The 72,089-nt window shown below is 43.7% G+C and overlaps 1 long non-coding RNA gene across 2 annotated transcripts; it reads left to right on the top strand.

Moving 5' to 3' along the window:
* The first annotated feature begins 41,355 nt into the window (after positions 1-41,355).
* On the top strand, positions 41,356-71,336 carry LOC128069048 (uncharacterized). 2 transcript variants are annotated; one of them, XR_008201530.1, is made up of 3 exons: positions 41,356-41,494; positions 44,219-44,374; positions 71,200-71,336. It is a non-coding gene; the product is annotated as an uncharacterized LOC128069048 (long non-coding RNA). The 2 variants fall into 2 exon arrangements; XR_008201531.1 differs by lacking the exon at positions 71,200-71,336 and adding an exon at positions 57,882-58,047.
* Positions 71,337-72,089: the final 753 nt, after the last annotated feature.

Below are 72,089 nucleotides of genomic sequence, written 5' to 3'. Positions count from 1 at the left end.
AAATATTTTAATTATGTTTTGTACGTTTTTGATGTTCAGAAGGTATGTAATTTTTATATATGACTTTCCTTTATATTGATATTTTTATATTATTCTTAGTCCCTTTTCTTCTTAGGATTCTAATAATTGTTTTGCCCCCTTAAATAATTTCCTTGTACTTTTTCACTCATTTTCCAATGAATTAGCTCATTCTTTTCTCTTAGATTTTATAGTTCTCCTTTGTGTGAACCTGTATCTTATATATGGTATACTGCTACCTATGTCCATACCTTGGTTATGGTTTTATTGTTACAATTTAATGTATGTTCCCCATCAATTGTCTTGCAGAGATATCCCCATTAAAATTGTCAATGGGTAAAGCTTGTTTCAAGATGTTTCTTCAGAAAGGGGTTGTGAATATAATTTTCTCTGAGTTATTATACATTTAATGAGCTTGTTATTTCAGCAGTTGAACAATAACTTGGCTTGATATAAAATCCTTGGCTCACAAAAAAGAGATATAATAGGCATATAACATTATATTAGTACTAGGTGTACAACATAATAATTCTATATTTGTATATATTTGAAATAATCATCATAATAAGTTTAAGTAACATTTGCCACCACAAATAATTACAAAAACTTTTTTCTTGTGATAAGAATTTTTAAGATTTACTTTCTTAGCAACTTTCTACTATGCAATACAGTATTATTAACTATAGTCCCCATGCTGACATTATATCCTGATGATCAAATTATTTTATAACTGGAAAATTATACCTTTTAACTCCCTGGATGCATTTCTCCAACCCCACCCTCCATCTCTGACAACCACCAGTCTGTTCTCTGCGACTATGGGCCTTAGGGTTTGTTTTTGTTGGTTTTTGCTTAGATTCCACGTATAAGAAAGATCATACACTATTTGTTAGTCTGGCATTTCACTTAGCATAATGCCCTCAAATTCTAACCATGTTGTTGTTTTATGGTTGAGTAATACTTCATTTTGTGTGTGTACACACACGTATCTTCTTTATCCATTCATCCATCATTGGACGTTGGCTATTTACAATGGCCATCATAACTTGGCTGTTGTAAATAATGCTATGATGAGCATCAGGGTGCATGTATCTTTTCCAGTTAGTGTTTTCATTTTCTTCAGATAAATACTCAGAAGTGTAATTGCTGGATGATATGGTAGTTCTGGTATGATATGACCTGCCTCTTGAGAAACTTATATGCAGGTCCAGAAGCAACAGTTAGAACTGGACATGGAACAACAGACTGTTTCCAAATAGGAAAGGAGTACGTCAAGGCTGTATATTGTCACTCTGCTTATTTAACTTATATGCAGAGTATATCATGTGAAATGCCAGGCTAGATGAAGCACAAACTAGAATCAAGATTGCTGGGAGAAATATCAATAACCTCAGATAGGCAGATGACACCACTCTTATGGTGGAAAGTGAAGAGGAACTGAAGAGCCTTTTGATGAAAGTGAAAGAGGAGAGTGAAAAAGTTGGCTTAAAACTCAACACTCAAAAAACTAAGAGCATGGCATCCAGTCCCATCACTTCATGGCAAACAGATGGGGAAACAGTAACAGACTTTATTTTCTTGGGCTCCAGAATCACTGCAGATGGTGACTGCGGCCATGAAATTATAAGATGCTTGTTCCTTGGAAGAAAAACTATAACTAACCTAGACAGCATATTAAAAAGCAGATATTACTTTGCCAACAAAGGTCTGTCTAGTCAAAGCTATGGTTTTACTAATAGTCATGTATGGATGTGAGAGTTGGACCATAAAGAAAGCTGAGCACTGAAAATTTGATGCTTTTGAACTGTGTTGTTGGAGAAGACTCTTGAGAGTCCCTTGGACTGCAAGCAGATCCAACCAGTCAATTTAAAGGAAATCAGTTCTGAATATTCATTGGAAAGTCTGATGCTGAAGCTGAAATTGCAAGAATCTGGCCATCTGATGTGAAGAACTGACTTATTTGAAAAGACCCTGATTCTGGGAAAGACTGAAGGTGGGAGGAGAACGGGACAACAGAGGATGAGATGGTTGAGTGGCATCACCAGCTCGATGGACATGAGTTTGAGCAAGCTCCAGGGTTTGGTGATGGACAAGGAGGCCTGGTTTGTTGCAGTGCATGGGGTCACAAAGAGTCAGACACAACTGAGTGACTCAAGTGAACTGATGATAGTTCAATTTTTAATTTTTTAAAGAACTTCCATACTTTTTTCTGTAGTGGCTGCATCAATTTACATTTTCACCAATAGTGCACAAGAGTTCGTTTTTGTGCACATCCCTATCAGCACTTGTTATTTCTTGCCTTTTTGATGATGGCCATTCTGACAGGTATGAGGTGATATGTCATGAGCTTTTGACTTGCGTTTCCCTGGTGACTAGTGATATCTCTCCCTGGACCCCTCTGCCTCTGAGTGTGGCTGCTACTTATTGTTACAATGAGATATGATTTTCTTTGTTTAGGAAAAGTAAGAACACTGTGCTTGGGGGATCATAAGACTTGAACAGACCACCAGATCTGCCACTAATTGGGCCCAGTTGTCTTGAGCAAATTATTTGGTCTGTCAGAGCCTCACCTTTCTAATCTGTGAAATGAGAACAACAGTACCACCCCACAGGATTGTTCTGAGGCTGTAATGAGAAAATGCACAGAAAACATTTGAGAGGCATGAAAGGTGGTGTGGGTGTATAAGATGAGATGCTGCAATGCTTAGGGAAGAGGCAAGCAGAATAACCAAGCAGACAGGTGGGCTGCAACCACGCCTCCACTTTTTCCTTCTGCACCTGCTCCTGGTCAGCATCTTCTCCCAGGGCCCTCGGTGTGTTGCAAAAAGGAGATTGTTCTTGTCGCTCTGGCCTTTTCTTCATTCCTCCTCTCTCTTCAAAACTTCCTATTCTTTGCTTCAGTCCTTTTGATTCTCGTGCCTTCAATTATTTATTATTGGAATAAATATTTATTGAGTTCCCTGCAGAAGGAAGCTTAGCATATTAGAAAGAACATGACTTTGCCTCTTTTGCTTTTCCCCTATTAATGACGGTGTTAGGCAAGGCTTTTGCCCTCTCTGAGCTTTAGTTTTCTAAAATAGAAGACGGAGATGACACCTACATTTCAGGGTTGTTAGGAGGATGATGGGTGATACTATGTGTGAAAACCAAAGCCAGGTGCTCAATAAACGTAACCCCGTCTGCAGCCCGCTTACTATCAATCAGATAAACTCACCAAGCAGCAGGCGGCAGTGGGATGATGAGGACCCCCTGGGCTGATCCTTCAGAAATCAAAGCAAAACAAAATCTTGTGCATTTTATTTCATTAAAAAATTTTTTATTTTTATTTATCTCTTTGCTGGCCGCAGTGGGTCTTCACTAGTTCGTGGGCTTTTCTCTAGTTGCAGCGAGTAGGGGCTACTCTCTAGATCCAGGGCACGAGCTTCTCATTGCAGTGGCTCCTCCTGTTGCAGAGCACAGGCTCTAGAGTAGGTGGGCTCTGTGGTTGTGGTTCCCAGGCTCTAGAGCACAGGCTCAGTAGTTCTGGTGCACAGCCTTTGTTGTTGCGTGGCATGTGGGATCTTTCCAAACCAGGGATGGAATCTGTGTGCCCTGCATTGGCAGGCAGATACTTAACCACTGAAGGACCAGGAAAGTCTAATCTCATGTATTTTAATGGGATCCTGGGACCTCCCCACGTAAACCCTGGCCTGACAATAGCTGGCTGAATATATATGTGGGCCACCAATGCCTCCTCCAAAACAAGTAAATGTGGGATGCATTTCCAGTTCCATGGCCACTGAGGCTCAATGCGTAGGTACCTTGTTGCCCAATGAGGTATTTTGTCCTGTGCGTGCCAATGCCGCAGCTGCCAACAACCAGCCCTTTCTAACTCAAAAATACAGCACCTCTTCATCCAACGGAGGTCTCAGGCAGGGATAATCAGAGTTTCAGTTTTAGACATTCCTCTTTTGGGGGTAAATTTAAAAAGCAAGAGAATCATTTGGCAAGTTTGTTATTAAGCCTCTAGGGGAAGTTAGAAAGAGAAGTAAATATATAGCACACGGACACTTGGAAAAGTTCATCTAATCATTAATTCAACAAACACTGGTTGAGTTAGGTACCTCTGTACATGCTGGGGTTGAGACAGGCTGGGACCTGGAACCCTTTGTTGGGGTGCTTGCACCTGGACACACCTCTCCTCCAGCAACAAAATATAAAGAAACTACATGGGACTAAAAATAACTGCATGCATGCACAGTTGCAGGAAATTCTGGACAAAAGATACAAAAAGACCAAAAAATCAACTACCACTTTTGAAGAGCCTGGAGTAAAAACATGATGTTGGGAGAAAAATGAGGGTACTATGTGTGCCCTCAGCACACGATACCACGTAACAGTTGGGCAGAAGACCTAAGTCACCCCTACAGCCCCATTCATGGACACACCCCACCCTCACCCCTTGTAAGGAACCAGCTCACCTCCCCGATGGAGCGAGTGAGCAAGGGAAACTGTTATTTGTTCTCGCTCCCCTCTTTGCAGCAGTGTGTGTGTGTGTGCGTGTGCTCAGTCACTTCGGGTGTGTCTGACTCTTTGCTACCCCATGGACTGTAGCCCACCGCATCCTCTGTCCATGGGGATTCTCCAGACAAAAGTAGTGGAGTGGGTTGCCATTTCCTCCTCCAGGGGATCATCCCAACCCAGGATCGGACCATTATCTCTTAAGTCTCTTTAACACCAATACCACCTGGGAAGGCCCAGGGTCCCCAGTAAGGTCTTGCTTGAATTTCTTGTCTGGCCTCTGATCAGTTTCAATTGATTAGGGCAGGGAACCCTGATAGAGATCAAGGTCACAGTAGTGAACGAAAGAGACGTACCCTGGCTTGTGGAGCTGGCACTCAGTGGCAGAGGCAGACAAGAACAGGAAACATCATAAATGAAGACAGTGAAGGGTGTGTTTGGAGTGCAAAGTATTGAGAAAGAAGAAAAAGTAGAGTTGAATGAGGATATCAGAACCCAGAGAAGTAAGGGGGATGGGCAGAACTGTTAAACAGGGTGTTGGGAGAAGCCTCATTGAAAAGGTGAGATTCAGCCAAGACTTGAAGGACATGGGGGCAAGTGATGGTGATGTTGCTGGCGTGATGTGGATTGGAGCTCAGCTGCTATGCTCAGGGCCAGTTTGGGTGGGGAGGGTTGGGTCAAGGGAACAAGACAAGGGAGGCAGACCATGGGGTGTCTATTAGAGACCACCATCAGGACCTCAGCTTTTACTTTGGGAGAAGAAGGAGGCCGCCAGAAGTTTTGAGGAAAGACAGGCTCTGCCAGGAGAAGTCATTTCAGTGCTGGTGGTGCCAGGCAACAGCTTTAGGAAGATCAGCTCACCCTTCAGGGTGCACTTGCCTCAGCAGTAAGATGCCATGGATGAGATAGGGGTGTGTGTGGTGTGTGTGTGTGTGTGTGTGTGTGTGTGTGTGTATGTGTGTTAGTCACTCAGTCATATCCAACTCTGTGACCTCATGGACTGTAGCCCTCCAGGCTCCTTTGTCCATGGAATTCTCCAGGGAAGAATACTGGAGCGAGTAGTCATTCCCTTCTCTATGGGATCTTCTGGATCCAGAGATGGAACCCATGGCTCCTGCACTGCAGACAAATAAATTCTTTACTGTTTGAGCCACCAGCGAAGCCCAGAGGGTCATTTCCAAGGTCTCTTCTATACCCAGTGGTGTTAGATGCAGACCAAGTCAAGGAAACTCCTCATGTCTCTCTGCTCACCACAGTAAGTGCCAGGTTCCCTGGCTCCAGCTCACTGCCCCACCTCACTTCCTCCAGTTGGCCCTCAGGCACCCCAGGTCTCCAGGTGCATCTGGAAGCAGAGCCAGTGGGGCTGGGAGAGGCGGCTGGGTTTCCTGCCACACCCGAGGGAGCTGAGTACCACTCCTTCAAGGCCCCTGCCTTTCCTGGCTGGGACCAGCGGGAGAGCAGCTTCCCATGGCGAGGCAAGCGTCTGGCCTGGCCCCAACAACCTCTACTGGGCTGGTAGGATTAGGAGAGGAGAGGAAGTAAGTGACGGGCCTGTACGCGCCCCTCTGGCAGGAGAGCAGGCAGTGACCGTTCCTGGCCAGGGTGGCAAGATGGGGTGCAGGATCAGAGCCGGCCACCAGAAGCACATCTATTAAACTGCAGAGGTGTCACAGACAAGCATCTCAGCGAGGAGAGGCCGATTTCAGGGAGCAACTGCCAATTTTGAGACAGGATTATCAGAAAGCAGGAATTTCTCCTTTTTTAGCAGGACAAGAAAGAATCAGGAACTCGGGGCCCCTTCTCCTCGTCTGTCTCCTGCCCCACTCTGCCTTTGGTTCCATGGCCTCCACCCTCCAACCAACCATCACCTCCTTGTCTCTTCCAGTCCTAGCTAGTTTTCCCCATTCACTGAGTTTCCGGAACTGGAAACATCCCCAACCTAGAGACTTCCTGGGAATTAAAAAATGTCATCTTGTCAAAAGCTTTCAAATGCACAGCCATCAGTGGGCATGGCTAAGGGGCTGTATGAGAAGAGATTCAAGTAACAAGAAGAGGTTAACTGCTGAGATTGGACCAGTGCACTTGTGATTTTCCATCAGCATAGGCCAGCATCTCTGTGAGGACTGTTTTAAAAATCGGGTTATTGAAGTGTAATTGACATAGAGCAAAATGAATTTTTTTAGATGTGTGGTTCAATGGAGTTTTGACCAATGTAAAAAGTCATGCGACCCCTACCCTAAACAAAATATAGAACATTTTCCTCACCCTCAAAGCTCCGTTACGCCCCTTTGTCTTCAGTCCCTGCCTGCCCACAACCTCTGCCAGGAGTATTTTTCCTGAATCACACTGAATCGTATTCTCTCTTTTTTCCAGATGTCCTTCTATCTGTCTCCTTTCAGTTCATATTGTTTTTGAAATTCATTCAGATTGTTTTGTATGTCAGTAATTCCTTCTTATCATTGCTGTGCAGGACAATCACACTGTAAAATATTTTTACTGTGGTAATATAACAGACAATTTACCTTTCAAACCATTGTTAAGGGCAATTCAGTGGCATTGATTATAATCACATGATGTGCAACCATCACCACTATTTCTAAATGTTTGTTTAAAAAAACAAATAGCTCTCTTTATTTCAGCCTTTTGGTTTGTTTGTTTTTGGCTGCACTGGGTCTTCACTGCTGCCCAGGGGCTTTCTCTAGCTCTTCACTGTGTTTGGGAGGGCTTCTCTTTGCAGTGGCTTCTCTTGTTGTGGAGAATGGGCTCTAAAGTGAGGGCTCAGTAGGATCTTCCCAGACCAGGGATCAAGCCCATGTCCCCTGTATTGACAAACAGATTCTTATCCACTGCACCGCCAAGGAAGACCGTAAATGTTTCTAAAACTCTTTATCAACCCAAATGGAGACTCTTTATGCATTAAGTAATAACTCCCCATTCCCCCTTCTCATAGCTCCTGGCCACCTCTATCTGCTTTCTATCTCTATCAATTTCCCTATTTTACATATTTATGTAAGTGAAACCATGTAAAATTTAGCCCTTTGTGTCTTGCTTATTTTGCTTAGCATGTCTTCAGGGTTCATCCAAGTGGCAGCATGTATCAGAATTTCATGCCTTTTTATGGTTGAGTAGTACTCTATAGCATGAATATACCACATTTTGCTCATCAGTTTATAAGTTGATGGACATTTGGATCATTTCTATCTTTTAGCTATTGTGAAAAATCCTGCTATGAGCATTAGCAAACAAGTATTTGGATTTCTCTTTTCCTGCTTTATTTTTTCAGTATATACCTAGGAATGAAATTGCCAGGTCAAATGGTAATTCTGTGTTTAGCTTTATGAGTAATTGCCAAATTTTTTCCACAGTGACTGCACCATTTAACATTTCCACCAGTAACGCATAATAGTTTTAATTTTTCTGCGTCCTTGTCAGCACTTGTTATTTTCTGTCTTTTTTTTTTTCATTTTATGGCCATTCTAGTGGATGCAAAGTGGTAACCGATGATTTTGATTACATTCTAATAACTTTAATGTTGAGCATCTTTTCATGTGTTTATTTGAAATTTGTATATCTTCTTTGGAGAAATGTTTAATTTTGTTGTTCATGTTTGAATTGTGTTTTCATTTTGTTGTTCAGCTGGAGGAATTCTTTATATATTCTGGATAGGAAACTTATCAGACACGTGATATGCAAAATTCTCTTCCTTTCTGTGGGTTGTCTTTTCATGCTCTTGATAGTATCTTTTGATACACAAATTTAAAAAAAACTCAGTAAAGTCCAAATTATCTATGTTGTTTATGGTGAATCATCTTTTTTAATATGCTGCTGAATTTGGTTTGATATTATTTCATAAAAGTTTTTTGCATCTATATGTTAATGAATATTGGTCTGTAGCTTTCTTTTCTTGTGTCACCTTTTTCTACCTTGGTAATGCTAACTTCATAGAATAAGTTAGCAAGTGTCTCTTCATTTCAATTTTTTTGGACAAGTTGGAGAAGGACTGGTGTTGGTTCTTAAAATGCTTGGTAGATTTCACCAATTAAGTCCTTGAGTCTAGGGCTTTTCTTTGTTGGGAGGTTTTTGATTATTGACTCAATCTCCTTACTAGTTATAGTTCTATTTAGATTTTTTTTCTCTTCGTGATTCAGTCCTGGTAGTGTTTCTAGAACTTTGTCCATTTAATCTAGGTTTTCCAATTTGTTGGTAAACAACTGTTCATAGTACTCTTTTACAATCATTTTTGGATAAAAAATATACATATCTACATACAGAAGAGTTTAGAAATGTGTGTGTGAAGGACTATGTGTGATGGATGTGTGTTTGTAACAGCCTAACCAAAAATTTAAGGAAAGAGAGGGAAGGGTTTCACATTATAGAAATTTAGTGCTCTAGTGTTTGGTTGCTCAGTTGCGTCCAATCCTTTGTGGCTCCATGGACTATCAACCACCAGGCTCCTCTGCACATGGAATTTTCCAGGCAAGAATACTGGCTTGGGGTGCCATTTCTTACTCCAGGGGATCTTCCTGACCAAGGGATCAAACCCACATTTCTTGCACCACCTGCACTGGCAGGCAGATTCTTTACTACTAGCACCACCTGGGAAGCCCCTTATACCAATTTAAATAATTTCTAATGGAACATTTGATATCCCCATGTTCAAATTACTGTTTTGCTGACTAACCAGCAAGGATTTCATCCAAATAAATTTAAACTTAAAAGCAAGGCACTGAAGCTTTGTCTTCCTCTAGTGGGATGAATGATGACGCCCAAAAGGTTTGTTCCAACCTCTCTGGAACCTGTGAAATTGATCTTACTTGAAAAAAAAAGCATGTTTAAGATGTGATTATGTTGCAGATGTAATTAAGTTAAGGATCTTGAGATGAGGTCCTCCTGGACGTAAGGTGGCTGTGATCTAATGACAGGGGTCCCAATAAGAGACATACAGGAGAGACACATAGGAAGAGGGAAAAGATGGTTACATGAAAACAGAGCTGTTTGGTCAAAAGCTAAGGAAAGCTTGGAGCCACCAGGAGTCGAAAGAAGCCAGGAAAGAATCTTCCTTAGAGACTTTGGAGGGGACAAGTCTCTGCCAACCATTTGATTTTGAACTTCTAGCCTTCTGAACTGTGAAAAAACAACTTCCGGTTGTTTTAACCTAGGAGTTTGTCATGATTTGTTATGACTACCCTAGGAGACCAATACAACCTTTATTATTTCCCTTTATGTCTTTTCATCTGTTTCTTAAGAAGAATGAGAGCAGTTTCCTCTCATTGTCCCCGTCAGGATGGTTTCCCGTTTGCTGTGATCACAGGATCTCATCCTCCTCTACCTGTGTTTCCCAAAGTGAGAGACTAAACAGAAGGACGTGGCATTAAATTAAACGGACTCACACGATGAGACACTACACTGTTTATTAGCAAGGCTCAGTAGTCAGAGAGAAAGTATGAGCATGGTGGGAATAGGTATGTAACATTTAATACCAATCTCCCTTTTTATCAAAGCAAAAGCAGGCTTCAGGCTCAGCTCTTTGAAACCTGGCAAGAGTATCTGGCTCGATATTAATAACATTGTTTTGGTTTCATTGAATTTATTTTTATGCCTGGCTATCTTCTATTTCTTATCAGCAATGCCAATTTCTCTTTTAGGCTTATAATAGCAGGTTTCTTTTTTAAACAAATAAATCTACATTAAAAACTGACTTATTTTAAAGAAACTTATTAAGTAAAAAACCATGGAGATGTTACACAGATAAGGAAAAGTCTGTGAAGGTGGGAAATACTATACTACCCCCCATAACCTTACCAAAGTAGCTTTTCCTAAGGAAAATTCCCTCTATTAGAAGAATTCTGATGCCAGAACTAGTCCATTTCTGAACTCTTTCAATTCATCTTTTGGTTGAGTGTGTTTCATATTTGTTTATAAGAAGGGTTTATGGATATTATGTTCCCTGAGTTTTTATATGTTCAACATTGTCAATTGTTTCTGTATTAGCAATAACTTATTTGGTGGAAAATTCTTGGGTCCTACTTTCTTTTCTTTAGAGCTTTATGGACACTGTTTTACCATCTTCTTGCATTAAATGCTGCCTGATTCACCTGCATTATAGGAATCATTTTTGTAAGACCCTTTTTTTCTTAGTCTGAAGTGTGGCAAATTCATCAAAATTTGTCTCAGGGTTAAACACTTGGTATCACTTTTTTCGAACTGAAGGTGCCCTTTCAGTTTCTTAATATAGTCTTTTCTTCCTTTCCTTTTGTATTAGTAAATGTTTTTTTCCGTTTCGTGTGCTATAGTATTTCCTTTGGGGACAAAAAGACCCGTATGTTGGGTCATTTTCCATCCTCCATACATTTATCTTCCTCCTAATCACTTCCACTTTGTCTTTTCCCTGTACATGTACTATGAATTACCTCAAGTTTTCCTGAATGTGATAAATTTAGTATTTAGTTATATTCACTTCATTTTTTGCTGTTTCAAAATTAACTCTGTAATTATTATTTTGTTCCTCAGTTTTTTCTTAGCTCTATAATGATATTTTTAAATCTCATTTTACTGTCTGTCTGATTACTTACGTTTGTTTCACTGAATCTGTGTTTTTCGAATTTTTTCTCCTAAAACACTTGTATTTTTCTCCTGTTTCTTGGGGTTGCATTATCTTCCAGAATGGATCTTTCACTGGTCCACTTACACTATGTTTCTTCCTTTCTATTTTTGCTTTGATGCTTTGGCATCTTTGCTAGTCTCCATGAATTTCATTCTTGAGAAAATTTAACATAAGCGGCTCTTTAAACACATCCCATTTGCCTGTATATAGTATGAGTCCTTTTTACTCGTTTTCATCTCAGTACCTCTGAGTCCTGCTGTTTTCTCTTCAGTATTGTTTGTTTCTATTCTTAGAATATTTCTTGCCCTCAGCAAGTTACTTAAACTTTCTGTCTCACAGTTTCATCAATCTACAGGCACAAATAATACTGGTACTTAATTGACAGATTGAGCATTAAAGGAGCTGTCAAGTGCTGATTGCTGGTAACAGTGCCCAGCATACACCAACGGCTAATATCCCAAGGGAGGGGGTTCTCTCATCTCTCCAACTTTTAAGCATTGGGCCCCCAGGTACTCAGTCTTCTCTATCACCACTCACCTCCTTGGTGATCTCACCCTCTACTGGGTGTTAATATCACTCATTAGCTGATGACTTTCAAATTTCCATGTTCACCTTGGACTTCTTTCTCTGGGCTTCTCTGCATAATATCTCCACTTAAGCTTCTAATAGCCATCTCATACTTGATACACGCAGAATCAAACTCCTCATCCCCAGTGCCCCTCCTCTCTTGAACCCACTCCTCTGGTGGTCTTCCTTATCACAGTGCCTTCAAACTGTGGTGCTGGAGAAGACTCTTGAGAGTCCCTTGGACAGCAAGGAGATCAAACCAGTCCATCCTAAAGGAAAACAGTCCTGAATGCTCATTGGAAAGACTGATGCTGAGGCTAAAGCTCTAATACTTTGGCTAAATGATGTGAAGAGCTGACTCACTGGAAAAGACCCTGACGTTAGGAAAGATTGAAGGGAGGAGGAGAAGGGGACAACAGAGGATGAGATGGTTGGGTGGCATCACCGATACAATAGACATGAGTTTGAGCAAGCTCCAGGGGATGGTGAAGGACAGGGAATCCTGGCGTACTGCAGTCCATAGGGTGACAAAGAACAACAATTGAACAACAACAACAAGCAATCATAGTGAATGCAAACACAACACCTTCATTTGCTCAGGGCAAAAACGTGGGGATCATCTTTGACTCATGCCTTTCATACCTTATGTTCATCTCAGTCCTTCAGAATAGAAAGCCCAGAAGCCTAACATCTCTATCACCATCTCTACCACTCTCCTTGTCCAGACCACTGCTGTCTATTACATACCTCACTGCAAATGCCTCCCCAGTGGAGCCTCTATTTCTGTCCTCAACCCCTCTAAATCTTAATACAGCTGTATAAGTATGATCTGATTAACACTTAAATCAAAACAATGTTATGCTCCTCCTTAAACCATCCCTGTGACATTGCATGTCACCAAGAGAAAGAAAATGCCCGAGTCTTCACAACATTCTATATGACCTTCCCCTGCCCCCTTTCTGATCTTATCTCTGCCTGCTCTCTCCCCCAGTCCTTCCATACCAGCCACACTGACCTCGCTGTTCCTGCAGCACATCAGATAGATTGTCACCCATCAGGAATTCTTTTTCTGCCTATATTGAGATGATCATATGGTGAGGTGTTTGTTTTTTCTTTTGCCGGATTGTGAAGTAGTTCTTTTTTTAAAAAAAAAATTGTATTGGAGTATAGTTGCTTTACCAGAGAAGACAATGGCACCCCACTCCAGTATTCTTGCCTGGAAAATCCCATGGATGGAGGAGCCTGGAAGGCTACAGTCCATGGGGTTGCTAAGGGTCGGACACGACTGAGCGACTTCACTTTTACTTTTCACTTTCTTGCATTGGAGAAGGAAATGGCAACCCACTCCAGTGTTCTTGCCTGGAGAGTCCCAGGGACGGGGGAGCCTGGTGGGCTGCTGTCTATGGGGTTGCACACAGTTGGACACAACTGAAGTGACTTAGCAGCATAGTTGCTTTACAGTGTGTGTTAGTTTCTGCTGCACAGCAAAGAGAATCAGATCATATGGTTTTAAAAAATATCCATAATATAGTAAATTACATTGATTGATTTTTTTTATTTTTATTTTATATTGGAGCATAGTTGATTAACCATCCTGTGTTAGTTTCAGGTATACAGCAAAGTGATTCAGTTATACATACAGATGAATCTATTCCTTTTCAATTTTTTTTCCCCATTTAGGTTATTACAGAATATTGAGCAGCATTTCCTGTGCTATACATTAGGTCCTTGTTGGTTATCTATTTTAAATATAATAGTTTGTACATTTGTGTGATATCTTTTTTAAATGTTAGATAAAAATCAATCAGTGAAACAAGCTGAGCTCATAGTTTTCTTTGAGGTAAAGTTTTAAATTAAAAACTAAGTTTTTTCCAATAAATATATATATGGTTACTTAGGTTATCTATTTCTTCTTGAGTGAGTTTTTGCTAATTTGTTTCTTTCAAGGAATTTGCCCACCCCATTTAAATTGCAAATGTGTTGGCAATAACTATCATAATATTCCTTTTTTATCTATTTGAAATCTAAACAGTCTGTGGTGAAATTATCACTTTAATTCTGGATATTGGTAATTTGCTATGTATTTTTTTTTTCCCTGACCAGTCTAGCTAGTGGTTTACTAACTTTATTGATCTCAAAGAACCAACTTTTGGTTTCACTGGCTTTTTTCTATTGTCTTCAATCTTTATTTCATTAATTTCTGCTCTGATATGCTTACTTAGGGTTTCATTTGCTTTACTTTTCTATTTTTCTAAGCTAAAGCTGAAGTCATTGATTAGAAATCTTTCTCTTCCCTAATATAGCCATTTAGTACTATATATTTCCTTATAAGTATGCTTTAGCTGTGTCCACTCTTTAGACATATATTTTTAACTTTCATTCCTTTTTGTTTTATTTTACTTTACAGATTATATGTTGTTGTTTAGTCGCTAAGTCATGTCCAACACTTTGTGACCCCTTGGACTGTAGCCCACCAGGTTCCTCTCTTTATGGGATTTCAGTATTTGGATTTCCAAATACTGGAGTATTCTTGCTGTTTCCATCTCCAGCGGATCTTCCCGACCCAGAGGTAGAACCTGCCATCTTCTGCTTGGCAGGTGGATTCTTCACCACTGAGCCACCAGGGAAGCCCACCAGGTTATATAGGAGTCCATTAGATAGTTTACAAATACTGGGGGACTTTCCAGAGGACTTTGTGTTATGAATTTCCAGTTTAATTTCATTGTGGTCAAACAACATACTTTTCACGATGTGAATAACTTTGAATTTTTTGATGGTTCAGAATTTGATACCACATGGTCTATGCTGTTGAGATGAATGTGTGTCGGATGGTGTACTTTACAAATGTCACTCAGATCCCGATAGCTGAGAGTGTCATTCAAATCTACCTTCTTCCTGATTTTCTACTTGTTCTATCAGTTATTGAGAGGGGGACATTGAAATCTCCAAGTGTAATTGTAGATGTGTTTGTTTCTCTTGCAACTCAATCAGTTTTTTCTCTGTGTTTGAAGTTTTATTATTAGGGGAATAAACATTTAGGATTTAATGAATTAATTCCTTTACCATTGTGAAATGGCCTTTATTATCTCTGGTGATATTCTTTCCCCTGAGACCTATTTTGTCTGATATAAATATAACTACTTCACCTTTATTTTTATTAGTATTTGTATCTTTTGTTACTTATTTCCTTTTGACTTAGTTGTACTTTTATGTTTAAAGTAGGTTTATTGCGGGCAGCACATAGTTCCTTTTTTTTCGTTCAATGTGACAATCTCTAATTGTTATAATTAACAGTCATTCAGCTGGGTTGTTTAGACTACTTACTCTTAATAGATTTATTGATCTGGTTGGTTTAAATCTGTCACATTGTTTTCTGTCTTTTACCTATCCATCTGTTTCGTATTTCCTTTTCCCTTCGTTTTCCATCTTCTTGGGGATCATTTTTTATGATTCCACAGTATACTCTTTGTTGGTTTACCAGCTAAAACTATTGTATAATTTAATTTCCAAATTCTAGGCAAGTGTATATTAAAAATTCCAGCTCTTTTTCATTGTTTACTGTCTCCTTTGGAGGTTCAACCATCAAGTGTCAGATGGCAAGAGCCCATGCCTGCTTTGTCCTGGAAGTTTGTGATGGAGCAGTGAACAGTGTCCCATGAGCAGCAGCAGTGAACAGTGTCCCAAGGGGGCATAGAGGAGGAGGTGGAGCCTGCTAACTGGATGCTATTGCCTTTTCCTGCTCCTTGGATTCAGACATCTCCCCAGAGGGTTTATGTTCACCAAGGCAGTGCTCCCGGACAAAATGGAAGACAGCTAACACTTCTCATTCTAAGAATTCTTTCTGGAAAGGGAAGCCCTCTTAGCCCCAAACACTTCTTTATCAGAGAATTAGAAACTGTTCTTCCTACTGGCATCCCCTAGAGCCCTTCCTTTCACCTTTTAACTTCCCACACATTCAATATTCAAAACACTTCAACATGAAAATCTAGATTATAAACTCTTTTTCTGCTTTTTCTGAAGGAGCTGCTTTGAGAGAAACAAGTGTCTTACAGATTTGCAAGACACAGAAAGTGAAAGAGAAACAATACCAGTGATGATGATAAGAAAGGAAAAACAGCCAGGAGGAAAATTGCCTAACACTGATATATAACCAAGTCAATTAAACGCATGTGTGGGTGTGTTTAATTTCAGCAAAGTGCAGGTGGGGAACCTATTGGTATGGACAAGTGCTTTGGCAATTCATTTTCTAAATGAACAACTGTCCCAGTCCTGGATAACAAACAGATCCAGACCCACCCAGAGTCACCTGCTCTGCTCACACACCCAGCGTAGTGCTATCACTAGCCTCCCCAAAGATCTCCAGGGATTTGCTAGAAAAAAGAGAAAAGTATCAAAAGATTCATTCATTTGGTCTTGATACACTGATTTTTGAAAAATTCCATGAGAGAGAAGGGTGAAAAAAAAACTCACTATAGTCACTGAAGTTACATAATAAGTAATGCGTGTCCAATTACAGAGGTTCCCCTTTATAAATAGATTTATTATTATCACTAAAAGGTATTAAATTTGATACTCTAGAGAGCAATACTATCTAACAGAAATATAAAGTGAGCCATATTAATAATTTAAAATTTTCTAGTAGGCTCATTAAAAAAGCAAAGTGAAATAGAAAAATTAGTTAAGAAAAAAATTTTTTAATCAAAGTACAGCTGATTTATAATGGTGTGTTAGTTTCATGTGTACAGTAATGTGACTCAGTTTTATATATGTTCTTTTTCTGATTCTTTTCCATTATAAGTTATTATAAGATATTGTATATAGTTTCTTGTGCTAAACAAGAGGTCCTTGTTGTTTCTCTATTTTATATATAGTTAAACAAAACAATAGTAGTATGTATTTGTTAATCCCAAATTCCTAATTTATCCATTCCCATCCCCCTTGGTAAGCATAAGGTTGTTTATTATGCCTGTCAGTCTGTTTCTGTTTTGTAAATATGTTCATTTGTATCATTTTTTTAGATTTTGTAAATAAGTGATGTGCTTAGTCACTCAGTCATGTCCAACTCTTTGTGACCCCAGCCTGTAATCCACCAGGCTCCTCTGTCCATGGGGATTCTTCAGGCAAGAATACTGGAGTGGGTTGCCATGCCCTCCTCCAGGGAATCTTCCCAACCTAGGGATTGAACCCAGGTCTCCCGCATTGCAGGTAGATTCTTTACCATCTGAACCACCAGGGAAGCCCAAATAAGTGACATCATGTGGTATTTGTGAAGAGGACTCAATTGCAGTTTCCACACGTATGCATGTCTAAGACCAGTTATACCATGCCAGTAAAATATGAAAATCAGTCCACAGCCATATGCAACCTTAATAAACCTGTTGGGCCATTATGGTATTGGCTCCCTTCCATTCTCGCGGGATTTGAGTTCTCTTTGTTCCACTTGTTTAGCTAGCATCTCTACAGTTAGGCATAGATGATAAAAGGAAGTAAGCCCAAGTGAGCACAGGCAGGTTTACTGTTAAAAACAGTGCTGATATATATATATATATATAGTGTATAATATATATATATGTATACATATATCACTGTGTGTATATATACATATAGTGCTAGCAGAGTAAATCAGATTATGAAACGGGAAACCTGGGACAGGAGGTACTCAGACAGCCCAGCAGCTTTACCGGGCCAGGGTCTGCGTCTTCCAGGTTAGCCTACATCCCTGAGCGCCAGTGTCCCCCTTACTCCTGATTCAACAGAAAAGGCAGAGGCCAGACCCACTGCCTCCCTACTGCTTATCTTAACTCTCGATCAGTTGGTAGGGATCTTAAGTAGGCTAACTCCTACCTGTTTATTTGAGAGCTAGAACCAGTTTGAGGCTTCTTCATGAGTTGTGTGGCAATGGTGTCCCCAACTAGCTTGGGGTACTGACAGAAATTGCCTTGGGAGAGACGCCTCTCTCCCAGTTTGGGAGTAGAGTGGGCCCTGGTACTGCTCTGAGTGGGCCCCGGTACATCTCTGCCCCCACCCCACAGGCCCCATCCATGCCCAGGGCTATGAGGTGCTCAGAGCTTTTGCTTCAGAGGAGTGTGTGAAAAAGACCAAAGGGGATGAGTCAGAGAAGTAACCTCACCCTAGAATTGTTTCATTAAAATGGAGAGCTGGAGAAAGGGGACCTTCTTTTGCCAAAGTCTCCACACTGTTCCAACTTGTCTTTGATGTGAAGACTTTGCAGACCCAGGGCTGATGAATCGAGAAGGGCTTGGTTTACAGAGTCCTCCTCTGTCCCGAGAGGATATCAGACATTGTAAGCTCGAGCTCCAAAGTGCTTGTAAACCATGTGAGCTGGTCCTGTGCCCCACCTCTGCCTAGCACCCTAGAGTAAATTTCCAGAAGGAGGCAGCACAGAAAAAAAATTCTTCTCTTGGGATGCCATTAGGTGGGTTGGATGAATAGCCCAGCCAGTTGCTGAGTTCTTCAAGGCAGGAATCTCAAGTTCACCGGGAGAATTTCCTGCAAGCTCCCAGCTCTCTGCCACTCAGCTTCAGGGGTCTTCCACTGGGACTAGGGCGTGTTGTTTAATGGTAGGAGTGTGGAGAGACAGCTCCAGTTGTCACAGCCTGGCCCTAGTGATACAGACAACTGAGTTCCTACAGACTGTTTTCAGACCTTATTCCCAGGGAGCACAGTCCTACCTCGCTTCCCTGGAGCACTGCAGTGTATGACTGGCTTCCCTTACAGTCTTCCCTCCAGAATTTCTATAGAAGAGGGCCTTAGAGGCCTCGATATTGCAAATGGAAGCTGAGGAATTTGTCTTAAACCTGTGTTTTCATGGACCATCAGAAAAGAAACAAACATAAAAGCATGACTCATGAAAAAAATATATATTTGTTTATATCAATGAGATACTCCCTTGGATTTTGTGGACTTGAAATCTGGGATTTATTTTTTCTTTCTTACAGTCAATCAGTTTTCCTAGTTGTATTTTGTATCATTTGCTTTTGCTTAGTTTTTTCCTTCTAGATTATCTTGTGACCTCTTTGGCTGAGAGTTTAAATAAAACATACCTTGTGATTAGCTGAAATTTCTGTATGTATTTGCTGACTTAATTTGTTGAGTCTTTGGGCAAAGGTGTGGGGTAGGTAGGTTTGGCCCTGCCACTGTTCCTTGGCTCCTTGGGGTCCTGAAATGAATGCTGTTGTTTAGAATTAGCCTGACTATATCTCTAGTAGAAGCACAAAGAATCAAATTGAATCCAAAAAAAGGGAGATGTTTCAATCTCATAAGAGAGCAAGTCACTATTCCTCTCTGGATTTCCACTTCCTATAAAATGAAGATGTTGGCTTAGCTGCCGCTGCTGCTGCTGCTAAGTCACTTCAGTCGTGTCCGACTCTGTGCAACCCCATAGACAGCAGCCAACCAGGCTCCCTTGTCCCTGGGATTCTCCAGGCTAAGGTCCTTTTCAGCTATCTCTATCTAACCACCCTTTTGTCCTCAGCAGATCAAGTGATGGGATGTATTACTCAAGTTATTTTCATCTCTCCCATCTATTGATTATAATCCCAGATTGAGTTCTTATGAGTCTCTCCAACCTCATGTCCTCTAACTACAAAGTAGAGACACTTGGATTGGCCACAAGTATTGGCAAGAAGTCTCAGTATCTCAGGCAGAAAGGTGATTGACCCATCTTTCCTGAAGAATCTCCAGAGCACAGCCAGATAGGGAGGAAGTCACACACAAGCACAGATGGACATTTCCTTTCTTGGGAGAAGGAAAATGAAAGAGAAGCTCAAACATGGGACCACTGCAGATCAGCTGGCCCACAGCAGTGGCAGCAGGCCCCACCTACCCTCCCCGTGGGATCTTGGTGACTCTCCCATTTACACTATCGGAGCAGGAAGGTCTGCCAAGATTGTCTCAAAAACTATAATTTTGGAGGATGATATAAGCTGTGATCCATCTTCATTAAGCTGGAAGCCACCTTTTCCTTCAATAGTTAATCCAAAGAGAATCTGGTAAACGCACAAATTCAGAGCCAAACTAGATAAAATAAACAAGAGGCGGCACCTTCCTACTAAGAGTTTATGATCTAAATTAAAGAGCATAAACTCCCAACAGGGAGTTTAAATGTCCAGGTTAAATCCTGGACAGCCTTAAAGAGCATTGAGTCCACAGTCGATATTGATTATCTGGCTTTTGATGTGTCTGGAGTGGGGTGAGTACTGTGGGTTTGACATGGGGCTTTGTTCTCTCCAGGAAAATCATAATGTCCTGTAAGTCAGTCAGGGACATTTCCTGGCTAGTGGAAAATAGCTTACAGTGAACAATGTCGGATTTGTGATCTCTGAAGAAGATTTAGCTTCGGGACCAGGGACCAGGCTTGATCACTCAAGAGCTTTTGTATAGCAGAGTTCTATTAAAGTATCAAAAGGGACAGAGAAAGCTTCTGACATAGACATCAGAAGGGGGATGCAGAGTGCCCCCCTTGTTAGTCTTTAGCAAGGGAATTATATACTTTTTAAAATTAGTTATTACAATAAATCAAAAGAATGTCTCAAGGTTGTAAAGATCTTCCTAGACCCACTCCCATAATTTACATTTTAGGATAATAGGATTAGAATTTAACAATAGAAAGATCCTACCAGACCCACTCCCATAATATACATTCTAAGATATCAGAATTAGTCATAAGGTTTTCTGGAAGGAGAAACTGTCCTCAAGCAGGATACATTGTTATAGAATCCCTAGTACAGAGTTTAAACTGAGTTGTTTGTTGTGTAATCATCAGTTCCAGGCTTAAAGAAAAAAAAAAGTTTTATGTGCCAGACTAAGGAATGTAGAGGAAAAAAAAAAAAAAGACTTTTGTCCTTTCTTCCTCCTTGAGAATTCGAGACCCCTAACTCTGCTTCACGGAGAAGGCAATGGCACCCCACTCCAGTACTCTTGCCTGGAAAATTCCATGGACGGAGGAGTCTGGTAGCCTGCAGTCCATGGGGTCGCGAAGAGTCGGACACGACTGAGCGAGAGGCCCAGACCCTTAGGGACCCAGGACTTCTTATCAACCTGCCTAGGAACTGACTCTCCCAGTAGGAATGCTAGAAATTCAACAGGTTGACCTGGAAACTTGGGAGCCAAGGTGGTGCCCGGAGGAAGTTGAAAGGAGAGTGAATGAGCTCATTTAACGAGGATCAGCATTTTCTAGAGCCTTAAAGCATGTGGCTGCTTGAATTGAGAAGTTGCTAAGTTGACTCACTGTCTCTCATTATGCAAAAGTTTCTGGAAATCCCATTTCCTCCACAGTGCCTTTCTGGGATGCATCCCACTGGATTCCGGATCTCCACCATCAACTTACGGTGTTAGAATTCAGATGGATGTGTGAGTGCTCCTTACCTAAATTCGCACTGGCCTCTGGCACGTATTTACACTTCAGTGGCTTAGTGGATTGTACCCCTTGTGTACTTTCAAGAGGCAGACAACATGCGTCGTTAGAATGTTAGAGCAGGAAGAAGGGTTAGCTGCTGCAACCCACTCATTTCACAGATGCGAACACTCAAGTTACCAGAGACTTTGGAAAACTTGCCTTGTCAGTGACCTTGGGAACACAAATGTCATAGGTGTCCGTGCAGTGCTGGTGGTGCATGGCCTTGGACCTGTCTTCCCAATGATCCCCATCCCAGCTTCCCTTCCCTGTCTCGGGAAGCCTCCTCCACCATCCCCATCCTCTGGCACTCACCCCCTCACTCAAAGACTCCTCCTGTTAAGCTCTAGCATGAAGGTCACAGAGTGGAAGGAAAAACTGGACTTCAGTATAAAGCGGAGGGGAGGAGAGAGACAGGCGGAGAAAAGAAAAGGCTGCAGACAAAGGATAATTGTCTTGTGCACGTAAAGCAGATAAGACTGACCACAATGGTTATACTACTTCACAAAGAACTCCAGAGATGTTTAGCCCAAGGCAGCCACTTCTGAAGAATACTGTATGTTCCAAGGTGGTAATGGAGAAAATAAGTGACTATTTTAGTACTTAAAAGTATTCTAACTATTCACTCCCTTTTAAAAATGATTATTATTATTATTTGGCCATGCTGGGTGGATCTTAGTTGCCTTGCACTTGCACGGTTGCAATGGGCAGGGACTACTCTCTAGCTGTGCTGTGCAGGCTTCTCAATATGGTGGCTTCTCCTGTTGTAAGGCGTGTACTCTAGGGTGCATAGGCTTTACTAGTTGCAGCTCCCGGGCTCTAGAGCACAGACTCAATGCCTGTGGCTTAGTTGCTCTGCGGCACATGGGATCTTCCCAGACCAGTGATCGAACCTATATCTTCTGCATTGGCACTTACCACTGAGCCACCAGAGGAGCCCTCACTCTTTTTTTTTTTTTTTTTTTTTGAGTCTTTTTTCTGTTTTAGTGGAAAATACATTTCTCCACTAGAGGATTCAATTCAACTATAGCTGCACAACAATCATTTCTGGACTCAAGACCAAACTAATGATGTATATTGGTCAGCCTGGTTATAATTCCAGGCCAGGAAGGGAGCATTCTTGATACTCAAAAACAACATAATAAGGGATGAAGTGATGGAAATTTCAGTGCAATCAAAGGTTAGGTTGTGCATCCTAAAAGCAAAACGTCTTTAAGAAGTATGCCTACCATAAGATAGGATAAAGGTAGAAGTTAGTGCTTATGAAGTAGCAGTTCAGAAAGCAAAGCAGAATTCAAATGCTAATGACCAATTACATGTTGCTTTGTATATTTGCCAGCTTCAAGAAAATTTGCAACTTGGCAGCAGGTGCATGCCTCCTGGGATTTATTTCCTCCAAGTCATCACAAACCCCTCTTTCCTATTTAAAGTTGTATTGAAAGAATCTTATCAGAACATATCCAAAATTGCTTAGAAAAATGCAGTTTCACTTTCTACTCACTGTGGTCAATATAACAACAATCATGCCAAGATATTAAAGGTTTAATTGATTATTGTATAACAGTGGTTGGCTATTCTATCTCCCTGTTTGGTATTTATACATTTCACAAACCTTTATACTGACTTGTGTACAGATACATAATTTGCATTCAGTTGATTGTGGCATTTGTGTAATTTTCTAGAAAAATATTGGTCACTCTGCTGTTGGTAATGCAAGTGGCTCAGTTTTTGCTAGGAAATCTGATTCACCATCCAACACTTTGACTTATGGCAACCTTGCCAGGAATGGCATCAGCGAGTGCAAGACTGCTCTGTTTCTTCCCAGGTCAGTAGAGACTTGTTGTTTTTAATGGGTTGTGTGTAGGACGCAAGGATCTGACTCATCTATCCACTTAGGAGTCATAAAAGTACACAAGCAACTCAGCTTCAGTCATAACATTCATTGTCTGGAACAGATTGAAGGTGCATTGCCAGGCAGTTATTGTGATTTAAGAGGAACCTGGGCCTTGGTGCCCAGTGAATAAGCAGAATGTCCATAAAGTTCAATATACCATTAATGTCATTAACATAAATGTTTCCAGTTGTCATCGGATAGATGTGCTGAATAGTGGGTTATAAACTGGACATCATTGAAATCCCCTTCTGAGGCCTTCCTGCCATGAAGAAGAGAAGCCCGTAGCTACATTTCCAGGCACCTCTTCTCTGCCTGGTTCCAGGAAGCATCATCCTATGAAAGGCACTTAGGAAGAAAGGGGAGCAGAAGAAGGAAACCTTATTCTCCAGAGCAGATGGAGGCAGATACAGAGAAATGCAGGTTCAGACTGCTTTCAGTTCAGTTCAGTTCAGTCACTCAGTCATGTCCGACTCTTTGTGACCCCATGAATCACAGCACGCCAGGCCTCCCTGTCCATCACCAACTCCTGGAGTTCACTCAAACTCACCTCCATCGAGTCAGTGATGCCATCCAGCCATCTCATCCTCTGTCGTCCCCTTCTCCTTCTGCCCCCAATCCCTCCCAGCATGAGAGTCTTTTCCAATGAGTCAACTCTTTGCATGAGGTGGCCAAAGTATTGGAGTTTCAGCTTTAGCATCATTCCTTCCAAAGAACAGCCAGGACTGATCTCCTTTAGAATGGACTGGTTGGATCTCCTTGCAGTCCAAGGGACTCTCAAGAGTCTTCTCCAACACCACAGTTCAAAAGCATCAATTCTTTGGCGCTCAGCTTTCTTCACAGTCCAATTCTCACATCCATACATGACCACTGGAAAAACCATAGCCTTGACTAGATGGACCTTTGTTGGCAAAGTAATGTCTCTGCTTTTGAATATGCTATCTAGGTTGGTCATAGCTTTTCTTCCAAGGAGTAAGCGTCTTTTAATTTCATGGCTGCACTCACCATCTGCAGTGATTTTGGAGCCCCCAAAATTAAAGTCTGACACTGTTTCCACTGTTTCCCCAACTATTTCCCAAGAAGTGATGGGACCAAATGCCATGATCTTTGTTTTCTGAATGTTGAGCTTTAAGCCAACTTTTTCACTCTCCTCTTTCAGTTTCATCAAGAGGCTTTTTAGTTCCTCTTCACTTTCTGCCATAAGGGTGGTGTCATCTGCATATGTGAGGTGATTGAAATTTCTCCCGGCAATCTTGATTCCAGCTTGTGCTTCCTCCAGCCCAGCGTTTCTCATGATGTACTCTGCCTATAAGTTAAATAAGCAGGGTGACAATATACAGCTTTGATGTACTCCTTTTCCTATTTGGAACCAATCTGTTGTTCCATGTCCAGTTCTAACTGTTGCTTCCTGACCTGCATATAGGTTTCTCAAGAGGCAGGTCAGGTGGTCTGGTATTCCCATCTCTTTCAGAATTTTCCACAGTTTATTGTGATTCACACAGTCAAAGGCTGCTTTAGATAGGTTTTTTGAAAATCACCTATGTTGTGCTACAGGCTGAGATGGCTGGTGGAAACATCTCAGAGATTCATAAGCTTTGTAGTTTCCCAGGTCAGCTCTTGGGGATCACATGCTTCAATGTCATAGGTTGAGAGTATTCATGATGACTTTCTTGATCTTTGCTATCCCAATGGTTGTGTAAGCCTTACTTTCTTAAAACTCTTAATACTTGTGGGGCATAGAGAGTGGTTTCTCTTTTCCTAAGAAAACCATCACTAATACAGTAAGTTGGAGAAGAAAATGGCAACCCACTCCAGTATTATTGCCTGGAAAACCCCATGGACAGAGGAGCCTGGCAGGCTATAGTCCGTAGAGTTGCAAAGAGTCAAACACGACTGAGTAACTTCACTTCACTAATACAATATGTAGTTATTAAAAACATTTACTACAAAGTTAGGGAAAACAGAATGCAGAATGGATGAGAGAAGTATGTTGTGTTATAGGAATACCTCTAAAGGAAATCTAATCCAGAACTGGGGACGGGGGAGAGAGACTTCCTGAGAAAATGGCCTCCAAGCTGAGACTTGGAGGATAAAACTGGGTTAGGTAGTCAAAGTTCTCAGGGTAGGGAGACAGAGGTTGTCTTATCTTTGTGCAAAGACCCTAAGGCCAGAAGGGGCTCAGAGAGTGTTGGGGGTGGCGATAGGTGGTGAAAACTAAGAGCAGTAGAGAGACACTACAGAATTTTTAATTGTAGAGTTTATGATTTCAGATGATTACTCTGGCTGTGGGGTCAAGAATGGAAATTCAAGAGAGCAAGATTAAATGTGGGGAAAGTGATAGGTGGCTATAGTAAGGGTTCGTACACTAGGTGTCCATAGCCTAGAGTTGGGAACTGGCAATGGGGACAGAGAGGTGGTGGCAGAGACAAAAAATGTTTAGTAGATGCCTGGACGGGTTAGAGAATGGGAGAAGTCAAGGATGACTCATTTTGCATCTACGGAAACTGAAGCTTAGAAGGATTATACAGCTTACCTCAGGTCACATAGCTGGAAGCAGTGGAGTCAGGATTCAAACCTTAATTTGTCTGACTCCAGAGCTCTTGCTTAACTAAGAGCTCTATAGCATACAAACAAGAACACAGTCACAGATCAATTTTTAAAAAATAATTAGAATGAGGACCTTGTGGCCCACAAGGTTAAAGGTAGCAGCACATGGGCTAATGCCGGGTTACACATGAGATAATGCCGGGTTCTCTTCATCTCCTCTTCTCTATGACTTCCTAGTTGATTTACCTTATTTTCATAAGTTTTTCCTCTATGTTTACAATGTTGTAATTAAAAGAAAAAGAATGGGGAAATATTTCTTCTTCTCACTTAAATTGTGGTTTCAACTAAAGGAAAACCAAAAGGCATTTCTATTTCATTGTTTTGAAGTACATAAATCTGTAACTTCGGAAGTTCGAGAGGCTAAAAACCATAACCGTTGTCGTTATGGTTTGTTTGCTTGCCAAAATGACTAAGATAATGTGTAAGGTTGGGAAAGCACTAAAATAATTACCCATCCTGCTCCCAGACACCCACCTCTGCTGTTATATTGTCAATGTCTTAAACAAGTCCCAAATAGTTGGAAGCAAATACCAACTTGCCCAGAATTCTGACTCCTATTTGTTACTGAGTCTTTAGCCTCTGTTTCTAGAACAGACCTCTTTGCTGAACCCCAAACAGAGGGAACACTCTCAGTTGAATGACTCAAGCTCCTCAAACTTTCTGTGTTCCAACGATCTAGCTGTCCCACACAGCTTCTCTTCCCAAAATTTTCACCACTCATGTCCACAAGACCAGATACTTCAGGAGTTATTCTGGACTCATTTCTGCCCTATTTCTCACATTAAATCAGCCACTAAATCTGATGATTTACCTCTTAAATATCCTTTTATTTTTTCTTTTCCTCTCTACTTTCACTGTGGCTGCCTTAATACAGGACTGCATTTCCAAATTCCTGACAGATAATAATTCTTGTGAGGCAGAAACAAGAAATTGGAATTTGTAGGCATTCCCCAAATCATAATTTATTCTGTATTTTTCCATAACACTTAACTTATATGTTTTTAAATAATAAAAATTGGTCACAATGATGAACAATGAACAGCTTTTCTGTGATAGGGTTATAATAGATATTTGAAAAGTTTTCTGCAAAGAAGAAAATATATAATAATAAGTTGTTGACTATTACTATTTCTTGTTGTTCATTCACCCAGTCATGTCCGACTCTTTCCGACCCCATGGACTAAAGTAAGCCAGGCCTCCCTGTCCCTCACCATCTCCTGAAGCTTGCCCAAGTTCATGTCCATTGCACTGGTGATGCCATCCAGCCGTCTCATCCTCTGATGCCCTCTTCTACTGCCCTCAGTCTTTTGCAGCATCAGGCTATTACTCAGACAAGGCAATGGCACCCCACTCCAGTACTCTTGCCTGGAAAATCCCATGGATGGAGGAGCCTGGTAGGCTGCAGTCCATGGGTCGCAAAGAGTCGGACACAACTGAGTGACTTCACTTTCACTTTTCACTTTCATGCATTGGAGAAGGAAATGGCAACCCACTCCAGTGTTCTTGCCTTGAGAATCCCAGGGACGGGGGAGCCTGGTGGGCTGCTGTCTATGGGGTTACACAGAGTCGGACACGACTGCAGGCTATTACTACATGAACCAAAATACTGGAACAAAATTATTTGTTTCAATAACATGTAAAAATGACATCTACCTATTATAGACATCTGATAAGAAGATAAAATTAAGGGCTTTCCCAATGGCTCAATGGGTAAAGAATCCACCTGCAATACAGGAGACATCCCTGGATTGGGAAGATCCCCTGGAGGAAAGAAAGGCAAGTATTCTTGCCTGGAAAATCCCATGGACAGAGGAGCCTGGCAGGCTAAAGGCCAAAGGGTTCCAAAGAGCTGAACACGAATGAGTGACTAAGTATGGACACACAGAAGATAAATTAAAAGGAAACATTAACACAAAATAAATGTCAAGTAAAAAACCATTTAAAAAATCTAAAGATAATATCACAAATATTTAAGATTTAAAAAATACTCTTAAAATTACAAATCACATAAGCATGAATCTTGCTGCCCAACAGTGAAATCTTAGTTTCAAGATAAGCGTTCCAGATACAGAAAAATGTCTTTCATCTTTTGTGAGGTTCATGGAATTGGTTGGTTGAGGGTGTGTTCAAAAGCATCTTCATATTGAGTGATTAGTGAGCATGTTGTTTCAAATTAGATAACTGCCTTTTTCAGTAACAAGAATATTTTATCTGTTTGCCCTGGTTTCTGTTTTGCCATTGAAATAGGCATTGCTTTTTTAAGAGGAAGGAACACTTCCAAACTCATTCTATGAAGCCACCATCACCCTGATGCCAAAACCAGACAAAGACAACACAAAAAAAGAAAACTACAGGCCAATATCATTGATGAACATAGATGCAAAAATCCTCAACAAAATTTTAGCAAACAGAATTCAGCAACACATCAAAAAGCTCATACACCATGATCAAGTTGGATTTATTCCAGGGATGCAAGGATTCATCAGTATATGCAAATTAATCAATGTGATATACCATATTAACAAATTGAAAGATAAAACCATATGATAATCTCAATAGATGCAGAAAAAACCTTTGACAAAATTCAGCATCCATTTATGATTAAAACTCTTCAAAAAATAGGCATAGGAGGAACCTACCTCAACATAGTAAAGGCCATATATGATAAGACTACAGCAAACATTATTCTCAATGGTGAAAAACTGAAAGCATTGCCCCTAAGATTAGGAACAAGGCAAGGGTGTTTCACTTTCACCACTATTATTCAACATAGTTCTGGAAGTCCTAGCTACAGCAATCAGAGAAGAAAAAGAAATAAAAGGAATCCAGATCGGAAAAGAAGAAGTAAAGTTCTCACTGTTTGCAGATGACATGATACTGTACACAGAAAACCCTAAAGATAGTATCAGAAAATTACTAGAGCTAATCAATGAATTTAGCAAAGTTGCAGGATACAAAATCAACACACAGAAATCACTTGCATTTCTATATACTAACAATGAAAAATCAGAAAGAGAAATTAAGGAATCAATCCCATCCACCATTGCAACAAAAAGAATTAAGTATCTAGAAATAAATTTACCTAAGGAGACAAAATAACTGTACATAGAAAATTACAAGACATTGATTAAAGAAATCAAAGATGACATAAACAGATGGAGAGATATTCCATGTTCCTGGGTAGGAAGAATCAATTATTGTGAAAATGATTATTCTACCAAGTGCAATCTACAAATTCAATGAGACCCCTATCAAATTACCAATGACATTTTTCATAGAACTAGAACAAAAAAATTCACAATTCATATGGAAACACAAAAGACCCAAATAGCCAAAGCAGTCTTGGGAAAGAAGAATGGAGCTGGAGGAATCAACCTTCGTGACTTCAGATTATATTACGAAGCTAGTCATCAAGACAGTATGGTATTGGCACAAAAACACAGAAATATAGTCCAATGGAATAAGATAGAAAGCCCAGAAATAAACCCATGCACCTATGGGTACCTTATTTTTGACAAAGGAGGCAAGAATATATATACAATGGGACAGACAGCCCCTTCAATAAATGGTGCTGGGAAAACTGGACAGCTACATGTAAAAGAATGAAATTAGAACACTTCCTAACACCCTACACAAAGATAAAGTCAAAATGGATTAGAGACCTAAATGTAAGACCAGAAAATATAAAACTCTTAGAGGAAAACATAGGCAGAACACTCAATGACATAAAGCAAGATCCTCCATGACCCACCTCCTAGAGTAACGGAAATAAAACAAATGTAAATGTGTGGGGTCTTATTAAACTTAAAAGCTTTTGCACAGCAAAGGAAACTATAAGCAAGGTGAATAGACAACTCTTAGAATGGGAGAAAATAATAGCAAATGAAACAACTGACAAAGGATTAATTTCCAAAATATACAAGCAGTTCACACAATTTAATACCAGGAAAACAAACAACCCAATCAATAAGTGGAAAAATACCCAAACAGACAGTTCTCCAAAGAAGACATACAGATGGCTAACAAACACCCCAAAATATGCTCAACATCGCTCATTATTAGAGAAATGCAAATCAAAACTACAATGAGATATCATATCACCTCACACCAGTCAGAATGGCCATCATCAAAAAGTCTACAAAAAATAAATGCTGGAGAGGGTGTGGAGAAAAGGGAATGCTCTTGCACTGTTGGTGGGAATGTAAATTGATACAGCCACTATGGAAGATAGTATGGAGATTCATTAAAAAACTAGGAATAAAACCACCATATGACTCAGCAATCCCACTCATAGGCATGTACCCTGACGAAATCAAAACTGAAAAAGACACATGTACCCCATTGTTCATTGCAGCACTATTTACAATAGCTAGAACATGGAAGCAACCTAGATGTCCTTCAACAGATGAATGGATAAAGTTGTGGTACAGCTACACAATGGAATATTACTCAGCCATAAAAAAGAATACCTTTGAGTCAGTTCTAATGAGGTGGATGAAACTAGAACTTATTATACAGAGTGAAGTCAAGTCAGAAAGAGAAAGATAAATACCGTATTCTAATGCATATATGCAGATGACACCACCCTTATGGCAGAAAGTGAGCAGGAGCTAAAAAGCCTCTTGATGAAACTGAAAGAGGAGAGTGAAAAGTTTGGCTTAAAGCTCAACATTCAGAAAATGGAGATCATGGCATCCGGTCCCATCACTTCATGGGAAATAGATGGGGAAACAGTGGAAACAGTGTCAGACTTTATTTTGGGGGGCTCCAAAATCACTGCAGATGGTGACTGCAGCCATGAAATTAAAAGACGCTTACTCCTTAGAAGAAAAGTTATGACCAACCTAGATAGCATATTCAAAAGCAGAGACATTACTTTGCCGACTAAGGTCCGCCTAGTCAAGGCTATGGTTTTTCCAGTGGTCATGTATGGATGTGAGAGTTGGACTGTGAAGAAGGCTGAGCACCGAAGAATTGATGCTTTTGAACAGTGGTGCTGGAGAAGACTCTTGAAGAGTCCCTTGGACTGCAAGGAGATCCAACCAGTCCTTTCTGAAGGAGACCAACCCTGGGATTTCTTTGGAAGGAATGATGCTAAAGCTGAAACTCCAATACTTTGGCCACCTCATGTGAAGAGTTGACTTATTGGAAAAGACTCTGATGCTGGGAGGGATGGGGGCAGAAGGAGAAGGGGACGACAGAGGATGAGATGGCTGGATGGCATCACGGACTCGATGGACGTGAGTCTGAGTGAACTCCGGGAGATGGTGATGGACAGGGAGGCCTGGCGTGCTGCGATTCATGGGGTTGCAGAGTCGCACACGACTGAGCTACTGAACTGAACTGAACTGAACTGAATGCATATATAGGAAATCTAGAAAAAATGGTACTGAAGAACTTATTTACAGGGCAGCAATGGAGAAACAGACATAAAGAATAGACTTGTGGACACGGGCAGAGGGAAGCAGAGGGTGAGATGTATGGAGAGAGAAACATGGAAATTTACATTTGCTGTATGACTCAGGAAACCCAAACAGGGGCTCTGTACCAAACTAGAGGGATGGGATGGGGCAGGAAATGGGAGGGAAATTCAAAAGGGAGGGGATATATGTATACCTACGGCTGATTCATGTTGAGGTTTGACAGAAAACAACAAGATTCTGTAAAGCAATTATCTTTTAATAAAAATATAATTTTTTAAATTATATAAATGTACCACATATTCTTTAATTATCCTCTGTTGATGGACATTTAGGCTGCCACCATGTCCTTCCTATTGTAAATAGTGCTGCAATGAACACTGGGGTGCATGTACCTTTTTGAACTAGGCTTTTCCCTGAATATATGCCCAGGATTGGGATTGCTGAATCATATGGTAACTCTATTTTTAGGTTTTTAAGGAACCTCCATACTATTCTCCGTACCAGTTTGCATTTCCACAAACAGTGTAGGAGGGTTCTTTTCTCTCCACTCTCTCTCTCTCCAGCATTTATTGTTTACAGAAATTTTGATGATGGCCATTCTGATTGGTGTGAGGTGATACCTCATTGTTGTTTGATTTGCATTTCTCTAATAACTAGTGATGCCAAGCATCTTATTGTGTGCCTGTTCGCCATCTATATGTATTTTCTTCTGAGAAATGCCTGTTTAGATTCTCTGCTCATTTTTGGATTGAGTTGTTTGTCTTTTTGATATTGAGCTGTTGCAATACACATATTTTGAGTAGTTCCTAAATCAAAGGGGAAAACAACTAGAAAGCATATACTTGGCACAACTGGGAAAATTTGAATATCACAAGATATTACTGAATTAATGTTGATTTTCATAAGAGTGGTAATGGGTGATGTAGCTGCGTAAAAACTGTTATTGTTCTTTGGGAATGTGTTGAAATATTTGGGAGTGAAGTGTCCTATATAGCCAATTTTCAGATTTTTTTAAAATATTAAAAAAATATATATATATATATAACTATATGTGGGAGGGGGAGAAAGGTGGGAGGAACAAACTTGGCAAGAATGTAACAGTTGGTGAATCTTAGTATAGGTTTGGTGAGTGCTCATTCAGTCGTTTCTGACTCTGTGACTCCATGGACTGTAGCCCCCCAGGCTCCTCTATCCATGAGATTTCCCAGGCAAGAGTACTGGAATGGGTTGCCATTTCCTTCTCCAGGGGATCTTCCCCACCCAGCGATCGAACTTGTGTCTCCTGCATCTCCTGTACTGGCAGGTGGATTCTTTACCACTGCCCCACCTGAGAGAAACAGGGCTCCCCTGGTGGCCCAGTGGTTAAGATGTTGCACATCCAATGGCAGGAGTGAGGGTTTGATCTCTGTTTGGTGAACTAATACCCTACATGCTGTGTGGTGCAGCCAAAAAAAAAAAAAAAAAAAACTACTGCTACTTATCAGCCATCAGTATTTCAGCTTTGAACACTGAGTCAAATTATTCTGTAAAAATAAACTACCTAGAAAAAATTTGGGACCTTAATCCTCTAGGTCAGCCATTCTGAAATATTTTGGCTTTAACACTCCTTTACACTTTTAAAAATTGTTTAGGATTCAAAGTATTTTATGTTTATGTGAATTACACATATTGATACTATCATGTATTATTATTTAAAATTGAAATTAAGAATGTTTAATACGGCTTCCCAGGTGGTATAGTGGTAAAGAATCTGCCTGCCAACGTAAGAGACAGAGTCATGGGTTTGATCCCTGGATCAGGAAGATCCCCTGGAGGAAATGGCAACCCACTTCAGTATTCTTGTCTGGAAAATCTCATGGACAGAGGAGCCTGGAGGGCTACAGTCCACGGGGTTGTGAAGAGTCGGACATAACTGAACACACACACACACATACACACACTATTTTGTAAATAATTTTTAAAATAACAAATAATATATTTGTATTGTCTGAGACAAAAAATTGCAAGAAGTGTCTGCTTTATTGCAAGATAGCTGGATTGTCATATCTACACCCAATTTTTTACAATATGATGTTTTGCTCAAAGTATATGAAGAAAATCTTGCTTTCCCCATATGTAGTTGGAAAAGAAAGGAGTATTTTAATAGGCTTTTTAGATAGTTTTGAATATTCTTTGATACTACACTAAAATTTAATAACAGGCAGTTTCTTAAAGGTGAGTTCCAATATGGAAATTGAAGCTGTATTAATGAACATTTCAAAATGTTACATTAACACCCATTGGTCTGTCTCACACTTGAACAGATCTTTTTTTACTTATGCATAATTTTGTAACATCAACCATTGGCCATTTGGAAAATATTGGCTCACAGAGTCATGTAACTCATCTGAATGTTAACACATCTCATGATACAAGATCCAAGAGAAACCTCACATATTTGTTAGCATCACTATCAATCTCATCAGAAAAGTCGTTAAGTATTGGGAAGCTGCCATGGCTTGTAGATGCCTTTTCCAAAATTCTAATATTTGCTTGTAAGATCCAATTTTTTTCCACTGGCAGCAAACATTGTCAGGTGTTTTCCTTAAAGTGAAAAGTCACTGCATTAATCTTTAAGAATGTGCCTGCCAAATACCCAAGTCTGAATAAGCACAGTTTGTCAGTCATACTTTCAAATAAAAATGGTGTTAGGTGAGGGGAAACAAGACTAGTTTAGCTTGCAACTCAAACGATCACACTAGTGCTTTTCTCTGAGACGACCATCACACTTTGGTACATAATTGCCTTATGGGTACTTTGCATGTTGTCACAGAATATTAAAAAGATGCTCATTCTAGGGCTGAGGTGAATAAAATTAATATTTTTTCTACTTCATCAGGGACACTCATTTCATTAAATGAAACCAGCTCTTCTTTCTGAGAGTTCACAGTGTTAAGACTACAACTACTAGTTCATAGCACCATTTGATTCTGTGGCCATAATCTGTGCTAAGTCACCCTCTGTTGTACCCACCAAGGCTTTTGCCCCATCAGTGCAAATGTCAGCACGCTGAAAAGGGTAAGTAATGCTTTACTATTATTATGTAATAAATCTAACTTGTGGACTTCCTGAAAGTGTTTCGGAGTTTCATATTGAGAACTGCTGCTGGAGGAGATGAGAATATTGGGGAGGAACATGGTCAGTTTTGCAATTTGGGGAAATCACTCTGCTAGAGGAATGAAGAGTTGGATGGAATCAGTCTAGAGCCAAGGAGACTGGCAGTGTTCCAGAAGTGATGATGAGGGTCCTGCCTAGGACAGGGACTGTAGGCATTGGGAGCACAGGGATAAGAAAAGTCCAGGTCCAAGTGTGAGAGTGATGAGCAGGGTAGTTGGGGTGCTTTGCCGTCTCTATACAGTTGGTCAAATCACAAGGCCACTGCTGGAGCTGTGCTTTTTTTCTTGTCCAGGCACCTTATTCAGTACATTGCACAACATAGACTTTTATCTGAGAGCACATTAAAAAATATCTTACAAGGATTTCCTTGCTGGTCCTGTGGTTAAGATGCCACACTTTCACTGCAGGGGACATGGTCTAATCCCTGGTTGAAAAAATAAGATCGTGCACGCTGCATGGTGTGCCCCCCCAAATTTATATATATATATATATATATATATATATCTTACAAATAATCATGTTCTAAAGATATATAAATTTTCCAAAAGGTTAAAAAAGAAAAATCACATGTCCAGGGTGACTCTCAGTGTCCCCAGTTGCATAGCAGGATTCACCAAACTGGGAAACACAGGAAGAGGAGCAGGGTGGGCACAGAGTTCTTAGAGTTCAGCTGTGGTTAGGTGGACACCGAGGCGATGTCTACGTGGAGATATATGAAGCGAGCTGATTATACAGGTATTGAGATATATATCTATCAAATAAAATCAAAGAGCAGGATAAAACCTTGGAGGATAAGTGTAGAGCCTAGAACATAACCTACTTAAAGTAAGGCTTTAATGAATAGATGGTGGTGGCGGTGGTTTAGTCGTTAATTGTGTCTGAGTCCTTGTGACCCCATGGACTGTAACCCGCCAGGCTCCTCTGTCCTTGAGATTTCCCAGGCAAGAATAGTGGAGTGGGTTGCCACTTCTTTCTCCATGGGATCTTCCCAACCCAAGGATCGAACCTGAGTATCCAGCATTGAACGTGGATTTTTCATTAGGGAAGCCCTAATGAATCAATAGAGAAGGAATGATAAAGAAGATAGAAGAATCATAGGAGATTGGTGAATGGAAAGCAAGAGAATATTCCCAGAAGGCAGAATTCAATGACGACAAATGCTGCAGAGACCTAAGAACTGAAAGGAGCCCACCGAAATGTAAACTCTGAGAAAGCCTTTACATTGCTGTATCTGCAGGCCAGGAACAGCACCTGATGCAGAGAAGACACAAAGCTTTGTTGACTGGATCAATGAATGAGTTCATCGCACACGGCCATTGAAGGCCATTGACCACCTTTATCCTAGTGTTTCTGTGGGTGTAGAGACACAAGCCTGGCAGCTGTGGATGGAAAGTGAATGAAAGAAGGTGAGTGCATTTTGTGGAGGAACTTGGTTAACAAAGGAAGGAAAGAGTTAAAAGGAGAGCTTGCCAGTATCACAGGGTGAAGGAAGGCTTGTATTTAGTTAGATCATTTTGTTAAGGATAAAAGAGACTTCTTAAAAAAAATACTTATTTGGCTGCACTGGGTCTTAGTTGTAGCACACAGGACCTTCTGTCTTCATTGTGGCATGTGAAATCTTTAGTTATGGCATGTGAACTCTGAGTTGCAGCATGTGGGATCTAGTTCTCTGACCAAGAATTGAACGCACACCCCCTGCACTGGGAGAAGTGAGTCGTAGCCACTGGACCACCAGGGAAGCCCCTGAAAGAGACTTTTAAGCATGTTTTATAAGTCTTAGGCAAAGAGCCTTTAAGAAGGGAAAGTTGACAATCATGATGAATTCTGATCCTTTACTCACAACTCCCTGTCTTCTGCAATGTCCTTACTCCCCATAGTCACAAGTGACTTGAAGAAAGAGAAGTTCCCTTTGATTCAAACAAACTGGGGTCAAACTTTTGGCTGTGCCTGACACCCACAAGGAAGCACTGCTGAGAAATTATGCCCATTCTTCCTGCCTCTTCCTGTCCTCTTACCAGACTCTCACTGACCTCCATCCTTCACAGCCTGGGCCTCTCGTGAGTTCCCACCTGGATTTCAAGCATCCCACTGAAGAAGCAGACCAATGTCTAGCCTGAATCCAGCCCTGGGAACTACTTTCAGTCCTTCTGGAATGCCTTCCTCTTTCTTACCCCCAGGTTTCCCCTCCCTGTCACCTGGCTAGGTGCTGTGCATGCTCAAGCTCTCCACATAGGCAACCGTCCCTCCTTGTGCCTCTACGTAACATCCATCATAGTGGATGGTGAATTCCCACTCACAAGCTTTCCTTCTCCCACCAGGCTAGGAGCTCTGTGAAGGTAGGTACCACATCTTGCTCCCTGGGGATCCCCAGCACCCTAACACGAAGTCGACCTCACTAAATGTGTGTTTTTATGAATGAATGAACACTTGGGCATGTTCCTTACCCCTTTTCATCCCGACTCTCCTCACAGAGGAAGAAGACCCAGGCAAAGCAGCAGACTCAGGAGCAGAAATCGAAGAGTCGCTTTAGGTTATGTGCATGCTCCCTCTCAAGTCTAACCTCCTCTCGCTGCAGATTTAGGCTTTGAGCAGCCTGCAAACTTGGAGGCAGTAAAAACTACATCATAATAACTATCTATTAAACGTCAAAAGGAGGCAAAACTTAAAATATGAATGGAGCTATAATCTGGCTGCCACAAATTGGTTCCTGAGCATTCTAAATGGTTTAATAGTTGGTCTAGATACCATTGCAATAGGTGCCATATATAAATACAAACAGAGAGATGCAGAGATAACTGACAGGCTGTGACCTCGTCAAGTCACAGCTATAGCCTAAAGGGGAGAATTTTACCTGTTCAGTGTGCTTGTCATAATTATCTGTCACAAAGTAGCCAAAAATGACTCTCTTGTTTAACAATTACATTACCTAAAGACTGGAGTCAAGGTGAAAGAAATTAGACAATTACTATTTTGGGCTGGGTGTCAGGATGCCTGGGGGTCACACCAGGCTCTGGAGCAGCCAGCTGTGTGCCCAGGCCAGTCGCCTGTCTCCATTACTCAACACACTTATAATGATGCTTCAGCTCATACATTCACTTATTCATTAATTCAATACATATTTATTAAGCACCTACTGTATTCCTGGCACAGGGCTAACTACTGAGAGTACCAAGAGGCAATAAGATTTAAGCCATCCACTAGGAAGGTGATGCTGAGAAACTGAAGCCCAGGGCATGATGATGCTATGGAGGTATGTCCTGGGGCTGTTGGGAGGGATTACCAGTGGAGGAGGTAGGTGGACTGTTGGAGAAGATGGGTGAAATCTTAAGACAGGGGAGGTCTTTGAACTGGGTTTTAAATGATTAGCAGGAGTTTGCCAGGTAGAGAAGAACAGAATTATCATTCAAAGTAACAGGAGCATGGTATCAAAAACATGAAAAAGAAATGTTTAGGGAACAGGTGGATGCAGTTAGACTATAAGGAACTGATGAGGGGGGTCAGTTAATCTTGAAGGGCTGTCTGGGTATTCTCTTGTAGGCTCTGATGCAGTGGTTCTCAAACTTGAGTGCACACCAGCATTGCCTGGAAGGCTAGTTAGCACAGATTGCTAGGCCCTTCCCTTGTTCTGGGGTGGGGCCTGAGAACTGGCATCTCTAATAAGCTCTCAGGTATAGCAGATGACCTGGGAGGGAAAATGGGTTCGGCTGCATCTTATCCCGATAGCATGACGCCACCCAAGTCACATCACCTCCCTGTGTCCTAGTCTCAGTTTCCTCCTTGGTGGGACTGGGGATGTGGACGCTGCCTGGCAGCCTTTTGTCTGCCAGCTGCGTTAATTAGAAAATGTGTATGAGCTCTTGGAATATATCAAGTGCTAGGCAGTTCCAACCAGTCCATTCTAAAGGAGATCAGCCCTAGGATTTCTTTGGAAGGAATGATGCTAAGGCTGAAACTCCAGTACTTTGGCCACCTCATGTGAAGAGCTGACTCACTGGAAAAGACCTTGATGCTGGGAGGGATTGAGGGCAGGAGGAGAAGGGGAAGACAGAGGATGAGATGGCTGGATGGCATCACCGACTCGATGGACGTGAGTTTGAGTGATCTCCGGGAGTCAGTGACAGGGAGGCCTGGCGTGCTGCAATTCATGGGATTGCAAAGAGTTGGACACGACTGAGCAACTGAACTGAACTGAAGGCAGTTGCTGATACTTAGGCCACCTGACGTGAAGAGCCGACTCATTGGAAAAGACCCTAATGCTGGGAAAGACAGAAGGCAGGAAAAGGGGATGACAGAGAACAAGATGGTCGAATGGCATCACTGACTCAATGGACATGAGTTTGAGTAAGCTCCGGGAGATGGTGAAAGACAGGGAAGCTTGGAGTGCTTCAGTCCATGGGACCACAGAGTCAGACATGACTGAGCAACTGAACAAGACGACAGTTGGTGAAAAATATGGTTATGTACATACACACAGACACATGTGTATCTTTTAGTACTTCTCTTAGCTATCGAAAACTCCCTAAGTTCCTTAATGAATCCAAGAGATCTGTCAAACCTGTTGTATGGTTGCTCTGCGTGTGTGGGTGTGTGCATGTATGTGTGTACATGTGTGTGCATGTGAAGGAGAGAGAGATCTTGAGACAAAGGAGTGAGATAATTAGAGTAGAATAGAGTGGGAAAAGGAGGCCAATGTTAATTCCACTTTTATCTTTGAGTTCTGGTCTTGTTTCTGATAACATCGTAGAAGATCTATAAATTAAAACAGATCTGGATTTAGGAATCTTCAGCTAGAAATTTCTCCCTCCTATCAAATAAAAATCTTTCCTGGGACCCTTAGGGACTTCCTGGGTTCTCTGAAATATTAGCACTGTTCTCCACAAGCCTAGAAATAGACAGTATTGATAAGGCTCACACTGGATGCATCCACACTCTTAACAAATGAGTGTCTAGCTAGTTGGAGGGAACCTTTGCTTACCCTTGGTGTAATTCTCCACCTCTAAGGTATTGGGGCTTCCTAGGTGACACTAGTGGTAAAGAACCCACCTCCCAATGCAGGAGACGCAGGAGATGTCAGTTCAATCCCTGGGTCAGGAAGATCTCCTAGGGGAGGTCATGGAAACCCACTCCAGTATTCTTGCCTGGAGAATCTCATGGAGAGAAGAACCTGGTTAGCTACAGTCCATAGGGTCTCAAATAGTCAGACACGACTGAAGCAACTTGGCATAGCATACTAGGGTATTGACCGGCCAGGTTGAAAAAGCTCCTTTAACTAAACATGACTGAAGTTTTCCTTTCATCAGGAAGGGCATGGAGGCTGTAATATGTTATTCTGGAGTGCGTTGGCAGGTACACCCCGGAACGGCAGGCTATCAGCTTACACACAAGGGAACAATTACCCGGGTGGCATGGTTAATCGCAGGCACATCACCATGGAAAAAGAAAAATAATACCCTTCCCATCTCATCCCCCAGAAAAGAAAGGAGACATCTACCAATTTGTAAGAGGATAATTTCCTAATTACCCCATGAAGGTTGTTATATCTGTTAGGTCCTTAAATCAGGTTGAGGAGGGTGAAACCTGATTCTTCCTTTAGTGATGAAAAATGTTATTGTAGGATTTGGTTTTCACACAGTGTCTCCCACAGCTGAAGGAAGAATTTACTAATCTCAACCAGGGTAGCTGTGGAGGCAGCTGGTGTGGGCAGAGGAAGGTCCACAGTGGAGAAGTGGGAGCTGGGGCACTTCAGTTTGGTCCGACATGATTGTTTAATTACTTGGAAACCCTTTCTCCCGAGTGTGAGGAGGCCTCTGCAGAATACATGACTCATAGCATATTAACTTCTGAATGTTTTAGAAATGAAGCTTGCCTCAGTTTTCAGCTACCATTAAATCCCCCTCAAGGCATTTGATGAAAAAAAGGAGGGGTGTTCTGGCGGTGATTATCAAACCAGAACCAATCCCCAGCCAAACACAGGGCACGCCCAGAACATTGCCTACTCTTCAGGGAAAGGAACTAACATTTCTGGAGCACCCATTGCAGGTTCCAGCATTTTGTTCTCCCACCCTTTGCTTCCAGAATGGGGAGGGCACCAGGCCACTGCTCCACTGGCAGAGCTCGGCTCCTCCGCATTCCCCTCTGTCCCTCTCTGACAGCGGAGGGCCAACAGGCAGGAGACACGTAAAACAGACAGGTCAAGGGGAGAACATGGAAGAATGGGAGTGGGAAAGAAAACTTGGCATCACCTGGATGTGGAGAAGGGCTGGCCTTGAGGGAGTGCCCGGGGTGGTGCCAGGAAGAATCGCCAAGCGGGTGAAATGTGGCTTTGTTCTCACTCTCTCTGGTTCTAGAATGCCCTCCCTCCACCCCTGACATCCAGGCATTAGTTCAGCAACTAAGTTTTAGGTACCATAACGGGCACTGGGGATATGGCAGTGGACAATCAAACACCAAGCCCCCCTCAAACAGCCTACATCCTAAAGGTTTGTATCCAGTGGCTTCAGGTAGTCTTGGGCTGCTGCTGCTGCCAAGTCGCTTCAGTCGTGTCCGACTCTGTGCGACCCCACAGATGGCAGCCCACCAGGCTCCCTCATCCCTGGGATTCTCCAGGCAAGAACACTGGAGTGGGTTGCCATTTCCTTCTCCAATGCATGAAAGTGAAAAGTGAAAGTGAAGTCACTCAGTTGTGTCCGACTCTGTGCGACCCCATAGACGGCAGCCGACCAGGCTCTGCCGTCCCTGGGATTCTCCAGGCAAGAACACTGGAGTGGGTTGCCATTTCCTTCTCCAATGCATGAAAGTGAAAAGTGAAAGTGAAGTCCCCGAGTCGTGTCCAACTCTCAGCGACCCCATGGACTGCAGCCTACCAGGCTCCTCCGTCCATGGGATTTTCCAGGCAAGAGTGCTGGAGTGGGGTGCCATTGCCTTTTCGGCTTGGGCTGCTGAGAAGTCCCTATTAGGGCACCTCCTTACTGTCCCTGTTTACAACGCACACGCCCTGCTCCCTGCCTCGCAGCCCTCTTTTGTGATCACGTGCGCACAGGTCTACGCACACGCACGGACATAGGCGCACACACCCGCGTACGCACCTACCCTGCGGGGCAGTCCCTTCCCAAGCCAAGGGCGCAGCGCGGAGGTGCGGGCAGTAGACGCGCGCGTGCGCCCAGGGGCGGCTCATCCCGAGGCCGCCTCTGCGCGTCCCCTGCACCGTGCGGGCGCCGCCAGAAGGAGGCCGGCGCGGAGCGGAGCCCGGGGAACGTGAGTCCTGACAGGCCGTTCCCCTCCGCTCTCACAGCCGGGCTCCGCGCCGCGGGCAGGTGGGCAGCGCCCCCAGGGTCCCAGGGTCCCAGGGTCCCGCTCCCGTTCCCTTTTCAGCGATTCCCTCTGGGCGCCCAGGTGGGAGGAGAGACAGGCGCGCCCGAGCTGCGCGGTTTGCGCGAGACGCGCGGGGAAAACAGCGCTTTGGGAACAGCTTCGGCCCTGGGTCCGAGGCAGAAACTTGTACTCCGGGCCCTGAAACCAGGCCGAGGACACTGTCAGGAGGTGAGGGCCTGGCCCTCGGGGCTGGTCCATTAGCTGCTGCTTCCTTCCGGTGCGTCTGAGTCGGTGGTTAATTTCCCACCGGTTCAGTCCCCGCGGCGTCTGCTCACGAACACGCCGGTTTCTTCCTGGGGCCCCTCTCTGATCTGACTCCTTACCTGGCCACCTTCGTTCCCTCGGGCCAGTTGGCACTTGTGAGAAGTCCTCAGGCCCACTCCTGCCTCCCCATCCTCTTGAGGACCCCTGGCTTGGTTCAGAAGCCCTCAAGTTGGAGGGTATCCCATCTTGTCCCTACTTGGTCAGGGGCAGTCCTGCTCTCTGGGGGGATGGGCCCCCGACAGGCTCCTCCTGCAGCCCCTGTGGATCAAGGTCAGCAGCAGGTGACTCACATAGAGCCTGATTCTCCCTCCTTGCCGGGAGAAGAGAACTCGGTGAACCTGAGTTGGAGTCACCTACCAGGGAGTTTGGGGGAGAATTGCCCTCATTGCCTGCCTATTAGCACTTGCCTCTGGAATCAGCACCTTTTATAGGGACTGTTAGACATGTATCATCATCCCCATTTCACAGGGGAAGAGAGCGACACTTGGGTGGTTAAGTGACTTGCTGAATGAAGTTCACTGATAATGGGAGGCAAAGTAGAATAAACTAGACCACCTTCAACGAGTTATTTTTACTGATAAGAATTCATCTTCCTGGTTCTTTAAAGCAATGCTAGTTTTGGCAGTTAGGATGCACTCCTGCTCCAGACATGCCCAGTTCGCCTCTGCCCTATAGACAGTCCTTCTTCCTCCTAGACCTCTCTCACAGTTTCCCCAGCTTGCACTGCCACTCTGCCTTTCACCAGTGCAACTCCTACACGCCTGTCAGGGCCCAGCTAAGAAACCCTTTCCTGTGCGAGCCTTTCCACTCCCTGTAGCTCTCACCCATCTCCCTTTACTCCATGCACCAGTGTTTACAGTCTGGGCCATAAAATCTAACCTTCATTATATCATTGCCTTTTCTGACTCTCTCATTCTTTCATTTTCATCTGTCTTATTCCATCAGTTGGGTGTCTCCCTAAGGGCAGGGACTGTGGCCTAGGCACTTGCTTTACATGCCCTGTGGTTTCCAGCAGGGTGCTGGGCAAAAAGTTGCACCAGTGTCTCCTGCATGCATGCTAAGTCACTTAAGTTGTGTCCTACTCTTTGTGACCCATTGGACTGTAGCCCGGCAGTCTCCTCCGTCCATGTGATTCTCCAGGCAAAATACTGGAGTGGGTTGCCATGTCCTCCTCCAGGGAATCTTTCCAACCCAGGGATCAAACTCCTGACTTCTGCATTGCAGGCGGATTCTTTGCCACTGTGGCACCAGGGAAGGCCACACCCTGTGTCTCTTGTTTGGCTGATTACACTGTAAACCTGTCAAAGATGGGCCCAGGAGCTTCTGTTGCGAGCCTTTGAGGGGTGGTGTTACTGGTCTTCCAGCCATTAATCAGCTATCTGCAACTCCCCCTCATTGACTGGCTTGCCTGCCTGGTTCCTCCAACCCACCAGGAAAGATTGCACCTGGATTACCTGAGAGGGAGAGACAAAGCTTAATTGTATTCTCTGTTCACATCAGGATATCCAAGGACTGCTTAGACCAGATGCTTCTTTAACAATGCCCTTGTTGTAGTGATCGAGGATACGTCAGTGAGATACAAACAGCCTAGATACACGCCATGAAAGATCTGGTCTAAATTGAAACAGGGGGCTTCCCTGATAACTCAGTTGATAAAGAATCTGCCTGCAATCCAGAAGACCCCAGTTTGATTCCTGGGTTGGGAAGATCCCCTTCAGAAGAGAAAGGCTACCCACTCCAGTATTCTGGCCTGGAGAATTCCATGAACTGTATAGTCCATGGGATTGAAAAGAGTCGGATATGACTGAGTGACTTTCACTTTCAAATTAAAACAGAACAAACAAACAAAAACCAGAAGGTGAATCATTGTTTCTTTGAAGGAGGAATTCTATGTTTTGTGTCAAGGAGGGCGGTTTGAGATTGTTCAAGTGCGTGTCTGAGGCCAGGTCTTTTCGCCTGTTACCCTCTCTGCGTGTACGAGTGAGTGAGTGAGTGAGTGAGTGAAGTCGCTCAGTAGTGTCCATCTCTTTGCGACACCATGGACTGTAGCCTGCTACGCTCCTCAGTCCATGGGATTTTCCAGGCAAGAGTACTGGAGTGGTTGCCATTTCCTTCTCCAGAGGATCTTCCCAACTCAGGGCTCGAACCTGGGTCTCCCACATGGTAGGCAGACGCTTTACTGTCTGAGCCACCGAGTGCTTACTCTTATTCTTGTAGTTGATAACACGTTTTCACATCCATCATCTTGTTTATTCCTTGCAAAACTCGGAGAAAGAATAATAGTAATCACTAATCACAACAATGTTTATAAAATGTCTAAATTATTTAACAACTACTATGTGCTGGGTACCATTTTAAGGACTTTATGTGTGTTAAGTCATTTGTTCCTTCCCATTTTACAGATGCAGAAACTGAGGCACTGAGACTGCCAGCAGCGTGCAGTGGTGGGAATGTCCCCAAGGCAGAAGTGAATCAAGATTCTTAGATGATGAGAGCTCCATTGAAAGAAAAAAAGTACACTAAGTGAGGAAACAGACATTGAACACCTACTCTGCCAGGTAAGGCTGTTCAGAGCTTTGTGGGCACTTTCTCACCAGATTTTCACAGTTACACATCTGGTTATTGTGTCTGTACAGTGACCTGCCCCCACATTTGAAGAAACACAGCCTCATGAGGTCAGCTGGCTTGCCGCAGGCACCTGGCTAGTGTGTGGCTGATCCAGCACCTGACAGCAGGTCTGCGGACTCACGCCCATGTTCTCCGTGCCCCATGTCAAGTGCTTGGATGGCTTGGCTTTCTCTGGCTCTTTGTTTCTCAAGAAGAGGGGCGGGGGGGCAACGTTTATTTCACTGGCTGGGCGGTGAGATCATTATCACTCTTACAAAGCAGGTATTAACTCTCTAATTGTACATGGCACTGAGCAGAGCAATGAACTATTTTGTACACAAAAATAATTAAGTAAAGTCCACAGGGTGGAACTCTGCCCTCTGGGAACAAAGGAGCCCCAGTGAGTGAAGGTATCAGGGTAGCCCAAAGAGCCAGCATCCTAGAACACATCCTCCTTGGGAAAAGTGTGTCCTGGCTGACAAGAAGAAGTGGCACAGGGTTGTGTGGGGTGGCTTCCAAACCCATCACCGCTTCTGGGAAGTACCTCTGAGTGGTCAAGACTTTGGAAGCAGATAAAGGTGGGTTGAAGCCTTCTTAGTAGCTGTGTAAGCTTGGAGCAGTTCCGTGCCCTCTCCAAGCTTCATTTCCCATCTGTGGAAGTGGACTGAGCAGGTATGCTTCTGTCAAATGAGACGATACACGTAACGCGCTTAGCACTGCTGCTGCTGAGTCGCTCCAGTTGTGTCCGACTCTGTGCGACCCCACAGATGGCAGCCCACCAGGCTCCCTCATCCCTGGGATTCTCCAGGCAAGAACACTGGAGTGGGTTGCCATTTCCTTCTCCAATGCATGAAAGTGAAAAGTGAAAGTGAAGTCGCTCAGTTGTGTCTGACTCTTAGCGACCCCATGGACTGCAGCCCACCAGGCTCCATGGAGTGGGTTGCCATTGCCTTCTCCACAGTGCCCGACATAGAGTAAGCGTGTAATCATCGATAGCTCTTGTTTCGGCTGTTGGGTAGGTGTCTTGTTCCCAGCGTGGATTTTAAGGATGAAGGGAAGATTCATTTTCCTAGTAGAAAGGGGGACTTGGGACAGGACAGCAGAGGTACCCCCTTCGATGCCCCAGGGCTCATGGCTGTCACAGGAGGCTTGGCCCTTTGTTTCCTGTTCACTCCTGAGACAGCCGGGAGAAGGAGGGGTGGGGGGTGCCTGGCCTTTCCAGGGCAGCCCCTCAAGTCTCCTATTCAATAGTTGGTCTTTAGCTCTTCATTTGGGAGAGTCATGAAGCTTTCTAGGCGACAGGAAGTACACCTGGTGAAAGGTACACAGTAGGAATTCAGTAAGTGCTGACTTCCTGGGGTATCTGGGGTCCAGTTTCCCCAGACTCACAGAGGGGGCTGCAGCCCAGGCAGTACTTGCTGAGGAGTAAAGGACAGAAGGGTAAAGTGTATCTGCATGGGAGGGGCTGCCATGCCATGCCAGGTGGGCCACTCTGCCTGCAGCCTGCACGAGTCCCCGGAATGCACGCCCTCTGCTCATCCGGAGCTGGGCTGAGAGCAACCCAGGGTGCATGTTGCAGAACATCCCTTTTGTTTCTACCAGGCAGAGCCCCCCGCCCAGCACTGGCTTCCTGCTTAATGGCCTGTTTGGGATGGGGAGGCAGGGGAATGTGCAGAACTCAGGGAGAAAGAGATTAAACTCACAATAAAACCAAACCCAAACATCACCGCTTTCCCTCTCGTCCTCCGCAGCCCTGACCCTGAGCTGTCTCTCAGCCAGTTTCCCTCCCAGGCAAATAATATTTATTCCAGGAGGCCCTGACACACCGGGCCAGAACAAGACAATGCTTGATTGTTCTTCCTTTCCCCTGCGGCAGGCATGCGCTGGAGGAGAGAGCGTGAGGGAAGGGAGCTGCCCCCGCCGCTCCCAGTGGGACCGGCTCTGGGAGCTGTCAAAACAGGCCACGATCAGGGCTGGGGAGGGGTGCCGGCCAGATTAGTGCGGCTGCTCTCGAAGTTTCACTCTTTTACCCCAGTTCCTGGCAGCTGTGGCCACTTAAACAGCTTTGGCTTCCATTAAACAGGAGAGTCATTAAGTCACGGAGCTTAATGAAGCTCTAAAGGGCCCAGTAGTCATCCCTCGGTGAAAAGTGCCAATTCATTGCTTGGGAGATAACAAACCTGGAGACTGTGACTAAGTCAGAGGTGAGCAGCTCCAGGCCTAGATTGACGGCTCACCCCAGCATGACCCTGCGCTGAGAACCAGCCTCGCGCGCAAGTGGGAAGATGTGGGTGACCACTTGGAGAGAGTTGGACTGCTGGTTTCCCCAGCTGCTCAGCTGGTATTTGGGCTAGAAAGAACCCGAAAGTTCTCCTGTGGTGACTGGTTTTTATTAATCAGGGCTGACACAGAGTGTGTTGTCCTGAAGTGTATCCCCCACCTGAATCAGGCCACCACCACCAGGGCCTGGACCAGGGAGTTAGTCTGCTTCCCCTCCGCCCCCGACCCTTGACATAGGGATTTTGCCTCATCTGTTGCGCCTGTGAACAGTACCTGGCATGGTGCTGGTAGAATGTGTACAGGAAGGAGGGAGGACAACTGAGAACCCCAGAGCCACCTCTTTTACCTCCTTTGGGCTGGAACCAACTTGTCACTGGAGGTGACAAGTGACTTGTTATTGGCTGGAAGTGACCATGCACAGGAGCTGCAGTGGAGTCCTACCCAGCACGTTCAACCTTTTCTTTATTCTGATTCACTGAATTCTCATACTTAGGCAAGGAGGGCAGGGAGAGGTATTACTGTCCCCATTTTGCAGATGGGGAAACTGAGGTTCAGGAAAGTAAGTGACATTTAAGCAACCCAGGACATCGGATGCCTGGTCTAGCACTCCGTGGTCTCTCATGCTTATATGCAGCGCCAGTGACCACTGGGCTACAGGAGTTGACTCCTTAACTGATCTTCATCCTGCTCTTGGGGCCCCTCCAGACCAGGCCAGACTGCCCCTCTTAGTCAGAAGCCAGATATTGGACAGGAATCAGAAGAGGAAAATGGCCCAAGAGCCTGTCTCCTGGTCCATTTCCCCAAGGTTTGAAAGCTGTCAGGAGAAGGATGGAGAGATTTGGTTCCGAGGCCACTGTCAACAAGGGAGAGTTTTCCTTCCTTTAGCCATCTCATCTGTGTTTTCACTCTCTGCTCTCTCGGGGCTGGATGGGAGGAAGGGTCGCACCTGCCTAGAACCACGAGCATGCAGACTGTGGGAACTGGCAGGGACACTTGCCCAGGGGGAACATTTAAAGGATGCATGGCGGCTCCCAGGACTACCTGGCTCCCTGTGACTCCATGGGTGGGAAGGACATTCAGCCTTGCTACTGCCCTGGGATGGCCAGCCTTCTGGAAACACCTCTCTTTATAGGAACAGGGCCTAGGGAGACTAGTCCCTGGCTGGGAAAGCTGGCTGAGTGACAGTCTGGCTTACCCCGTGTGGGATTACTCAGCCTGTAAAAGTCCTGTTTATTTGTTAAGGGAGAGGCAGATCCATAACCCATCTGTTGACACCTGGACGGCACAGCGGAGGGAGCTACACCTCTCTGCCCAGCCCCGCAGCCCCACTGTGGTTTTCCTGCCAAGCTGCAGTGGTTGCTGGGAAGAACACCTGGTGGGTGAGTGATGGGAGAGCTTCCCGCTGGCAGCAGCCACCTCTGCCCAGAGCCATGCTCGTCACTGGGTGCCATGGAGGGCCCAGGCAGGAAGCCTGAGAACACTGTTCCAGACACATCTGCCGTAGAGCCCTGCCCTGGAGTGAGCCTGACCACGTCAGTGAGACCCAGTTCACCATCTCCCAGGGGCGGGCTCTCCAAGAGCCTCTTTGCAATCTCCCAGCCTTTCTTTCCATGGCTATGTTAATATTGGCTCCAAGACCAAATGAGTGGAAGATTCAGGGGGTTTTGAGTGTTAGATTGTAGGTCTGAGCTGAGCACACCACCCTTTCACTCCAGGCTCCTCCACACCACTTTCATTCCAATGTTAGGAAAGCAGAGGAGAGAAGCTGGCTGTTGTTGACCTTGTTTCATGGTGTCATCAGAGGACAGGTCATTATTGCAAGAGTGATGTTTGGAAAAAGAACGAGGTCAACGCTTAAGATACACGGGCTCCTGTCCTCACTCTGGCCTGAGCCAGCTGTGTGACCTTGAGCAGCGAGTTAGTCTTTCCGCATCTCCATCTCCTCAACCAGGAAACAAAAGAAATTGGATTGATGTCTCCCAGGGCCCCTTCCAACTCCAACAGTTTAGACTGTACAGCTGCGAACCTCAGGACTGATGTTCATTTACAAAGAAAATGTCACTGACATCCCCTCCCCCCCAGGAGGATGTGCTCTGAGTTGCTCTCCCTGTTGTGATGGTGGGTCTGCAGTGCTCCACACCCGCTGCCCGTCCCCACTGTCCACCTTGGTTCCCATGCAGGAGGGCTGACCCCCTTGCCTCTGCTGTCCTCTGAGTCTCTGGGAGGACGCCATCAAGAAACCACTCGAGGCTGGTAGGCCTGGGCCTCGGTTCCCATCTCAGGAAACTGAGTTGCTGGTTGACTGCAGGCAACACTTTGCTTCTCTGAGCCACATCCGCCAAATGGAACAAAAAATTCTCCCTGAGAAAGTGCTTTGGGATGAGCACGGAGGCTGAGGATCCAAATCCCAGGCCCTTTGGGAGGCAGTGGACCTCTACTAATGGACCACACACTCAGTGGGGCTTAGTGTCCCAGTGTGCCTGGAACCTTGGCCTCCTGGCACGTGCTGGGTGTCTTGCCCACATGCATTGTGAACAGGGATCAAGATGCCCTCTTTTTGGATTAGCTTTGCATCTGGTTTTGAAACATCTTGCTGGGACCGTGAATGGCTTTGCAGTGCCTTTCAGTGAGTTCCTTTCAGCTTCACTCATCAGGCCTTGGGGAGCTCTGTTTCCTTCCAACTGACTCAGTGCGGTTGCCGAGCTAATGCTGTTGAGTCACTTGGGCAAGGCCCGTTACTTGCCAGACATGGCTCACTTGGACCCATCTTTCCAGGGTAATGAACTCACAGGATTAAACTGAGAGCTCCTTCCTTCTCCTATACCTTCACCTCCTAGCTTTCCATCAACACCCCCCTGCCCAGCCCCTACCACCCCCATCTCCTGGTACTCAGGTGGGACCTCTTGAGACAGGGAGCAATTAGCCAACTCAGACTTCCAGATCCTCCCTAGAGGAAGCTGCTGCTGTTGTTGTTCAGTAGCTCAGTCGTGTCCGACTCTTTGTGACCCCATGGACTGCAGCGTATCAGGTTTCCCTGTCCTTCACCATCTCCCAGAGCCTGCTCAAACACATGTCCATTGAGTCAGTGATGCCATCCAACCATCGTCCTCTGTCATCCCTTTCTCTTAATTTCAATCTTTCCCAGCATCAGGGTTTTCTTCTAATGAGTTGACTCTTTGCATCAGGTGGTCATGTATTGGAGCTTCAGTTTCAGCATCAGTCTTTCCAATGAATATTCAGGATTGATTTCCTTAGGATTGACTGGTTTGATCTCCTTGCAGTCCAAGGAACTCTTAAGAATTTGAGCACTTGCCTGATAGCCCTGGGATGAAGCGGGCCTGCTTTACAGGAACCCTTGGAAGGATGTGAGTATTTTTTTCTTTTCCCAGGGAGACAGAAATCTCTTTATTGAGTTTAAAAGCCAAGTTATATTTTATTTTAAAAGATTCAAAGTACATCAAATGTAAGAGATGACTTTCACTGTCATAAGCAATACTTTTATAGTGTCCAGTTCTCTGTACATGGACAATCCCATTTGGTTTATTACAGTATAGTTAGGTCCTCAGTATCTATTTTATGACCAGGTTAAAGCCAAACCCATGTTCCCCGACTGTAAATACTAACATGATTTCTCAAATAGTACCTTTCTTAATAAACCTAAAATGCTATCATGAGGCATCTTATTTTTTGTAAAACTAAAGAAGAAAAATTGTTGCCAAATTAACTCCAATACAATGCTTTCTTATTGTTTCATTATATTTTCTTACTAAAATCTATACTGATTAAATAAGATCATTTAGAAGTTTTTAATCAATTTAAAAGTTAACTCCTATGTGTATGTGAAAAAGAAAACAATTTTGAAAACAGTTAAGGTACTCCTTAAATGGAAAAGACATGAGTATTATTAATGGGGAGGCTCCTACAGACTTATTTAGAACTGCTTGTAAATTACTCTGCCACATTCTGAGACCATTGTAGCCTCAAGTTGCCACCTTCTCTGCTTAGAATCCTCTTCCATTCTCACCTGCCTGGTTAATTTTTACCTGGTCTTTAAGATTCACTCTCTCCAGGAAGTAAAGTATTCATTCAATAAATATGTATTAAGCACTTACTAGGCACCAGTGACTCTTCTAGCATTTGGGATACAATATTCAAAATTCCAGCCTTCGTAGATACCGAAGGGAAACCAGGGCAGACAGACCACACAGGTAACAGAAAATATCAGCTGGTGATACATGCAAGGAAGAAAAATAAAGCCAGTTAAGAGGACAAGGAACAAAGGAGTGGGGTCAGGAAGACTCCCTGAGGCAGCAGCATGTAAGCAGGGACCTTAATGAAGTCAGGGAATAAGCCATGTGAATATTGAGCACTGCAGGTAGAAGAAATAGTAAGTGCAAAGTCTCTGAGGCAGATGTGGGTATGACATGTTTATGAGAGGCAAGGAGGCTGGTGGAATTGGAGATGAGTGAGTGGATGGGGTAGTAGGAGGCAAGAAGCTGAGAAGGGTGATGGAGGACAGGTCACATAGGGTCTTCTTGACCCCTGTAAGGACTCAGCTTTCATTGAGAAGTTATCAGATTTTTTTAATTTAGTCATGTATTTGGTGTTTGGGGTCTTGGTTGCTGCTTATGGGCTTCTTCTAGAAGCTGTGGCGAGCAGGGGCTACTCTTCATTGTGGTGCATAGGCTTCTCATTGCAATGGCTTCTCTTGTTGGGGAGCACGGGCTCTAGAGTGCAGGCTTAGTAGTTGTGGTACATGGGCTTAACTGTCCCAGAATCTTCCCGGATGAGGGATTGAACCCACATCGCCTACACTGGCAGGTGGATTCTTAAACGCTGGACCACCAGGGAAGTCCTGTCAGATATTTTTAAATGGAGGGGTGGCATAATTGGAGTCAGGCTTTCACAGGATGGTTCTGGCTGTCATAATAGAGGACAGGCTGTAGGGAACAAGGGAGGAAGCAGGCAGATCAGCAAGAAGGCAACATCAGTAATCCAAGCTAAAGACAGTCATGGCTTCAGTGGGGCAGCAGCCATGAGATGCTGAGGGGCACTTAGCATCTTGAGACATTTTTATGGTAAAGCCAACAGGATTTCCTAAGACATATAGGAGACATGGAAGAGTCAAGGATGGCACTAAGGTATTTGGTTCCAACAATCAGGAGAATGGAGTTGCATCACCTGAGACAAAGATGATGCGTGAAGCAGGTTTAGGGGGGTTGGGGAGATCAGACATTCAGTTTGGGACAAGTAAGGCTTGAACTGCCTATTGGATGTTCAAGTGGAGATGCAGAATGGGCAGAAGGTAAGCCGGTCTGTCATTCAGGGAGTGGTCACACTTGGAGATATGAGTGTGGGGTTGTTGATACATAGATTGTATTTAAACAGGAAGGACTGATAAAGCCATCTGCAGAACAAAAGCATCCAAAGACTGAAACTTGGGGGTCTCTGGTTTCTAGAGGTCAAAGGAATTAGGAAGTTGCAGAGGAGATTGCAAAAGATCGGCAAGTGCAATGGTAATGCTTACGTTCTAGAGGTGAAGTGGAGAAAGTGTTTTCTTGGAGGAGAGGATGGCTGACTGTCAAGTATAACTGGGAGGTCAAGAACCCGGGATTGAACATTACATGTGGCAGCACAGAGGTCACTGGTGATCGTACTCAGAGCTGTTTCAGTGGTTTGTGAGAGAACTGGGGAAAAGAAGTTCATATGAACAACTCTCAAAGAATTTTGTTGGGAAGGTGATCGGAGAGATGGTGCACTAGATGGAGGAAAATACAGGTTAAGGTGGTTTTTTAAAAATGAAATTTACTTATTAGTTAGCTAAGGAACTATGAGGGGACATCGATGTGAATTTTTGAGAGCCTAACTTGGAGCCAGGAGAAGAGATTTAGAAAGGCTGTTTTCATCTTTTCCCCATTAGCCCTGTCATCCCAGTTCTGCCTCTGTCTTTCACTAAATGGTGAGGGGTATGTTCATTTGGGGGCTTCCAAGGTGGTGCCTAGTGATAAAGAATCCACCTGCAATCCAGGAGATGTAAGAGATGTGTGCTCAATCCCTGGGTTGGGAAGATCCCCTGGAGAAGGGAATGGCCACCCACTCCAGTACTCTTGCCTGGAGAATCCCAAGGACCGAGGAGCCCACTTTGGCGGGCTATGGCCCAAAGTGTCGCAAAGAATCGGACTGACTAAAGCAACTTAGCACGTACACATGTTCATTTTTGTATCAACATCTTGTGCAGATGTCTAGGCTCCCTGGTATTTAGCAGACCAGGGAGACCACCTGCCATTTATTTTGGATGCCTACCTATCTTGTCATGTCACCTCTTTTCTAGAAAACTGACATCTAGCCATAATGCCTGATTCATGTGTTATAATATAACCTGGTGGTTGTATGGTGAAGTGATTTATCACTGCCAGAGGAGGCATAATAATGTTCATACTCTTATACAGTAACCAATTAATAAGCATGTTGCATCATGGGAGTATTTAAATAATCTTTAAGGGTCAGATTTCTGGCCTTTATACACAGAATATTCTCCTAAGTATGACAAAGTAGGCGCCAGAAGACTTCTCTCCACCTAACACTATATATAGTGAGAACCCATACAGATGTCTGATCATGTTTTACAAACTTGAGATGATTTCTAGAAGAATATAATAGTAACCCACATTATTATTACCATAGATAATAACATTAATATGGAAATGGCTGACTCATGATAGAGTTGACTAAGAATGATTTTTTTTTTTTTTTCTCATGACAAGACACATGGTTTTCCTTCTTCACAATGACACACAAATAGGCATCACTTTCCCCTTTCCTTCTTGGAGCATGCATGCGTCCATGCTCAGTCATGTCTGGCTCTTTGCCACCCCATAGGCTATAACCCGCCAGACTCCTCTGTCCATGGAATTTCCCAGGCAAGAATACTGGAATGGGTTGCCATTTCCTTCCCCAGGGGATCTTCCTGACCCAGGGATTGAACCCTTATCTCTTGAGTCTCCTGCATTGGCAGGCATGTTCTTTACCAGCTGAGCCACTGGGGAAGCCCCTCCTTCTTGGTAGTGTAGTAAAAAAAAATAATAATGAGCTTTGGGGTCAGTCAGATCTACATCAAAATCCTTAGTTTATCTATACCATTTTTCTAGATTCCACATCTATGTGTTAATATATGATTTTTGTTTTTCTCTTTCTGACTTAACTTCACTCAGTATGACAGTCTCTAGGTTCATCCACATCTCTGCAAATGGCATGGTTTCATTCCTTTCTATGGCTGAGTAATATCCACTGAATATACAGATGAACTCATTTTCAAAGCAGAAACGGAGACACAGATGTAGAGAACAAACATAAGGATCCCAAAGAGAGAAGTAGGGGAGTGGGTGGGATGAATTGGGAGATGGAGATTGACATATATACATACTGTATGTGTGTCTGCTAGTCACTCAGTTGTTATGTATAAAACAGATAACTAATGAGAACTGACTATATAGCACAGGAAATTCTATTCAGTGCTCTAGAGTGACCTCGATTGTGCCCCTCCTACCATCTTGTTTTGGGGTATCTTTTTTTTGGTAGATTTCAACATCCTCCTATTGATGGTTGTCCAACAGCTAGTTGTGATTTTGGTGTTCTCGAAGAAGATGAGCTCATATCCTTCTACTCTGCCATCTTGATTTCCCTTAAAAAAAAAAAAAAGGATATATGTAGGATATATGTAGCTACATATACAAGGATACATGTAGCTGATTCACTTTACAGCAGAAACTAATGCAACATTGTAAAGCAACTATACTCCATTAAAAATTAATTTTTTAAAAAGTTAATCATATAGTTGCAAGTAATTGCAGCCAGGTGTTTCTTTCCTCAGATCTCAGACCTGAGTGCGTGTCCCCTGGCTGTCAGTATGCACAGTGACAAGATGGCAGGAACTGGTTTGACACCAACATGAACCCTTCACCTAAAACTCAACTCAACCCCAGGGATTTCTGAGCTTTGAAGCTTTGATGGCTTTCCTTGCTTAATCAGTCTCTGTTAAGCTCCCTTGAGGCTAAAGAGGGAAGAAGGGGCCATGAATTTTGTGTCTTTCTGTGGGAAAGTACACTTCCAAAAGCAGCATCCCTTCCTCCAAATCAATGTATAATCAAAGTAAATACAGTGTTCCCTGCTTTGTAAAACTAGTGTAAACCAACACAATATTGTAAAGCAGTTATCCTCCAATTAAAAATAAATTAAAAAAATAAATAAAAATAAAAATAAATAAAAAATAAATTTCTTTTAAAAAAGAAATTGTGGAATCTCCAAGGCCTAATAGAGTAACAATATGCATAACAGTTTAAACATACATGTTAAATTAGGTTTCATCGGTTCCCCCTACTCAGTGATAGCTGCCAGACACTCTGAGAAAATCTGTCCCAGTGCCCACAAAACACTAGCTCCTGTTTCTCTGACCCACAGGAACATCAGAACAGGAAGGTACATCCTTAACAGCAGTAATTAAGGACTTAGTGAGCTCTCTGTTTCACCAACCAACCCTTAAAGTCAACAATCTCCTACTCATCCATTGGCACATGTTTTCCTGAGTGATAATTGCCACTCTTCCCACAGGTAAGTTTTTTCAGAGAAAAATAGGTTCCATATTGGATGACTTAAGAAAAAAAAAAAAAAAACAGCTTTTTCTTTAAATTGGAGTATAGCCAATTAACAATGTTGTGATAGTTTCAGGTGGACAGTAAAGGGGCTCAGCCATACTTATACATGTATCCATTCTCCCTCAAACTCCTTCCCATCCAGGCTGCTGCCTAATGTGAGCAGAGTGCCCTGTGCTGTACAGTAGGTCTTTGTGGTTAATACTGTATTGATTTTAGTCAGGCAAAGAATACCCAAACCCTTACCACTACTCCATCCCTGTGAATACTGCAAATTAGCTTCACCAGGAAAAAGAAAAGTCATTGTATTAAAATGAAACTGATTACACACCCTTCCTGACTATAAAAAAAAAAAAAAAAGAATAGCATTTCATCACATACTGAGGCATTATCAGGTGGTCATAGCTATGCCAAAGTACATGTCATATGTCATAGCTATGTCAAAGCATATGTCACAGCATAGTCAAAGCAATGGTTTTTCCAGTCATCATGTGGATGTGAGAGTTGGACCATGAAGAAGGCTGAACGCTGAAGAATTGATGCTTTTGAATTGTGGTGCTGGAGAAGACTCTTGAGAGTCTCTTGGACTGCAAGGAGATCAAACCAGTCAGTCCTAAAGGAAATCAACCCTGAACACTCATTGGAAGGACTGATGCTAAAGCTGAAGCTCCAATACTTTGGCCACCTGATGTGGAGAGTAGACTTGTTGGAAAAGACTGACGCTGGGAAAGATTGAGGGCAGAGGATGAGATAGTTGGATAACATCATAGACATGAGTTTGAGCAAACTCTGGGAGACGGTGGAGAACAGAGAAACCTAGTGTGCTGCAGTCCATGGGATCGAAAAAGAGTTGAACACGACTTAGCAACTTAACAACACAACAAATCAGGTAGTGATTAATATCCTGGATTCTAGAGTTAGAGCTGTGTATGGATTACTGCTTTAAACCAGTAACTGCTCATGTGACTAAGTAGCTTGGCTTCTGTATGCCTGCTTCACAGGGTGTTGTTAGACTTGTATGAATAAGACAATGTATTGCAGTGTTTTGATGGTAGGTAGTAGTCAGTTGTTTAAAAGAAAACTATGTTAGATGGTCCTGATTACAGCTGATATGAATACAAACAGCCAACAAGGATTCACACAGCTCTATTGTAATAATTTCTGCTCTAGGGAAAGAGAGAAAAAAATTGGTTCCCATCGCAAAAGACCACATATTATATGGTTGCATTTACCTGTATATGAAATGTCCTGAACAGACAAATCCACAGAGACAGAAAGTGGATTCATGGTTGCCCAGGGCTGGGTAGCAGGGCATGAGAAGTCATGAGGGGAAGTGACTGCTAATAGGTACAGGGCTTATTTTTGGAGTGATGAAAATGTTCTTAAATTGATAGTGGTGATGGTTACACAACTCTGAATACACTAAAAACCACTAAATTGTCAACTTCAGATGGGTGAATTATATGGGATGTGAGTTATGTCTCAGTAAAGCTGTTATAAAAAATATATTAGTGCCCATTTATTGCTCAGTTAATCTTTATAATAGCTCATGGTTTTATTCCACAGTCAAGAAGACTGAGATTAAGATGTATTAAAGCAACTAAATCTGACACATATAAGTAGCATGTAATGGACCCAGGATTTCCTATTGATTGATTGACTGGATCTTAGTTTCACAAAATTGGATTAATCATAATCTTTGGTTCATGGTACATAATCCCCTTTGATCCACTAAAGGCCATCTTTTATTCTACTTTATTTTATGCATGTATGCATGCTGAATAATACAATAAATACGTCTGATGCCCCTCACCCCAAAGCAAGTTTAGAATGTCACCAACAACATCCAGCTCCCTTTTTGTTCTCTTTTTTCACAAGCCTGACTCCTCCCCAGAGATAAGCACTAACCCAAATACTGTGGGGCTTCCCTGATAGCGCAGCAGTAAAGACATCTGCCTGCAATGCAGGAGACAAAGGTTCAGTCCCTAGGTATTGAAGATTCCTTGGAGGAGGAAATGACAACCCAACCCACTCCAGTATTCTTGCCTGGAGAATCCCATTGACAAAATACCTGGTGGACTACAGTCTATAGGGTCACACAGAGTTGGGCACAACTGACGTGACTTAGCTCACACTCTGAATACTGTGCTTACCATTTCCTTGCCTTTAAAAAAAAATAGCAATATGCATGCCTCAGTGGCATATTTAGCTTGGCTTAGTTTTAGCTTTACTTCTCCATAGTTTTTGAACTTTATAAAAAGTCTCTCAGGTTGTATGTGGTCTTCTGGGACTAGGATTTTTCATTCAACATGGATTCATCCATGCAGAGGAGTGCTTCTGTGGCTGTTTTGTTCGTGTCATAGAACATTCCATTTTCTAAATACACTATGATTTCATTATGCACTCTTCTTTCGATGGGTTTTGAGATTGTTTCCAGTGTTTTGCTAATTTAATACATTCAACTGTTATTATTGTTTGTATATTGTCTCCTTTACATATGCTAAATTTTCTCTTGGGTATATCCTTACAGATATTGGTGTGCATGGGTGCTCAGCTGTTCAGGCACGTCCGTCTCTTTACGACCTCTTGGACAGTAGCCCACCAGGCTCCTGTGTCCATGGAATTTTTCTGGCAAGAATATTGGCTGCTGCTGCTGCTAAGTCGCCTCGGATGTGTCCGACTCTGTGTGATCCCATAGACCACAGCCCACCAGGCTCCCCCATCCCTGGGATTCTCTAGGCAAGAACACTGGAGTGGGTTGCCATTTCCTTCTCCAATGCATGAAAGTGAAAAGTGAAAGTGAAGTTGCTCAGTCGTGTCCAACTCTTAGTGACCCCATGGACCACAGCCCACCGGGTTCTTCCGTCCATGGGACTGTCCAGGCAAGAGTATGGGAGTGTGTTGCTATTTCCTCCTCCAGGGGAACTCCTCCACCCAGGGATCGAACCTGTGTTTCCTGTGTCTCCTGCATTGGCAGGCAGATTCTTCACTACTGTGTCCCCACAGAAATTGAATATATACCGATTGAATTTGCTGGGTATTCAGGCATTCAACTTTCCAAGATAACATTACATGGTTTTTCAGTTTCCATCAGCTATGTGTATGAGACCTTCTCCACATCCAACACCTTGGTATTGTCAGACTTCTTAGATTTGTCAATCAAATAGATGTAAACGGGTATTTCATGGGGACAAAATGTCATCCATCTCTTCCTGATTATTAGTGAGATGAGCGTCTCTTTGTTGATCATATGTTTCTTTTTTAAATATAAACAACTTTTATTTAAAACTTGAAGCAAACCCCAAATATTGCTTAATTATATTTCATTAGCTCCTCCCTGTCTAGAAGCTGAAACGATTGGTTCCATATGTATTTCTTGTTCTATTAGATGCTTCTTTATGGTTTCTACCCATTTTTATGCTGAGATAAGGTTTTTCTTAATTGTAGGAGTGCTTTATATATTTTTGAAACTGCTTTTCTGTTGGCCCTATATGTTTCAGATATTTTCTTCAAGTTTGGAGCTTATATTTTTACCTTCATTCAAGACTCTTTTTTAATTTTTTAAACTTTTTTTCAAATTAAAAAAAATTTTTTTTTTTTGGTTTGGAGGTATAGCCTATTAGAAAAACATCTATTTCTGCTTTATTGACTATGCCAAAGCCTTTGATTGTGTGGATCACAACAAATTGTGGAAAATTCTTCAAGAGATGGGAATATCAGACCACCTGACCTGCCACCTGAGAAATCTGTACGCAGGTCAAGAAGCAACAGTTAGAACTGGACATGGAACAACAGACTGGTTCCAAATCCAGAAAGGAGTACATCAAAGCTGTATATTGTCACCCTGCTTATTTAACTTATATGCAGAGTACATCATGAGAAATGCGGGACTGGATGAAACACAAGCTGGAATCAAGGTTGCCAGGAGAAATATCAATCACCTCAGATATGCAGATGACACAACCCTTATGGCAGAAAGTGAAGAAGAACTAAAGAGCCTCTTGATGAAAGTGAAAGAAGAGAGTGAAAAAGTTGGCTTAAAGCTCAACATTCAGAACACTAAGATCATGGCATCTGGTCCCATCACTTCATGGCAAATAGATGGGGAAACAGTGACAGAATTTATTTTGGGGAACTCCAAAATCACTGCAGATGGTGACTGCAGCCATGAAATTAAAAGACTGTTGCTTGGAAGAAAACTTGGAAGAAAAGTTATGACCAACCTAGACAGCATATTAAAAAGCAGAGATATTACTTTGCCAACAAAGGTCCATCTAGTCAAAGCTATGGTTTTTCCAGTAGTCATGTGTGGATGTGAGAGTTGGAGTATAAAGAAAGCTGAGCGGCGAAAAATTGATCCTTTTGAACTGTGGTGTTGAAAAAGACCCTTGAGAATCCCTAGGACAGCAAGGAGATCCACCAGTCCATCCTAAAGGAAATCAGTCCTGAATATGCATTGGAAGGACTGATGCTGAAGCTGAAACTCCAATACATTGGCCCCCTGATGTGTAGAACTGACTCATTTGAAAACACCCTCATGCTGAGAAAGATTGAAGGTGGGAGGAGAAGGGGATGACAGAGGATGAGATGGTTGGATGGCATCACCAACTCAATGGACATGAGTTTGGGTAAACTCCAGGATTTGGTTATGGACAGGGAGGCCTGGCGAGCTGTAGTCCATGGGGTCGCAAAGAGTTGGACATGACTGAGTGGCTCAGCTGAACTGATAGCCAATTAACAGTGTTGTGGTAGTTTCAGATGAACAGCGAAGGGATTCAGCCATACAAATACATGTATCCACTCTCCCCCCAAACCTCTCCCATCCAGGTTGCCACATAACATTAAGTAAGAGTTCCATGTGCTATAAAAATATGTCCTTGTTGGTTATCCATTTTGAATATATCAGTGTGTACATGATCTTCCCAAACTCCCTAACTATCCCTTCCCCCCAGCAACCTTAAGTTTGTTTTCTGTGAGTCTCTTTCTAATTTGTAAGTCCATTTGTATAATTTCTTTTTAGATTACACATATGAGGGATGTCATACAATATATCTCCTTCTCTTTCTGACTTACTTCACTCAGTATGACACTCTCTAGGTCCATCCATGTTGCTGCAAATGGCATTATTTCATTCTTTTAATGGCTGAGTAATATTCCATTGTATATATGTACCACATCTTACTTTTGTTGATGGACATTTAGGTTGCTTCCATGTCTTGGCTATTGTAAATAGTGCCGCAATGAATATTGGAGTGCCTGTATCCTTTCAGATCATGTTTTTCTCCCAATACATGCCAAGGGTGGGATGCAGGGTCATCAGTTCAGTTTAGTCGCTCAGTCGTGTCCAACTCTTTGCGACCCCATGAATTGCAGCACGCCAGGCCTCCCTGTCCATCACCAACTCCTGCAGTTCACTCAGACTCACGTCCATCGAGTCAGTGATGCCATCCAGCCATCTCATCCTCTGTTGTCCCCTTCTCCTCTTGCCCCCAATCCCTCCCAGCATCAGAGTCTTTTCCAATGAGTCAACTCTTTGCATGAGGTGGCCAAAGTACTGGAGTTTCAGCCTTAGCATCATTCCTTCCAAAGAAATCCCAGGGCTGATCTCCTTCAGAATGGACTGGTTGGATCTCCTTGCAGTCCAAGGGACTCTCAAGAGTCTTCTCCAACACCACAATTCAAAAGCATCAATTCTTTGGTGCTCAGCCTTCTTCACAGTCCAACTCTCACATCCATACATGACCACTAGAAAAACTATAGCTTTGACTAGACAGACCTTTGTTGGCAAAGTAATGTCTCTGCTTTTGAATATGCTGTCTAGGTTGGTCATAACTTTTCTTCCAAGGAGTAAGTGTCTTTTAATTTCATATGGTAGCTCTATTTTTAGTTCTTTAAGGAACCTCCATGCTGTTCTCCATAATGACTTAACCAGTTTACATTCCCACCAACAGTGTAGGAGGGTTCCCTTCCATTGGAGGCTCTTTAGACAAACAGAAATTCTTGGTTATAATATAGTCAAACTTATGTATCTTTTCTTATATAACTAGAAATGTTTGTGTCTTGACTAAGAAATCTTTTCCTTTTCCAAGGTTATTAAGATAGTCACTAGTTCTTCTGAAAGTTTTCAAATTTTGCCTTGACATTTATATTCTTTATCTATTCAGTATTGATTTTTGATGGTGTGAGACAGGGGTCCTTTTCAATGATTTCCATGTAAAAAGCTCCGTTTTTTCAGTGAAGGGTATATTTACACCTAGACCTTTGCACCTTGAAAGTCCATGCTTTTAATCACTCTGCTGTTTCAAGGAAATAGTGGTGTGGTATTAGACTTTTAGATAAGCAAGTGTTAGACACTGGGCAGAAAAGTGAACTAAGGCACAGCTTCTACCCTCAGTCTGTTGCTCAATATCAGGAGCTGAGGGTTGGATTAAATCCTTTTTTTCAAATAATTTCTGGCCCCTCTGTGTTTCATGATAGCATATTCCAGGTCATCTTTTGGCATTGGCACTTCCACAGAGCAGTTCCTATGGGAAGCTCTAGGTTCCATTTCTTTTTTAAAATTAAATTTAAATATTTTAATTTAAGTATAGTTGGTATGCACTATAGGTTACAGATGTACAACATAATGATTCACATTTTTAAAGTTTTTATTCCATTTATTGTTATTACAAAACATTGACTATATTCCCCATATTGTACAATATAGCCTTGTAGCTTATTTTATATCTAATAGTTTGTATTTCTTAATTCCTTACCCCAGGTTACCTCTCCTTCCCTCTTCCCATTGGAACTACTAGTTTGTACTCAAATCTGTGAGTCTGCTTCTTTTTTGTTATATTCACTAGCTTGTTGTATCATTTAGAATCTGCATATAAGTGAGATCATAGAGTATTTGTCTTTCTTTGGCTGACTTACTGCACTTAGCATAATGCCCTCGAGTCCATCCATGTTTCTGCAAATGTGAAAATGTCATTGTTTTTATGGCTGAGTAGTATTCCAGTGTGTGTTTGTGTGTGTGTGTGGACTGAGTACAATACTTATGAAAATACCAAGGAAATTAAAGCAAAAATAAACAAGTAGGACCTAATTAAACTTAAAAGCTTTTGATAGCCAAGGAAACCATTGATAAAATGAAATGACAACCTATTGAATGTGAGAAAATATTTGCAAATTGACTTGACCGATAAGGGATTAATATCCAACATGTATAAACAGCTCAATGTCAGAAGACAACTTGATTAAAAATGGGTAGAAAAACCAAACAGACATTTTTCCAAAGAGAAAATGCAGATAGCCAGCAGGCACATGAGAAGATGTTCAGCATCACTAATCATCAGGGAAAAGCAAATCAAAGCCACAGTGAGATATCACCACACACCTGTCAGAATGGCTGTCATCAAAAACATCACAAATAATAAATGTTGATAAGGATGTAGAGAAAAGGAAACCCTCATACACTGCTGGTGGGAGTGAAAACGGGTACAGCCACTACAGAGAACAGTATGGAGGTTTCTCAAAACACTAAAAATAGAACCACCATGCATGTGTGCATGCTAAGTTGTTTCAGTCATGTCCAACTCTTTGTGGATCCTATACTGTAGCCGGCCAGGCTCCTCTGTCCATAGGATTCTCCAGGCAAGAATTCTGGAGTGGGTTGCCATGCCCTCCTCCAGGAGATCTTCCCGACCTAGGGATCGAACCCAAATCTCTTACATCTCCTGCATTAGCAGGCAGTTTCTTTATCACTAGTGCCACCTGAGAAGTCCAGAACTACCATATGACCCAGCAGTTTCACACCTGGGTACATATCTGAGAAACAAAACCCCTACTTCAAAAAGATAACATGCACCCTGATGTTCATAGTAGTATTACTTACAATTGCTAAGATATGGGAGAAACTTAAGTGTCCATCAGCACATGAGTGGATAGAGAAGATGGATTCTGCTTCTTTAGTCCTCGTTTCTTTCATTTTCTGGAGGTTAAAGTGACACCATGGGGCAGAGCACAGGCTTAGAGTCAGACAAACCTAGTTTCAAGGCTCAGTCCTCCCATGCAGTAACCTGGGGGAAGTTAAACCCTTATGAACCTCAGTTTATTTGCTCTGTGTCCCTACTCTGCAGATCCTCTGCAGAAAAGCTTAGCTTCCTCATTTACTCCTCTGACATAGGAGATGGTTGTGGCCAGCCCCTCTGGGACCATCTGCCACATGGAAGGGTGATGCGCCCACAGAGCTGACGCAAATGACAGATGTCCACTACAGCTCCCTGGGATGTTACCCTGTCTTACCTTTCCCCCCTCTGCTTGGTGGGAGGATCTCATCACTCAGTTGGCCTGTGAGCTCCTGGTGAGCAGCCCTCAGACCTCACTTCTTCCAGGGTCTCACCCCAATGCTGTGTACACAGCAAAGCGTCCATCAGTGGTCTTTGAGGGACTGAGTTAGGAGGGAAACAGACCCCACTCTTGCGGTCTGGGGCTGAAGGCCATGCCTTTTGGTTTCCCAGGGAAAACAAAAACAATACCCAAAAGCCACCCATCAAAGCAGAGAAAAGAGAAAGACCTTCCTCCACATGCCACCCCAGGTGCTGAGAGCCGGCTTTGAGAAGGTCGGGTGTGACAGGCAGCCTCCCACTCGGTCCCTTATTGGTCCCCACCACCTGGCTGGAGTGTTTATCACTGGCACCTCTCACGCTTGGCAGGCAGGGTTTCCTGGCTCTGCACACACAGCAGGAGAGAGAAGAACCATCCCACAGCACACACGGCACCACTCCTGACTCCACAGCCCATGTATGTAGCCTGGTAATTAATCAACCAGCGATGAGATACAGGAACATCGCTGGGTCCTGTCGCTGCCCAAGGCGCTCTGCGTTGTCACCGCGTACGTTTTTCATCCAAGCTAAACAGAGTGCTGGGTGGGGTGCTGTTTCTTACAGTATTTACAGGCCCCTGGGATTTTTCCCTTCTCTCTAAGGACTGTGAAGGGAACAGGCTGACTTCAGCAATTTCTGCAGTGAGGTCATAGGGCCCTGGGAGGGTAACCTGAGTCCAGGAGACAGTACCCAAGGCCACTGTAGGGTTGGGGTTAGAGAGAAAGAGAGGCAGGAAGGGGGGCACTTGATTCAACTAAATCTAAGACTCATTTGCAGTTTTTTTGGTAAGGTTCCAGTTATGCCTCCCAACAGAGCAAAGTTTTACAACATTCCAAATGTAAACATTGGAAAGAGGCTACAAAGTGAAAACAATCAGGTGACATCTCAAGCCAAAAAGAAGCCCAAAGTGATCTTAATGATCGAACCACCCCAGGCTAAGTGGAGTTTCAATGATTGGCCTGCTAGAATCCACATCAGTCTTCCTCTCACTCGTACGGGAAAGTCTAGAACTTGACTTTAAGACACTGGGCTTGCATCCCAGGTACACTGCCTGCTAGACCCATGGTCCTGGGCTTGCAGCTGAACCTGTCAGTGCCTGACTGTGGGCATCTGTGAAGTGGGGACAGTCCAGCCCAGCTTTCCAAAAGGTTTGTATGGCGATTCAAAATGAGCTACTGTGAACAGCAGCTCCCTGGGTGTCCATGTCTCACGGGGGCTCCAGATGGCTCCAGTGTACACGGGTGTCCTTGTCTTTTCTCTCCGAATCCTTTATCTTTGCTTCTTCTTCAGATGCCCTGCTCTTCACCTCTCTCTCCTTTTTAAATATTGAAATAAATAAGTATTTATTTGTCTGTGCCAGGTTCTAGTTGCGGCATGTGGGATCTTTAATTGCAGCACGCAAGGTCTAGTTCCCTGACCAGCGACAGAACCCAGGTCCCCTGCGTTGAAGCGTGTGAAGTCTTAGCCACTGGACCACCAGGGAGGTCTGCAGGTGCTCCTTTTTGGGATTCCTCTTCTCCCATTCAGGCCATGATTAGGATTTCCCAGGGGTGATTCATGGATTGCTGGTCCCCACATGGCACACAATGAGAGGGCCTTCTGAAGACAAATCAATTAGGAAACAGAGCCCTGTAACCCTCTCTGAAAGTTCCAGAGACCTCATCCACATCTGCTCCTCCATTGCTTGGCACCTCACTCCTGAATCTGATCCCAGAACCCATTTTCTACATATTGCCTATTAATCCCTCTCCCCAAATACAGCTTGGGACTCGTCCTAGATGATGCTGGTATGGTGACAGGATACACTGAAGCTTATGACTTGTCAAGCACAGCGGTGGTTCTTTGAGTTTGTGAGTACTAAGTTGCTTCAGTACTAAGTACTTATGGACTGTAGCCCACCAGGCTCCTCTGATGGGATTCTTCAGGCAAGAATACTGGAGTGAGTGGTCATGCCCTCCTCCAGAGGATCTTCCCGATCCAGAGATTGAACCCACATCTCTTATGTCTCCTATATCGGCAGGCAGGTTCTTTACCACTAGCGCCACTTTATCAACATTTAACTCCCAAGCAGCCCAGCAAGACGGGTGCACGCCATGTAGGCATGACCAAACCACGGGTCTACTGTCTTTTTTATAAATGAGGAAAGTAAGATTCAAAGAAGGCTAGTATCTTGCTCAGAGTCACAGAACAAGTTAAGTGATAGAGTGGGGCATGGCCCAGGCCTCCCTCCAGGTCTGTCCAGCAGGAAAGGGCAATGTCCTGCCTGTCCCTAGCTGGAAGGACAGTGTCCTGCCTGGCACTGTGCGTGTGGGTGTGTGGCCAGTGGGCCTTTGGACTGGAGTGCTTACAGGCCTCTGAGTCCATGTGATGGAAGTTGGAGTCGCATTGGTGGACAGCCAACCCTGTGTGTGTGGCCTGCATGCCTGGGGTCTGTCGGGCACACCACATGGAATGACAACATCATCTCCATACCCAGACAGAACCCCAGGCTCAGGAGATGAAGTGGTGTGGCCAGGCAACAGCCAAGCTAGAGTCCCAAGTGTTCTAGATCCAACCTCACCCTCCGTGCTCTGGAGCTGCTTAGATTGCCTGGCTGTTCTCACTAATTGAAACCTTAGGGTGCTGTTGTGGTGCCTGTTGCTATAAACACTTTGCCAATTTGCATAAGTATGTGACATTATAAAAGTTCCTGAAAGATCTTATCCACCTTGCTGGCACCCAGCCCAAGGGAAAGCCAGGTAGAAAGACAATGTGTGTGTTATTTAAGAGAAGGAAAAAAAAAAACCTTTTCTTGTTTTTGTTCCCCACGCAGGTGAACAGGGTAAGAAGTGGAAAACACCCCGGGCCGAGGCAGCGCCTGCAGCTTGCTTTGTTTTGTTTTGAAATTGCTTGAGAGAGATCTTCCTTGTACCTCCTAAGCTGCCTGTCATATGTGAAAAGCCGGAACGGGACTCTTAAGATTCTATAAATGAATTCGCTTTGGAACACAGGGTTCTTTGCTGGGCGGGAAGGAACTGTAGCAATCACTGGGTCCAGCGTGTCACTTACAGATGTGCAGAATGAGGCCCGCGACCTGGACCCGGCAGCCATAGGCCAGTCTGACCTCTGCCCCAGGGCTCTCTCACACTCTCCCAAGCACTCCAGGCTCAGCTGAACAGCTCACACTTGTGTTCTGCAGAGTGAAACTCAATTCGATGCATCAAGACACAATCGATAGCTTCAGAGCTGGGCCCAAGTGAGCCCTCCCCAGACTTCCCTGGCCTCTCTGCTGAGCCCCAGCCAGTCCCAAGCAACAGCCCCAGGTCAGGATGGTACCTGCCCTCCAGTCTTTATCCCTGGAGCTCCTTCAGAAGATGGGTGCTGTCATTCCTGCTTTTCAATATGGACATCAAGGCTGGGAGAGGTTAGTGTATCTTGGGTCCACATCTGGGAAATGAGGCTGACCACAGCCCAGGACTGACCTGCTGGGTGCTTCAGTGTCATCGGCTTCCTGGGTTGCGGGAAAGAGTAAGAAAAAGCAAGCACAAAGTCTATCCCAGGGTCTTGTACACAGTGGGTGCTTTCAGAAAGCTTGGTCCCATCCCTGTGACGTCTTCTCTGAGTCCTCCTTCATCATCATTTAAACCCGATGGATGCAGATTTATTACCATTTGGTTTACCTAAGTAACTTTTTCTTCAGAGGGACTTGGTAACCCAGCAAATGAATTTCAAACTTTCTGGCACTTGAGGGGGTGGAGGATGGTACTTTGCAACTGAGAGCCCAAGAAGCTATTAAACACTTAAAATGTACAGGGAGGAATTGTTCATCCTATCCCATCTCCTAGCCAGGAAAAAATATATGTATCTTCTCTCTCCATCTCAAGCAGCCTTGTTTGAGCAAAGTTCTTGATATAATTTCTTGACCCCTCCCAACCAGTCTCCCTAGACATATTTTTGGAGGCTTCCTATTGAAAAATTAAGCAACACAACTTGGCATATAAGACAGTTTGAGTGAAGGCAGTGTATGTGGCGGGAGGTGGGGTGGAGGGGTGGTGGTGTATGCAAAGGATAAGGACCTCAAGAAACCCAGAAACCCAGGAAGTCAAGGGCTTGGGCTGGGGAGGGGTGAGTCCATGGAGCATTAGGGAGATTCAGCTCATGTCTTTCTGCTGGTCCACTTGTGGATCCTTCTGTACTTCCCCCTAAGCATGCATGTTCAATCAGTCACTTGTGTCCAGTAATTTGTGACCCCATGGACTGTAGCCCACTGTCTCCTCTGTCCATGGAATTTTCCAGGCCAGAATACTGGAGTGGGTTGCCGTTTCCTCCTTGAGGAGATCTTCCTGACCTCGAGGGATCAAACCCAGGTCTCCTGCATTGGCAGGCAGATTCTTTACCCCTCGTACTCCCCGTCCATTTCACCTACCCTACAGTTACTTCCAGAGCTGAACAGCAGAGCCTGGAGGAACAGTGTCCAAGGGAGGAGACATGGCTGAGGGGAGGAGTTACAGCCACAGGACCAAAGAAGGTGGGATCAAGGCTTCTGGAAGGAAGGAGATGGGGAGGGGACCAGTGTTGACTGAGCATGTACTAGGTGCCAGGAATTTGACACATATAATCTTATTTAATCCCCACAGAAGTCCTGTGAGATAGGAATTATTATCCTCTTTGTACTGGTGAGGATACAGAGGATCAGCAAGGTTAGGTAACTCACCGGAGGTCACATGATGACTGAGGTGGAGCCAGAATTCGAATGCGTGTCCTTTGATTGGAAATCCTGTGTTCTTTCCATTAGCACTAGTACCCGGTGAGATCAGTTCCAAAGTGCTGACTGCGTCAGTTGTCCCTTTTCCCTTGTGAACTTGAGCAAGCTGCTGAACTTTCTGGCTTCTTGGCCTGCAAAATGGGCATCAGTAGACCTTGGAGGTATGCTGTAGATTAAGTGAGGTGTGCAGCTAAGCTGCTTAGAGCAAGGTTCCGCAGGTCCGAGTTCTCTAAACATCAGCCACTGCGTTGACTTTTACTACTGATGCCACTGTTCCTGCATCTTGGGGAAGACATGTACACCACCTCTGTGCCTTGGTTTTCTCATCTGTGAAGTGGGTGGGTTGGACAAGAGGATGCCTAATCTATCCAATAAAAATGAAATTTTATTTCCAGCTGTAAAATCCAATTATTCTCCTTGGAGTTCAGGTTCCCCAATTGGCAGGTCCAAGGTTTCCCACCAGACCTGGACTGCCCTGTGGGATCCCTTCATTCTTAATCATGTGCCCGAAGCCTGGCACCCAGCTGATTTCAGCCACTGCCTGATTCCTTCCAGCCTCCAGTCGTACTCTTTACCTTCCCTGATGCTCCTTGCTGTCCTCTGCCAACTTGACTTCTGCACTTCTTTCAAGGCCCAGATTAAAACTCAACTCTTCCATGAAACTGTCTCTGGCAAACCCCACCCTGCGATGACTTCTCCTTCACTTAAAACTCCCTCAGCTCTTCTGCCCACAGTCTGAGTCACACAGATTTTGAATGGTTTATATTGTCTCATTTAAGTCTGTTTGATTTGCTCAATTCCCTAAAAGTAAACTCCCCAAGGGCACGGCCCTCGTTTGCTACTTTGCTGTAGCCTCAGTAATACCTGCACTGTTCTGGGTGCCTGTTTGGTGAACTAGTGGCCCTTGTGCCGGCCATTCCCTGTTCAACCAATGGCTGAGCATCCCTGCTGGTGAGAGGTGGGGGGACTTTGTTCAGGATGCTTATGACTCTGAGGATGGCAGAAGGATTACCTCTGCCCTCAGGGAGCTGCAGAAGAAGAGGCAGATGCCTTGGTGTAAACGGCAGGCTGTAGTACAATTAATGGCATTGCAGAGGTACAGAAAGGATGGCCCTCTGCCTGCAGAAGGAGGGGAGCTCAAGGATGAGCAGGAGCCACCAGCGAGGACAGGGAGGGCATTTCTAAGGATACAGAGAGTGGGAAGACACATGCATCTGGTTTCTTGAGACCGATTCAAGAGTATATCTTAGGGGAGGGAAGAAGGTTGGGGATAGCAGTAGGGACTGAAGTTGGAAATACAGTTTTCAGTTATCCAAAGGCATATCCAGAGACCCCCAGTGGGGTCTTTATCCCCTCAATCCAAATGAAGACCATGTCCAAACAAGAAAATTAACAGATACATAAAGAGCTTTATTTATTTATTTGCAAAATTTCATGGATGGAGGAGCCTGGTGGGCTGCAGTCCATGGTGTCCCTAAGAGTCCGACGTGACTGAGCGACTTCACTTTCACTTTTCACTTTCATGCATTGGAGAAGGAAATGGCAACCCACTCCAGTGTTCTTGCCTGGAGAATCCCAGGGACGGGGAAGCCGGGTGGGCTGCTGTCTATGGGGTCGCACAGAGTCGGACACGACTGAAGCGACTTAGCAGCAGCAGCAGCAGCAGCAGCCCCCTTTTTAATTTTTAATTGGAGGATCATTGCTTTACAATGTGGCGTTAGTTTCTGCTGTGTAACAGTGTGAATCCGCTGTAAGTATACCCACATCCCGCCCCTCTTGAGCCTCCCTCCCACCTTCCTCTAGGTCATCACAGAGTGCTGAGCTGAGCTCCCTGTCCCGCTAGCTGTTTCATACATCGCAGTGTATACATGTCCATGCTACTTCCCATGTCGTCCCACCCTCTTCCCCTGCTGTTTCCACAAGTCCATTCTCTACAGCTGCCTCTATTCAATAGTGATAGTGATAGTGATAGTGATAGTGATAGTGAAGTCGCTCAGTCGTGTCCGACTCTTTGTGACCCCGTGGACTGTAGCCTACCAGGCTCCTCCCTCCATGGGATTCTCCAGGCAAGAATACTGGAGCGGGTTACCATTTCCTTCTCCAGGGGATCTTCCCAACCCAGGGATCGAACCCAGGTCTCCCGCATTGGAGGCAGATGTTTTAACCTCTGAGCCACCAGGGAAGCCCTATTCAAAAGTGCCCTTAAAAAAAGAAAAAGAAATCATGGTGATGAGAGATATCTGTTTTTCATTTCATTTTGTTTTAGCAAAATGTTTTGTTTATCTTGGCTCAACAAAATAAAGATCTGGCAATTCTATGCCAGAAGGGAAGTTTCCGGGTCTAAAATTTTGAAGCTACTGCTAGAGAGTCATTGAGATATATGGAAATAAGGAGCAGGTACAATGTTGATTAATCTCTTAGGAGGACAGAGAAAGGTTTAGAACTTCTCGGCAATTTCCACTGATGAAGATGGCAGATGGAACAATGCTCACGGTGGAGGCTGTAGGGGAGCCAAGGGCAGAGACAGTTTGATCTGTTTTGATGGCTTTAATCCCTGCTCTCCCTCATGAGAGGTGTGAGCTATTCGAGCTGCCTCTTGGTCCTCCTCTGCTCTGTGCTCTTGCCCCTTTCCTGGGAGGGAATAAAAGGTGTCCAAGCTCTTCGTGCAGCTCAGACTCGATCGCCCATCTTTCTGCCTTTCAAAGCGACAGCTGACAACTGTGATTTCTCATCTCCAGGTGCAAAGGAAATTGCCCCTTGTAAGTGTCTGCGTGTCTCAAGCCCCCACTCCCCCAGCCACCACCAGGATTGTTTCGGCGCCTGTCAGTTGAATTTGCACTAATGAGATTAAAGTCGGTGTGTTGGACGGTTCACACATTTTTGCCCAGATCCGTTCAAAATTCCTAAGGTAAGAACTTGCCTGAATCAATATAGTAGTCATTTCAAATCTTGAGCTGTCCCTTGTAGGGCATTTCAGTCATTTTGTTGAAACAAGAGAGCAGCCGGGGGCCCTGGAAACAAAGATGTGAAGAGGGATGAGGGGCAGGGGCTGAGTAGGCTGCTCTGGGGGAAAGGGGGTTTCAAGTCTATATGGCAATATTTGGTTAGTTCAATGATTTCTTACTCTAGCTGGGATTTTACTCTACAGATGGTTTATCTAAGGCCTTGCTGCAGTTTTGGTCAAAAAGGCAAGCAATCATGACAATAGGAAGTGGGGGATCCCAGGGAGCAAGGGCGAAGATGCAGCCTGGGGAGGGTGGGGCAATAGAGGATGATGACAGGGGGTTTTCAAGTCTTTGGCCCCTGGAGTCATGGACAGAGGTACTGAATCAACTAGAAGACTTCGAGGCTGGCAAGGAGGGGGCTCATGCGAATTTCTTGTTATCGAAGCAGTCACAGCTTGGAAGAAGCAGCCGAGGCTTAAAGGAGTAGCAAAGACCTGAATTCTTGTCTTAGGTCCACTGTGTGAATTTGGGTCAGTGGCAACACCCTCCTGGGCCTCAGTTTCCCCGGAATAAAGTGAGGGCAGGGCACCACTGAGATTCCTTCCAGTTCTGTCCTGATCTGAGACTCTAAGCAAAAGAGTCCTGCTCCCCGCTTTTGTTTCCTCATGAGATGCAAGCTCCCC

This window comes from Budorcas taxicolor, chromosome 25 (genome assembly GCF_023091745.1).
Source record: "Budorcas taxicolor isolate Tak-1 chromosome 25, Takin1.1, whole genome shotgun sequence".
NCBI classification, from domain to species: Eukaryota; Metazoa; Chordata; class Mammalia; order Artiodactyla; family Bovidae; genus Budorcas; species Budorcas taxicolor.
Note: the sequence above shows the minus strand (reverse complement) of the source record. Positions and strands in the feature narration are given on the sequence as shown.